We start from the raw sequence: 56985 nt of genomic DNA, 5'->3' as shown, positions 1-56985 counted from the left end.
CTCTGATGGCTTTTGTGACGCGGCCTCGAATTTCTCCAAAGAAGAAGGCCGCAATGTTTTTTTTCTTCTTTTGAGCGTGGAGGCCGAACGCCACGCTTTTGTTGGGAAAAAGCGTCGCCTGGCCTCTCCCGCCCTCACAATGTGAAGCTTGGAGTCCGTCTCCTGCGCCTGACGATCACAATCAATATCTCAATGTCAATCGTCGCTATTAAAGCTTTATTGTCTTCATCTGCTCCGACACCATCGAACCCATCTACATTCTACTTTTTCATCTCGTGTTATTCAGTAGCACATAAATGTATCGAATACTATTCCCTTTTCGAATGTCCGTTTTTAAAAGCTGCATTTACATTTTGACATTCAAAATGTGTAAAAGTGTCGCTGCACAGTATTTTTTCGCCAATTTTCTGGCGTAGGCAAACAGAATTACGCTCTCTGTCGATGGGTCTGTCCCTCTTTGCCTCTTTGCCCCCCCCCAAGGGACGTTTCGGCGCATAAGAACTCTACTTGCATCCTAAAAAGAAAAGCAACTTGAATAGACACTCAAAATAAGGAGAGAAGAAATCGATGATGTCAATATAAATCCGCCGTGTGTCCCCCCCATGCATCCACCCGCTTCTCCACTCGACCAGCTCAAGTCAAGCCACACCAATGAAAATGACAATTCATTTTTTCTTTAGAAATATATTTTTTGGTAATGTTATCTGATCATATACACGTATATTACATATAATTAGTATTTACTGTGGAGTTGGTTATTTCAAATGTTTTGATCCGGTTCATCACAACAGCTTTCTATACCCCGCCATATGACAAGATCCCCTTGCTTGAAGATTTTACCGATAGATATATACGGGAAGTTCCCGTTAATTGTACGAACACATGAGACTTTCCATTTCCGCGCCGCGCGACCCTCAGCTGCTCTGCGACCCTCAGCTGCTCTTGAACGAAGGTGTCGGCCCCTGCGCCAGAAACGCTCTAATGAGCCGGAGCGCCGAGAATATGACATCACCGTTGAGAAGATCCGTGGGGATGGCAGCCGCGTCTCGACTCTTGTGTCTTTGTTGCGTGTCAATGAGTCTGCGGTGGCGGCACTTCCTTGATTCTAGAACCTTGGTTGAGGCCTTTTAAGAACTTGAAATTCCGCAAGCACTAACAGGTTCTGTTATTGTCATGGGGTGCACTTGGTGTTTCTGTGTGGTCTACTTTCAGGTTTTGTTAAGTCGGAACTAGTTAGCCGGTCTATTTCTTGGTCTCGTCATCATGGCCTTTTCGTTGTGGTCCTGTTTGCGTGTGGGACCTTCATGTTTTGTTTTGTCAGAGTTGGAACATCATGTAGATGTTCTATCCAAATGTGAAAATGTGAACCAGTGTCCTTATTATTTCCTGTTTTGCGAAGTTAGAACCAGTTGGTATCGGTATCCCCACTATTTTACTTTCAAGTTTTGTTTAGTGCGAGCGAGTTCTTGCCCTAACCTATCCGATGTCTTTCTGTATTTGTTGTTAGCAATGGCTCCAAAGACTTAACCGTGAAAACGAATTTTGCGGTTATCATGTTATGTTCGTGTCCTTCTTTTATTGTTTGGTTCCGTTACAATGTGTCGGTAATCCAACATCTATCATGCTTCCTTTTATGTTTCGTTTAGTGCGAGCTGGTTTGTGTGCCAACATGTCCCGTGTCTTCTTTCTTTCATGTTTTAAAGTTAAATAGTGCTTCATCATTGTGTAGCAGGGATGTATTGTCGAGCCCGCGTTGGAATAGTTTGGAATGATGAAAATCCGACTTGGGTTTTGTTAATATTAACTGTCAGACGCCGATCCATTATCAAAGATCTTCTTCGGTGTCTACGTTTTTAGGACGGGCTTCTATGAAAGCTCTTCCTTCCAGGAAGTTCCCGGCCTGCCGTGACGTCTCCGTCGACACCTTGTCTCGACTCGTCATGTCTGCTCGTTGCCCCTTAATGAGACGCCGGGGGGGACAAGTGGAAAGACAAAAGCACGCACACAGATGGTGCTCACGGTCCCTGCTGCTTTTTGGCTGGGCGATCCGCCCTCCGTGACGCAGCAGTACGACGTATGTGCAACTCGGCCTCCAAAGATGTCAAGCGCTATTCTGATCTTTCCTTCCGTCTCAGACACACGCACTGGATTTGACATTGGGCGAGAGTTTGTATCCATTAGGTAACCTTGAGTTGTGTCATGCTAATTAGATGCAATTGCTTTTAATGTTCCATTGTATTTTCCACAGCCGCAATTTCTCTCGCCAAGATCCAGGAAGCCTGGGTAGACATTTTTCAACATTTTGACCAACGTGGACAGAACAAGGAGATTCCCATAACCGCGAGACTATTTTATTAGATGCAGGCACACTTACTAACTGGAACTGAACATAAACATGACAGACAACACGGACTGCATTCACATACAGTAGCGCTTTTCAAGTCACGGAAGAGCTCCCAAAGCGCTTTACGATGCATTCCACACGAGTCATTCCCACACACTGACAAACGTGAGTCAGCCATTTAAAGCGCCTACCTGCTTATCGGGGCCGTCAGGAGTTCAGTGTCTTGCCCAAGGACACTCCCATATTTAACTCGGAAGAGCCGAGATTCAAACCCTCATAACGATTACAATAGAAAAAACACGAAAGGTAACAATCTGACACCGAGTAACCTAAAGACTAGCATGGGAAATAGTTCACTGTTGATTTCTTGAACTTTTGTAGGAAATAATTCCAAGATCAAATGTATTTTCTATCATGAGTCAATAAATGAAACAAGACAGATGTTTTATTGGTTGACGGAGCCTACCGTATTTTCACGAGCATAGGGCTCATCGTGTTGAAAGGCACAGTCTCTGTAGCCGCTCCTATTTCTGTATTTAACACACATGTAGGCACGCCTGACTATTGGGCGCGGATGCCCTCTGCTGGAATGAAATGTCCCCCTCCAGCACACAAGGTGCAAATGCTCTATGCTTTACTGTTCTATTACATTCCCCCCAAAATTAGGCACAAAGACATTTTAGTCACCTGTGTGCGATAGCTTTCCGTGCATTTTTCGGCCTTACAACAAAGACAAATACGACAGTAGCAAAACTGAGTTTGGTTATGGTCTATTTAAGTTTTAATTACAAAGAAAAACACATCGGTTTTTCAGCTTCCTCTACTTGCGGACCTTCGAATCATTCATCTTCAATTCTCTCGCGGTTACTCCCTGTTCGTGTTCTTCAGCGGAGCATAGAAAACAACACACCATTACAGAAGAAAACAAGAAAAGACTTCAATGGAGGGAGTGTGAGGTTTTGTATTTATCCATGTTTAGGGGGACCACTCTGCTTCACCTACTGTAGCACAATAACTTCCAAATTGCTAATTACGCTGCGGCGCCAGCATCCATGAGTACTTCCACAAACAATGCATTGCTTGTGACGTCACGTGTGCTCCTCCGCGCAAGAGAGACGTGGTGACGCATAAAAGTCATATTTAGTTGGAAATGTGAAGGACCTGACAAAAACGTGGGATTTCCCCCAAAAATGGAAACTGAGCATTAAGCTCTGTAATATGAACGGCAGCCTCTTAGTGTCCTCAGCGACGCCCGCCGCTTTATATGACACACAGGGTGCACCGCGCAATTTCTAAGAAAATCTCAGACTTTTATGTTTGCCTTATGCTGGCTTAGATAGGAAACCTTACTTCTCACAATTACAACCTTGTAATAACACAGTAGTAACATGGTGACAAAATCGTAATAACATAATATTCACTTCGGTCGTCCTCGATGGAGTACACTCAGTTAAATTTTTAGGAAAATAAATCCGCCCCTGTGTGCAAATGTCGGCTTTCCTGATCATTTTTCTCTCAAGAAACGAGTGCGCATGATTGTTGGGTGAATGTATGTTGTGTTTGTTTAATGGAGTCAGATAACGATTTGGTAAACGCTACATTTTGATCATTAATTCCCAACACGTTTTACAAAAGTGCCATTAGAACTTGCTTCTGATTGGAATAATTCTTGTTGGCCGAAAACTCCATCGCTCAACCGACAAAATGGAACTCGAAATCCTTAAAAAAAACGCAGCGTTTTGCGACGACACTAACATCACGTCGCGATCCCGATGAGATTTCCGTTTATCGTGCGGCCCTGCATGAGAGTCAACTCCGACCTCGGATGCCAGGATTCCAAATTCCACTGGTGTTGGAATTTGCAATTTCAGTCCAGGAAGCCACCGTTATATCCTAGCGATACTCGCTACGCGAAGGTGACGAGTTGAACCTTCAAAGCACACCTGGATCAGCAGCGCGTGACGGAGCGCCGACAACTTAGATTATGCTGGATTATTTATCCAAGGAAGAAGGTCGGCGATGCGTTCAGGTCCTCCCCGACGACCGGCGCGTCCTTGATGTGTCGGGCGACGTTCGTCATCGCCATATTCCCGGGTTAAAGGTCGTGTGCGTAAAGGTCGCAGGCTGTGGAGATGTGATCGACGCCGACGCGTCAGACAAGGAATCGGGCGGAGTCCCTCTTCTGGGAAAATGCCGGGTCTACTGGCGAATCCAAGAGCCAAGAAGAAATTTGCAGATTCAGGAGCCTTCTCCGTCCGGGCCCATGCGCTATGGAATGCTCTGCTCCCTGGGATAAGATCTGCAACCTCAGTGGAAGTTTTTCAAATCCAGGCTTAAGTCACTTTACTATTCAACACGTTATTTTAGGAAAGTCGTTAGTCACATTACTTTTTACCTTTTGCAAAAAGTAACTGAATGACTCTATAGTAAAAGTAACTAGTCCATGACCAGGGTAGCTAGATAGAAAAGTAGCTCGTTAACAGGGAGAGTAACTATTTCCGTTACTTTAAAAAGAAGTTGTACGTCAAAAAATTTAAATGTTTCAGGGAAAAAAATCAAACTGCGATGACGGCTTTGTCCAGAATTGACTTGTAGGGACGGGAATTTCGACAATTTTTAGTGAACCGTTTTTGTTTGTTTTTTTTGTCTCAGCTCCCTGAAAACGGCCATCTCTTTCGTGTCGTTTCAGGTTTGTTTTTGTTGCTTTCGTCCCTATATTACCATTTATGATGTACCATTATGCACAGAATGACTTCAAAGGGGGAGGATGATGAAAAGAAACAAAAAAAAGAAATGCAAGGACAAAAGGAAAAAGAAAGATAGGGAAAAAAAATGAAGAAACTGGTTAAATCTTCAAACACAGTGCAACTGTTTTAATCTAGGTTTAAAACACACTTCTATTCTAGAGTTTATGAATGACCTATTTTGACTGTGTATTGCAAAAAGAATTTGGGCCTGGTTATCATGTGCGCTCCTTTCTCAAGGTTTCTAACATTTTTTGAGTTATTCCTTGCCCTCATCTAGGTTTTAGATCAGGGGATGCTGTCATAATAGTCCGTGAAGCCCTTTGAGAATTCTTGTGATTAAGGGCCAAACGAATAAACAGCACTTGACTTGAACACATTAACACTGAAAAACACAGGAAATATCATTGAAATATTGATAAATCTACCAAAAAAGATGCAATACAAAACAATTTTAACCTATTATATACTCCCAAAAAATTAAAGTCAGCGACACAAAATCCTCTCAATGTGCGTATTGACCAATCATAAGAGAAAATAGGCGTCTCGTAGCGAAAACCGAGCCAATAAATTCCATATGATGTTGGTATGGGCACGCACGTCCTCTCTCATAAAAAAGAGGATTTGTTCCGCACTCAGCCGTCAGGTACGTTAAAGGTGTGCAACGCAATTGCGTGCGTCCTTAGGAATAAAACACAAGCTTGACTTTGATAGCATCCGCTTTTTCCCCCTTCCCTTTTTTCCGAAAGCTATTTCTCCTCGCAGCCGACGTCAGGCTCCCGTCTCCTCATCCTCATCCTTCTTGGAGGACGTGAAACGAAAGGGTGTCTTGGAAAGGCTCCCATCAAGTCTGCCTCGATTCCATCATTTTTATGACCTGTCTCGTTGAGGGGAAAAAAAACAGTCCGGACAACTCCCGATTGTTTCATTAAATAAGTCTAAAAGCGCACTGGGTATCAAGAATTTGGATCCACACAAGCAGAACATAAAGGAACAATGAAAGAGGCAGTACTAATATTAACAATCAACAATAAGTGGCTACATTTGGCACAAAATGAATAAATATACAGGGGAACCTCGGTTCTCGACCATAATCCGTTCCAGAACCCTGTTCGAAAACCGATTTGGTCGATCACCGAAAATCGTTTTTGCCATTAAAAGTCATGTAAAATCATTTTAATTCGTTCCAACACCCTGAACGCTTACAATGAACGTAAACATGAAGCTAACCTTGGTTAATCGTACGTTCGCGTTAGCGTAATCTTCCGTACGAAAGATTATGCCAACATGAATGTGTAAAAATAAAAAAATCAGGTCGTTTACACGTCATTTAGCAACCGGGTCTCCACAACAAGTGGTGAGCGGTTAAAGGATAAAGAAAAGAATTATGAATAGGATTTCTTACCTTTGTGGTGCTCAGCAGAAGCCATGCTGTATAATTAGCAAGATTGGAAACTCCTTCTTCATAGTTTGTTATTATTTCTTTCTTAAAGGCAATAGTTGTAGGCACTACTCTTCTTTTTTCACCCGTAGCAACTTTGCTGCTTGCACCGACCTTCTTCGAAGGCATCATTAGGGGCTAAAACACACCGATATCTAAAGCGAAAGCAAAAAGAAGTGCGTGCGGACGTCATAACAGTTCTTCATGAGGGGTGGGGGCAATCTACACCCGTACGCCGCTCAGCATCGCACCCTAGCGTACCGGTGTTCGAACTCCATTTTTTTGAACGAAAAGCGAAGCAAGAATTTCTCGAAATTTTTGGTCGAGAACCGATTTGTTCGAACGGAGAGGCGTTCGAAAACCCAGGTTCCACTGTATTAGTAATAGTCAAGTCATGCTTATTTGTATAGCCCTTAAATCTCGGCTGTGTGATATTTGACCACTAGATGGCACTGCGTTGTCTGCTGCGAGCGAGGATGCCGGAAAAAGATATACAAGTAATACACGTTTCCTGATCCATGATTTTTTTTTAGATAACATTAACATTGGTATGTTAGTTCTCGTATTTTTGCCTAGTATTGAAATCAATATTTTTTTACTGCACTAAATATTACACGCCGTCCCCAGCGTGTTCGTTTGTCATTAAAAGATGAATCATGTGCCAATGTATGTCATCATGATTCACGCCATAGATTTATTTCGTTTAGTGTCCGAATGTAAATCGCCTATTAATCAATGAGTCAATTGGAGAACTTTATTTTTGAAAAGCGTCAACAGGAAACTTTGAGTGGTCAAAGGACAGGCCTCTGGCGACCGACGACGTCATCGGCGTTTGAAAGGGCAGGCGCGAACGCCTGCTCTTCCTCTTTTTTTCTGAACAGCGGCCCAAAGGGAGACCCCGGCTGGCATTTGGCCCCTGGACGACGGGAACAAAGGACGCCGAAGCCCCGGTGGATGGCCTTGGCCCCTGGAACAGGAGACTGAGTGCAATCCGACCACAAGGCTTGGGCGGTCCGTGGTTCCGTCCCTCTCTCCCGATCGGCTAAAAGCAGAAGCCGACCGAGTTTACCCAGGAGAAAAATCTTCACGGGGCCCGTGCGGCCCCCCGTTACCCCACGAGATGCTGACCAAAGGTAAAGCAAGAAAAGAGATTGCGACAAACGGTTTCGGTGCTGGGTATAAATAATATCATACGTACACGCTATGAAGTCATTTTTGCTCATTTAAATGAGTTGATTGTCTTCAAATTGGTCTTATTGAGCAGAACCTTCAATCGCTACAAACTGGAGTTGAGAACGGTGTCACCTCTTGGGAAGAAGCAGTCGGAGGCCAGCAGCTTGAAAATAGAAACATACAACTGTTAACGTTTGATGCAATTTTCCACTGGTAGCACTGGTGTGACCAATTGGATTTTGTTGCTCTCACATCACAGGATTTCTAGCATTAGGAATGTCTCCCGGCACCCCATCGCACATTCAGTTGCGATGCAATTTTCCACCGCTTGCACAGATGCGACTAACTCCTTTTGTTAGTCACATATCACCTTTCTTTGTTGCAGTGCTGCGTTCAAAATATGCCATAAACACGTGTTGAGTGACCCCATTTTCACTTTTTCCGCACACACAGCAACTTGTGTGGCATCTGAGGGTAAATCGGTCACAAAATCTCGCTCAGTCCACTAAGAATCCTAGAAATTGAGAGGAAACAAGACCAAATCCCTCTCAATGGGTCATAAAAAGTAGATGGATGTTAGTAAAATGAGGAAGAAAGTTGAGATTTATAGTTTTTCATAGAAGTCTCATTTTTGCAGATAGGACATAAATAGTCTTCTGCGCAGAATAAAAAACAGCCGTAAAAACCTAAAAAAAAAGGCTGAAGAAGAGCCGAGTTGATATTTCCCCCTGCAGGGGGGGTTTTGGGGAAGGAGGAGAGAAAAGGGGGGATGTTATCCCTTTCTCCTCCGACCGAGACTCCTTTCTCAAGGTCACAACAACGCACAAAAACACACGGAGACGCACAAGAACACACGTGGACACACACAGGGACACACCGGGACACACACGTCCTTCCTTCTTTTCTGGAGATGAAGTGGGTCCTCAGCCAAGTCTCAGTCAACCATCTGGATGCACGCACATTGATTCGGGCCCCTAACCCCCCCCCCCTTTCCCTGCACACACACATACACTGGATTATGATAATACAGCAAAAGCTGCCATTGATTTTGGATTTTTTTGTTTTTTTTGACATCGGACTCCACTTTGCAGCTGTCTACAGCTCACAGAAAAAACAAACCGAACGCCGAGTTCCTCATTCGTCTTGGGGTCATTTCAATACGACCGGCTGCCTCTTATTTATCCTTTGCTTTAGAGCAGGGGTGTCCAATATTTGGAGAAAGCGAGGGGCCGGATTCGTCAAGCCGAAAATATGCGCGGGACGACGATTCGCGGTGCCTCGTCGCTCGCCGTCGTAGCGTTTTCATTTGAACGGTGGGGTATCGTTAAAACGGCTTCCGGTCGCTTCACCTTTTCACAGCGCTCCTTTCCGCTTCACTCCTCGTCGTCGACTTGTTTTGTCTGGCAGTGCCTCTTGATGTTCTATTGTTTGGAAAAGAGCCGCAGTTGTTTCGGATTCCCGTGAAAAAGATCTACCGTCGTCATCTGGTGAATTGGTAGCACTTTTTTTTGTACAAATGTATTTTATACTGCCGTCAACACGACTAGCGGGAAACATATTATTCGTTTTACTGGCCTAAGACCAGTCAAAATGTCATCACACGTCCCAATTTTGGACGTGCCTGCTTTAAATCTTGTGTTTCAATGTCATTGTTGCGTTTAAATGAATGAATGAAATCATGAATAAATGAATGTTTGTTCCTGGGTTTTGTTATTAAATACCAAGCTTATTTAAACATGCCTGCCTTGCTTCACATCCAGACTGACAGGTAGAAATGAAAATGATTTTAAAGTAAATCGTTGTGAAGCCCTTGGAAGATTTCCCTGCTTTAATCACTCTCTTACTTTTTATTTATAGTGCCGATCATAGATTGGTTACAACTATACAATTTAGAGAGGGTAGCAATTTGTGTGCCTTCTTCTTATTTATATAATGCCTTGTTTCCATGGTTATCCTGTGTTTGCTTCTCCCTTTAGCATCACTGCAAGCCTCTGACCTATAGCAAATAAATATGGCACAAAAAGTACATACTGCATCGCAGACTCGCAGGTCTTCACAAAGCCATGAGATTCTTAAGTGTATGAAGGAAAAATAAAGCATTGTGGGAGGTAGTTCAGCCAATAGCATATCTGCATTTTGATGATCCCCTAACCCAAACTGATAGTAGACCAGCATTTTATATGACATGGGAAAATGTCGGGAAGGCATCTTAGAGACTCGTCATATGCACGAACTCTGCAAAGTTTGAATTGAATACGCTTACGTGCATGCCATGTTGATTGTTTTGGATGCGGTACTGCGGGTGAAACGTTGTAACCGGGGCCTGAAAAAACATCTTATTCCACACCATAAAAACATTGTAAAGCGAGGATTAGAATTTTTTTTTTTTTTACATAAAACGTTTTATATTTTTTATGGAGAGGCTGAAACCGTTTCATCGCTTTTCCATTTTGATGAGCTAAAATATAAAAAGTGTTTGGAATCCAAAGCGTTACCACTCAACACTAGAAATTTGTGTATCTCAAAGCTTAGTGAAGTCTTGCCGCTACTTTCCAGTTCTACTGGAGGGATTCCACTGAGACCAGGGTTCTCAAACTCACAGCCTCGGAGCCAAATGTTGGCCCTGGGAGAATCATTTGAGGCCCCCGCCCTAATATGAAGGTTTAGTGTAAGTGCAGCCCACGCAAATGATGGATTCCTTGATTACTGATTGCTTTTTGTAGGATTGAAACATGTATAATGCACAATGAAAATGAAAAGTTCCATCCTGAAGTGCAAGGTCCCCTTATCCCTGAGGACGCAACTCTGGACAGCTCTCTCCACCGCCCACGGTTCTTGGTCTGAGTTTTGGTCTTAGGAAATCTGGCACCACTCCATTCCTTGATGATGTGGGCCCAGTTTTTCTTCTGCCCCTTTGGCAAGTCCTGATGAGCGCTTCCCCCGATTATACCACTGTAGTTTTTAATCAACAGTCCTTGATAGGGTCCAATGTGACCTTTGATGGTTTGGTTCGTCTATCTAGCTGATGCCTAGAAGTTTTCTGTAACATGGCATCTCCATGACCTGAATTTTCCTATCCAGATTTGCTGTGAGAATCCATGTCTCGCTAGCATAGAGGGAGATGAAAGTAACGTAGCATTTTCATGAGTCTGATCTTTGATTTTACTGCTATGTTCTTGTTTCTCAAGATTGGTTGAAGTCTGGCAAGTGTGGCTGTGGTTTGAGCTATCCTGACCATGATGTCTGCTTCTGAAACCTCTTCTAATATACGGGCTCCAAGATATTTTTATTTGGTAACAGGTTTTAGCTCTTGGTGGTTGATGGGGATTTTTTGGAGCGATACCTTAGGGATCGTTGTTCATTATTTTATTTTTTTCCGTGCTGATTTCGACCCCGAGCTGTTCTTCTCCTGCCAATCCGGGAAAATCATCAGCAAAACAGAGATTAGTGATGTTGTATCCCCTCATGCTGACTATACCTTCATGTTGGTCCAGGGGTTCTGTCATGATCCTCTCCAGAAAGATGTTGAATAAAGTTGGAGAAAGAATGCCTTGTTCCACACTCCAATATTTCATCGATTCGTATTTTCTATATCTTATTGAACATTTTTAAAAATATATTTTCGAGCTTTTTTGGCGGAAAAGCCGAGTCTGGGACCCCTGACTGTATTGACCTATGACATAGGAGATTCTATTCTTCCTGTTTCATATTCTTCTAATGAAAAGAGCATTTCTAAAGTGAGAACATTCAAAAAACGATTGGAGTTCTGTTGTTCCTTTCACGCGTTGCCTCTCACACGCGCGCGCGCGACCGTTTGGGCTTTGACACGACCGCAGCATTGATCACCAATGTTAAAATGGAGGCACGGCATTGTTCACAACGGCCTCCTGCTTTCATTTGCCACAACCGGCTGCAAATTCAAGGCTGTTCATTAGTCAGGCGGGGTCAATTCCCCAAACAATGTGTTTGGTGTCACAATAAAATGCCTCTTTTTTACGGCCTCGGCGCCGTAAAACGCTATTAAACAGATAAAACAGCCGCCAACGAGCATCGGGAGGATGATAAAAGGAATTGCCTTGATAAACTCCGCGCATATCGGAGCCGGCTTGGCCTCCGTGGAGGTGGGGGGTGCGGAGGGGAGGATAGGGATGAGGATGTGGGAGGAAAAGATCGGGAGGGTCTTTAGCTCTAGAGTGCCGCCACCAGGGCCTCGGCGACTCCCTGAAACCTTAGCGACGTGCGTCCCTCGGAGACACTTTAGTGTCGAAACACAGAAATTTTGCACGAGCGGACTCAGAAAAAAGCAATCGGAAAAAGTCACATCAGGACAACAAGGGAAGTGGGGGCGCTGTCCACGAAAAAATCCACAATCGAACTGGTCGATCATGAATTTTTACGTCGACTCGTGTCGCAGGACACGTTTTCCCGACAGAATGAGGCATCCCTACATGAATATCATCTCTGCTGAGACTCGCTCATGCGCAATAGCGTCTCTGTCTCCTGCTGTAACGTAGACACATGATGACATCACCGTCACCCGTCAAGTTTTAAATAATTTTAGCCCAGATGCCACAAATAAAGGAGACGTGCAAAGCAGACCTTTCATATCGTGGCAGTAGCTCGGTGGCGCACCAACAGAGAACAGTCGGACAAATGAACCCAACGGAGTCTGAGTCGCCTCGTTAAGATTCGAGTGACATTCAAGCAGATACTGTCTTGATGACGTGCGGTTTTACAATTTGCAAGCTTAAAAGAGAGCGTGAGCGTTATGACTGTGCCCGACAAACAAATGAATTGCATGCAGCCTGGAGAACAAATGTTCAAATCAACAAACGTCAGTTGTTCAAAGCCCTTGATTTCAATCGTTACATTTTTGGGGTTTCAGACTTTGCAGTCGACCACTGAATATACTTCACAAAATGCACATGATATTTGTTTTATTTACTGTTCTACGACTGCTAATAACCCTGTTCTTGGCTTAAAGGGCTAAAAATGTTTATTAGATTTGAATGTATTATTTATCTGCCTGTCCCTAAAAAATGGACGGACTTGTATTCGTGGATTTATGTCTCCGGTGACCGAGCACTGCTCTTGATTGGTTTTAGATGGGCTGTTTTGATTTCATTTTTGATCAGATTTTTCTCCTGGGTAAACTCGGTCGGCTTCTGCTTTTAGCCGATCGGGAGAGAGGGACGGAACCACCGACCACCCAAGCCTTGTGGTCGGATTGCACTCAGTCTCCTGTTCCATAATAGATGCCATTTTCATTGTGCCACTTTTTCTTGCGTTTATTATCTTTTGCCACATTATTTAATCAATTTCACACTAAATTTAAGAAAAATATTATCATTATCTGGTTATTCTAGTCTGCGGCTTGTCAACTGTTAAGAATGAGGCTGGTCGCAGCCCTAAAAGAGTCGGAAATGTTTGCTTTCAAGCAAGTGAAAATTGCGTTTTTGGTCATTTTCACTTTCAGTTTTGGGGGGGAGACAAAGGTAGATCCTGAAGGGGGCTATGGGCCTGGGTTTCATCAATATTCTCTGGTTGATTCATGCTAATCGTTTAACACAACGATAAAGGATGCTCGCGAGTGGCACCTGGCTTCTGTGACATCCAGTGGACATATTTAAAGCTGCATGTCATTGTGGCTCTGTTTTCTCTCCTGCTTTTTCACTTGTCAGGTTTTGGCACAGTTCGAGGCGCAATATCCCGATTCGAGTGCAATATGTGGTCCGATACGTTTTTTATTTCTGATGTGGATACCTATATATTAGAGGCGAACACTTGATAGTTTAATTTATTCACTAGTCTAAATATTGCATATTTTTTTCCAACTGGAGTACAGCTGCTATCTTCTTGTAGAAATACATTGATGATTTCATTGATTCTGGTCCTGTGGTGGGTTACATTTGGCCCGTGGGCCATGAGTTTGACACATATTCTACAGAAACTGATAAGTTTACAATTTAGGAGACAATCCAAATAAAGAGAGAGAAGACATCAATGAATTTGGAATTTCCAATGAGAACAAGAGAGGACTGTACGAAAAAACCCTCGCAATGCCAGATTCCAAATGTGTTCCACAAGCCCTCGCCCAAGCCCCTTTTTTTCTTTGCGAAAGGCTACTTTATAGTTTGTATTCTCCCTCGGGTTTTTAGCACTCGTTTTTGCTTGCGCAACTCAATAAAGAGACATCCAGTCGTCAATTCATACACACTGTCCCTTAAAAAAACATCTTTATGAAATAGTAAATGTATTTTTGAATCAATAGTCGTTTATTTTAATAAATGAAGTATGTTTGCACCTCTAGGGGTGGCTACATAATACACACTGGGTCTTTAGTATGAAAACCCAAACAATCCTCAAAATAAGTCGGGCTGAACATGGCAGAAAACCACAACGACGTGCCATAAAATGCCAAACTGCACAAGGCGTAAAACTATACTGCCTGCTTATTCTGCCATCTTTCCAGATTCCGCTGCCTCAGCATAGTTAGCGATCACGTCATATTGAGGTCTGAACATTTAACTTTCCAAATCTGGAACAATTCAAGCAAAATAAACGTGCACCTGTGCACTGTTCAAAACCCGATTGTGGCGGTAGGAGCTTTGTCAGACCCTTACACGTTTGAGTTTTTAAATCTGGAACAATTCAACCTGAAGACTTGCTCAGTCCTTTTTAACCTCCGCTACACTCGAGTGGCATCGGTTCATATTCGATGCTGTGGTTTTTGTTACGTTTTGAAGGTCACGGACCCACGAAGGGGAGACAGGAATTGGAGGCGGGGGTGCTCGAGAAGAGGAATAGTATTCAAAAACAAAAAGCAGGAGGTACAAAGTTGCAAACAAACATGGGTTCACAAAACAAGCAAATATCCAAACAAAACAGTAAAGTCCAGATCAGGAACCAAGACCAAACCTGGAAATGGAAAATGCATGGAGCAAAGTAACAAAAAAGCAGAAACAAAAACAAAGAAACCTGGCGTGGTGGTGGAAGTAAAATGGTCCATCATCCGACAACGTGTGATGTTCACAATGTCCTACTAAATGGTTCTGGACAATTGTTCAAACCCCGGTTACGGGACCCTCTGGTGGTAGAAGGTCTGTCAAACCCTAACACAGGGGGCGGGAACCTTTTTGACGCCATACTAGTAAAATAATTTGATTTTTTTTTTTTTTTCAAGAGAGCCGTACCATATAGATAAAAGCTCATTCTCCCTTGCATTTCACTGTGTGACATTAGATGATTTCATAAAATCTAGGAAATAATAACAATGTCAAAGCCTGTGTCCCACCCATATTAACAAATACTCCCTCCCACAATTACTTACGATTGTTGAGGCCCATCATGACCTACATTCTTTTCATAAATCATGGTTTCAGAGCACAGTGCAAGCAGTACTTTTGTAAAAATGTCCCAAAATACTGCAAACCAAAAGGTTCCGTCCGTACAGTGGACGCAGGCCAAAGGAAGCGTATTGTGTGTACAGAGATCTGCCCACCCCAACCCCTTACCCAATCGAATCCGTCCACTCCTACCGCTCACGGAATCAAATTGCTCTGTCTACTTGGCTGGCATTTTGGGGAGTTAGGTTTGTTCTGTGGGTTTTCAATATAAAGTCCCTCAACAATGAACATAGATTGTTTATTAAGCGGTGGCATGGCGGACGGGTGGTTCGCGCGCAGCCCCACGGTGCAGAGGTTGAGGGTTCAAGTCCAGCTACCGCAGCCTCCCGTGTGGAGTTTGCATGTTCTCCCCGTGCCTGCAAGAGTTTCCTCCGGGCATTTCCGTTTCCTCCCACATTCCACAAAAATGCATGTCAGGTTAATCGAGCAGTCCTGATTGTCCCGAGGTGTGAACGAGCGAGTGAGTTGTCCGTCTCTGCGTGCCCTGCGACTGGCTGGCAACCCGTTCGGGGTGTTCCCTGCCCACTACCCGAGGGCAGCTGAGATGGGCTGCTGAGGATAAGCGGGGCAGATAATGGTGTTAATTGAGTTTCCATACGAAGGATTATTTAGCGATTTACAGCCAAAACGGGGTCTGTTGGTGTGACACCTCGACTGTACACTGTAGCGGGCACTGTGTCCTTTATGTATCGGAGCGAAAGGAATCTTACCAATGCTAACTGGCTTTGCGTGAGTTAATCTTGTACAAGTCAAATCTCAATTGGAAAATCATAGATGAAATTTGTGGGAGCACACTTTCATCTTCGAGCCCTATGTACTCAAGAAAAAAGCCATATATGCCACTTCCCTAGGAATTTTTAGATTCTAAATCTGGAACATTTCATCACAATACAAATGCTCTTGTCCTCACAAATGAGAAAAAGCCCTATTAAAAAAAGTCATGTTTCATGAGTGAAAAGACTCAACTCATTTGATGGCGTGACCAACACATTGTCTGGAGTTCAATTCCCGAATAGAGCGTCAATATGTGAAACTGATCTTTTGCTGCCCTCTAAAGCTTACAACGAGTATGATCCGAGTTCTCTGTCTCAACATATCTTTTCCAAGTCTCTTTACGGTCTTTGTAAACAACGTCAAGATAATCGTTTACAACGAGATTAGACGTGGCACCCCAGGAGACACGTATCATATTTATCACTGATCGCTGCTGCTGGAGGGACGAAAGCATGACCAACTCGGGTGCCGAGGTGCCTAACTTGTTTGGGTGTTTGGGCAATTGGGTTGGCCATAGTCCCAAAATTTTTGTGTGTTTTTTTTTTTTTTTTGCTATTTATTTCCCTTTTATTTTCTTTGTTAATGTATGTGTGTGTCTTGCTGTCGGTCACCCCTCTTGAGGGATATGACCAAGGTAGATAGATAGATAGCTGCTGCTGCTTACTGGCTTTTTATATCGTTTTCTGACTGGTATCGTATATATTTAGTTATCGTTTTCTTTCTATATTGGTAAATGGGGCATACATTTAAATTCGAGGTGTCTATGTGCAACTTTGACTGTGTAATGGCAATTAAGGTGTTATATTCTATTCTATTCTATTCTATTCTATTCCAATAAAAGACCTCAAAGAGAAAAATAAGATTGAGAAAAAAAAGAATACTATGATAAATAGGCTAATATTTATGAGGTATGGCTTTTAGAGTGGCCTGGGTTGTCGGTGCATCAGAATAACAGTGCACTGACTTTAGCAACAACATATATCCAAAAATAATAGCAGAATAAGAAAATATGATTATTTATTTGAAGATATAATTTAGATTTTTACAGAAGTACAGAAATACTCCACATAAATGCTACAGAAATGGTAGAAAAGCAAATGTGAAATGAAGTGCTTGAAACAGGGATTCCATATAAGATTTTTCTGGAATCGCTTCTAAACCAATTTCAAAAAAAAATCTAAAAAAGAAATACAAGATGTAGTTGTGTGCATGAAAACAAATGGTATAGGTTTCGAGGACGGGCCGCCTGGCCACATTTTTGATATCCAATTCGGCCCCCGACCTCCAACAGTTACACACCCCTACTTTGAGGAATCTGTAGTGTCTGGCAGAAGGCAACATGTAGGTACATACAAGTAACTCTTTGTCAACTCTTTTTTTTAGCACTATATCAAAATGCGCATGAGAAATGGGATGGGAGATTTTCGGCTGAATCCGCTAGACTTCGTCCTTTTCCGCCTCTCCTCCCGAGTAGCTTCGGCCATTTCCGGAAGACATCGCCATCTGCTTCTCCTTCTCTCCAATGTCCGTCTTGTTGTCGGCGGTGACGCGGCGGAGGTGTAGCCTGACGCGGGCTCTTACGTGTCGGCCACAATAAAAGTGGAGCTCCGGAGGCCCGGGGAGCGACCGAGAGAGTCTGGATCGGTAAGGAAGGCGGAAGGAGAGCGCCGTGAGCGGCTGCGGAGAGGAAATTGGCCTCGTTGTTCGGGCCCGAGGAAACAAAGAAATCATGGCGGCTCGGTGCTCTTTTTTTTTCTTTTGGAGGGGCGAGAGGGAAGAAGGGAAGACGAGGAAGAGTCCTTTACAGGGACAAAATGGACCCAAAAATAACGCGAACGTTCGATTTAAGGGATACAGAATAATTGGCTCGCGCTATTTATTTTATAGCTAAGCTAATAGCGTAAGCTAACAGAGAAGCTAGGTCGGGGAGGATTTTCCCGCTTTTTCTGAAAATTCAAACATTGAATACAATCGTGTGATTTTGGAATCATCCGTTGAATATGACTCCACGTCACCCCGAATGTCCTTTTGCGACACATTTCGCCCGCTGCAAAGCAGCCCACGGGACTCCCCGATCCCGGGCGATCGTGGTCGAGGGCGGCCGAGGGGGGCGTCGCCCCAGCCCTCCTCGTTTCTGCAGCGCATGGCGATCGCTGCGGTTCCTCGCTCGCTGTATTTGAAAAGTCGAGGGAGAAATGCGCAAAGCCAATCGTGGCGCGCTTAGCGGCCACGCAAAGCGTGATCTCATCGCCGTGACACGCGATCCACGCGATGTATACGCGCTTCACTGCGCATCCCCTTGACAGACCAATGCTCTGCTTGACGATGTCATGTTTAGCCTTCCTTTGGGTCATTCGGGGTGTATTTTATATATAGAAAATGAATACATTTGAATCCTTTCGAATGTGGCGGCTCATAATGCGAAATATCTGTCTGGCGACGTATTGAAATCCATTATAAAGATCGACTGCGTTCAGATACCCATGCTATCCCAGACAAGAAAAAAACAAAATGGGTTATGTTCTAGGGGGAGCATTACTGCCCTCAAATAGTTGAAAGTTATACTCAACCTTTATTATGAGTTTACAATGCCCAACTGAGTTCATAGAGCACTTAAGCTTTTTTTCTATTACACCTGCTTGGAGCTCATTTTAGCTAAACTGTCCAGGGCAAAACACCTAGGATGGAGGAATGTAGGAGGTGGTGGACACTGACTTGATGCTAGTCCCTGTAGTTTTTTTTTTCCATTTCTATTTGTTGGTTTAGCTTGAAGATGTTAGACGTAAGAAGAGGCCTACTTGAAGAACAGTCCAAAAGCCAACCCAAGCCTCCAAAAAGATGAAAAAAGAATGTATTTGAGCACGTCTAAGAAATGCATGTACTTGCACACGCGTCATGAACACGTTCAATAAAGCTGCAATGGTGACATTAGCCAGGAGATGACAGCAGCAAATAAAAAAACCCATACAGCTCCTCCAAGCATGTACGTAACTAGTCTGTTTTGGGGGGTGTTTAAGCACCCCCCAAGATGATAGTATTTTTAAACCTCTTTCCCTTATTAGTCCTTTATTAGGGTCAGGGTGGTCTTAAATATGATGATAAACCCAAGATAAAACAAAATATGAAGAAGGCAGCGTCGTAATTACTCCACTGCCTTGAAATGGTTCAGTTTGTTTTTTTTTATTCCTAGCACCGCTCTCGCCCCACACCCCTTCCCGCTATTCATTCGCTTGGCAAGTGTTACTTGCGGCATAGCGCCGAAATCTTTGGAGGCTCCAGTCACTCAAAATGTGGTTATGTTGAACAACAATTTGCTGAAAGCGCTGAATCTGTAAAGTGTACAGTGGAATTAGAGATTTTTGATTAGAAATCATCATCGTTGAATAAGTTCCGTGATTCTTCTTCGGTATGTTTGTGTGTACTCTATTAGATTAAAGATGTGAAAGCTGGGCATGGCGTAGTAATAGAGTTTCTGATCACCACAAAGTGTAATGTAATGTTCACAAATGGAAGGCGACACCCCTGAACACATTTGAATGACCCCAAATCACTTTCAGTGACATAAAAAACAGCCAGACACTCTGGGGGCCCAGCACACACAAAGCTCTGAACCTAAAATCTGCCCTTGCCTCTAAGTACTACTCATGTGTAAAAAAAAAAATCATTATGAAAAAAAAAAAAGAAATTATATTTACTTTTGGTGAGATCTGATCTGCAGGTCGAGTTAAATAGCTGCTGGAATCAGCTGTCGGGAGCTGATGTCAAAATAGAGATTTTAAAACTTAAACTTGCAGGTACTATGATGCCCTCAGTATATTTCCTTGTTTTATTCACCCATTTATTTGTAATACTGGTTACAATTGTCGATTGGTTACAATTAGTGTTTTTTTTTTTTAAGTTTTTGTTTCTCTTGGGCACACTTCAAGTCTTGGATCCCTTAGCCAAGTCAAGTCACATTTATTGATGACCCCCTTAATCACAAAAATGTCTCAAAGGACTGCACAGGATTACAATTACAAAATGACACAATTACCTGATCTTAAACCAGCATGGCGAATAAATACAGTACTGTGTTGTATCTCTGACACGACAAGTCTTTATGAAGCACACGAAATTTTGAACTGAATAAAAAGAAAGACCTTCTGTGGGAAGTAGTTTAGCCAACGGCGTATCGTATTTTCACTATCCCGCGACGCAAACAAATAACAGACGCAAAATAATGTTTTGTCGATGTCGTATAGTTGGGGAAATGCCGTAAAAGATGGGCTTAAAAAAAAAACACATCTTTTTTTGCCAGGTAAAGTGAAACATGTCATGAGGTGGGTCTGGCGTATACTGGGGGGGTCTGCTTTACTGACAAATTGTACTGGTTTGATCCTTTGGATCTGTTTAAAGAGTAGCTCAAAGTGATTGGATTTGTTGGTGGAGCCGGCCCAATTTGTAGTATCCGTGCATTACAGCCTAAAATTCAATATGAATCCCATTTTGAATGCAACGATTTCCTAAATCTTCCAGTCGTACTTGTAACTTCCCATTTGCTCCCAGATTGGACTGAGTGATGACCGCTCCATCACTTTCACTTAATAGCCTTGTACTCTGCTTGAAACGGTCACTCAAGAAAACGGTCTGACCTCGCCCAACGCTTCTCTTCCCCAGCTCAGCCGATGAAGATGGAGTCAGCGGCGGCAGAGGCTCAGCAGACGGCCGAGTCTGCCGAAACGGAAAGCCAGCAGCAGCAGATCACGCCCGCGCAGCTCGCCACATTAGCCCAGGTCAGATTCTATTTTCACCTGCACTTTTTCCTTCTCACAAAGACCGGCACTCCTCCGTGCGGCCGGTGTTATGCGGAGAAATGCATCCCTGCCGAGATTTGCATCCCCTCGCTACTACAACCACTTTTACCTCGTTTTATCTCACGTTTATATCACTTTTAGAGAATGTAATGGCGAACATATAACCAAAACCACTTCGTCTTGTATTTTTGGGGAATGTAATACAACTCAAACCATTCCGTTTTTGTATTTGTTGTGAAAGTAATCCAACGGCAATGCACACCGTATACAAATCACTTTTGAGCAGGTAACATGTTTATTTTGCCTTTTTCTATTCAAATCGCTCGTATTGAAACTGTTGTGCACTCTACCATTAAACTTATTTCAGCATAATAAGCTTTACGGTAGAGTGCATAACAGTTCTCAAAAGTGATTTATATACGGTGTGCTGCGTGTGCATTACCGTTCAATTACATTAACAACAAATACAAAGAGGGAATATTTTAAGTTGTATTACATTCCCAAAAAATGCAAGACGAAGTGGTTTTTGTTATATGTTCGCCATTACATTCCCGAAAAGTGATATAAAAGTGAGATAAAACGAGGTCAAAGTGGTTATAGTAACAAGGGGATGCAAATCTCGGCAGGGACGCATTTCTCGGCATAACACCGGCCGGTCGCGGGGGTCCCACTTTAGAAAAAAACCAAGCCGCCGTCCTTTTCTTCCTCTCCAGGTATCCATGGCAACTGGCCACGGCTCAGCATCGGGTCCCACCGTGACGCTAGTGCAGCTTCCCAACGGCCAGACGGTCCAAGTGCACGGCGTGATCCAGGCCGCGCAGTCCTCCGTCATACAGTCGCCGCAAGTGCAAGCTGTGCAGGTCGTTCACGCCTTTAGTGCCGGCCTCCACAATCTGCTGCTCGTAAACCGCATCCTCAGAGTCCATTTTTCCAAAAAAGGCCCATCCGTCACTCGATGCCCTTAGACGTGGCAGATACTGGTTGACCTAGTCTAGGGGTCGGGAACCTTTAAAATCCCAAGAGCCAAAAAAAGCAAAATATTTATTTCTTCGACCGAGAGCCGTACTATATCTTAAGACCAATTTCAGCAAAACCGCCAAACCTGCTCTCCAGCGCATTTGATTTTACTTGATAACATTTATGAAACAAGAAAAATACCAGAGCCTGTTCCCCTTATAAAAAAAAATGTAGCACTTTAAACTCTCCCACAATCACTTATGATCATTGAGGCTCACTTTTGTTCTAAATCAGGGGTCGGGAACCTATGGCTCGCGAGCCATATATGGCTCTTTCTATGAGTATCTGTGGCTCAGAGACAAATTTGATTGCATGCAAAATTTCTCCATCTTGTTCAAAACTTGAGTTGTCTATCCTACTCAGGTACACGCAAAGCCAAACGAAAGCTAATTAACATGGTATTACTTCGCAGTATATATAGGGCATGTTTTTCACTACAATTTACAGTCAAGGTGTCACACAAAAAAAAGGGGGGAAAAAACTCATTTTGGCTGTACAACGCTTAAGAATCCTTTATATAAAAGTTCACTATATAATCTGTGTTCAGTGTTCAGATACCTTATGATGAATCCACAGAACTGTAAATACACCAAAACACCGGAAGAGAACTTGGTCATTTGATTGGGTGAGTGGGAGGGATGGGTGGAGCTATGCAAAAAGTGCAAGCACTCCCTCCCATCTCTCGCCCTACACAGTCTGCACCAAAAGTGAGCTCATCAGGCTCCCTATTTGCAGAATGTGTGACGTTTTTACACAATAACTGCTTGCATCTGGTTTTGAAACCAATTTGTATGAAAAAAGGGTCAAAAGGAGTTTAACCGATCTTGAGTAATTGCAAGAAAGAGACAAGTTTAAAGTGGTATGTTTGTTGATTTTGGGACAGGGGCTCTGGCATTATTGTCTTTTCATCATTTTTATCAAATCATCAAAAATAAATGTGCTGAAGACTAAGCTTCTGTCTGGGGCGCGGGTTTAGCAATTTAGTAAATTTGTCTCATAATATATGGTGTGGCTCTTTCCCCAAATAAAATTAATATTTTTTGCTTTTATGGCTCTTTGAGTCAAAAAGGTTACCGACCCCTGTTCTAAATGATGGTTTCAAAACAAGGTGCAAGCAGAGTTCTTTTGTAAAAATGTCACAAAATACAGCAAACCAAAAGTTTATGGATGTATTCCGTTCAACGCAGTGGGCGTGTGTGAGAGGAGAGCGCGCTCTGTGTGAATAGCCCGGCCCAGCCCTATCGCTCACCCAATCAAATTGCTCTGTGTGCTTGGCTGCCGTTTCTGGGTGAGTTTTTTCTGTGGGTTTTTAACATAAAGCGTCTCAAATGACAGAGTGCTTGGCCGACCGATCATACTTTGGGACGTAACGGCGCCTGCCAGTCAGAGGCAAGTTTGAATGGCATTGGCCGATAAAGACGAGAAAAAAGTTTGCAAGTGCCACGCTATGCCCCACACCCACCGCAACCCTAAAAATGCTCCCCAGAAGAGAGCGCTTTTTTTGTTAGGTTAAACCACGTCACTTTGATCAAGTACTGTCACAGAAAATACACTTTTCTTTGAAAATCGAAAAATCGCATCAAAATTGCAATACTGGTCTGAAGAATGGTAATTGTTTTTTTTTCCCAAATGGTGCAGACATACCGTGAGCACGTCACACTACCCAGTAAGAAAAGAGTAGCTCTCAGCTTCAAAAAGTTTGGTGAGCCTTGATTTAGCGTTTGATGTGGACTGGCATCTTAAGGGAAGCCTACTGAAAATATTGAAAGTGGGTCCTCATCCCCTTTTTCTCTTTAAATCTATTTTGCTTTTTTTTACTTACAAAATAAACATTTTTTTTACACTTTTTATGTCATAAGAGTCAAACGACAATTATAAAAAGTGATCACATTAGCGTGAACGTACCTTGATGAAACAGAATGAAAACTGAACATTCACTTAGTCATCGACAGAAAAAAAGGAGAGCAATTCATGCATTTTCCATTTGTTTTTTCTAACCTATCAACATTTCATAATGTGTTTAATTATGACATGAAATCGTCTTATCTTTCACTGTGCATTTTAGATTTCGACCATCGCTGAAAGCGAGGATTCTCAAGAGTCCGTGGACAGTGTGACGGACTCGCAGAAGCGCCGAGAGATCCTATCGCGCCGACCCTCGTACAGGTGACAACCATTTTGATTTTCCTGAAAAGAGCCCAGCTATCCCTAGGCAATTTTCCAGCTTCTCAATTGATTTTTCAAGCGAAACGATGTCTTCGCTCTCCGTCAGGGCTTGCCAACGTGGTGCTCGCAGCACCAGGTAGCTACTCTCCGACTCCATCTGGACCCATCTATTCTGAGATGATTTAGTTAAAAAGAAGTGTCACTGCTGACTAGTGGTTGGAGTTTGTCAGTCTCGTATTTGAACTGAAAGCTGAGATGGCTGACACGTTTTTCGTCAAAAGCATGCAACGCTCTGGCCCTCCCTGCTGGCCATGTAGTATCAACGGCACTCAAGGACTTAATCCAAATGACTGTATTTTTCGAAAGGAAATCTCTCCGGATCATAAGTCCCACCGTGCTTAATTGAGAAGGGAAAAACATGTATAAATCACACCTGGGGAATAAGTCGCATTTTGGGGGGGAAATCTATCCGTTAAAATCCAACACCCTAAACATACATGGAATCTTGAAGCGCAATTTCAAAATTAAATCAAATGGAGAACCCCAGGCTTTATAGTTGTAACGTTACATGACTGACATGCCTGGTAATGGTGTTAACGGCGTAACATATTAAGAGTTGTTTCAATAATTCTAGGATAAAGAACATGTTTACTAAACTATCAGTTTCACTCCAAATCACGAAATCCAATCCAATCTTCATTCACTCTGTCACTTTTAAACAACTTCCCCAAGTCGGGAGTTAAGACCATGCGGCGCTGCCTCTTCCTCTGGAGCTGCCCTCCAGTTCTGTTTTTTGGCTGCATATTTCAGTCGTTGCAGCTTGTAATCTGCAGAATATGATTTTCTTTTTCATTGCCAGTTTTGTCTAGCACTTCTCAGTTGTTTTTATAAATTGCCGGCAACGTTGAAATGATCAACACAGGCCCAGAGCGCCCTCTTGCGGACTATTGTGAAAATAACATGTCAAATAATCAAATCATGTATTATCACACATAAGGTTTTGTGTAAATAGAACAGAAAATAAAATACATAATAACGAGTTCGTCATTGAACAAATAAGTCGCGACAAAAACACTGCGACTCCTAGTCCAGAGAATGCGGTAAATGGACGGAGTCCGGACTGACCGCAGCTCATGATTTCTTTTGTGTCTCGCCAGAAAAATTCTAAACGACCTGTCTTCGGACGCGCCGGCCGTCCCTCGCATCGAGGAGGAAAAGGCGGAGGAGGAGGTGGCATCGGCAGCCACGCCCGCTATCACCACGGTCACCGTGCCCACTCCCATTTACCAGACCAGCAGCGGCCAGTATAGTACGTTGGTCCCCGTGTCGAATCACGATCGCTCCGGTCGTCGGGCTTCCTACGGGTGCTTGAAAATTCTTGAATTTTCCTCTTTTGTTTCCAAGGATTGGAAAGTTCAAGAATTTGAGGTCAAGTGCCTGTAAATGCTTGAAATTGGTGCAATGTTTCTCTACAAGTATGCTTTTAAATGACGCCGACATTACTCTCAGGTGGCTTTGCCTCGCCGTTGAATTTCTTCTTCTCGTTATGAACTCGTTCAATGGCAGACGTTTCTCTCAAATAGGAAGAGCATGTTGGGCCAATTTTTGCCATTTTGACTTATTTTTGAAGACCTACAGAAAATGTAATCCGGTAGCTGTATAGGCGTAGGACATCAAAAGAAAGCTTTAACCCTCATCTTTCGTTGATAAAAAAAAGTGTTTCTAGCTTTTAGCATTGTTAGGAAACATCGGGTGAACATTGCTGTGTTTCATGAAAACGTTTCTGAGAATAACAGCTTTTTGTGAAAGGATGCATTTCAAGCAGTACTTTCACTTTGCTGCTTTTTGCATTTGTGGTAGGTCCAATATCTAAACAATACTTTCCATAAACATCAGGGCACTTTGCTAGCAAAATAACAAAGATCCCATCAAAGCCACTACTGCCATCTAACGGTGATTTTTTTTTTTTTTTTAACATCAAAATCATTACCAAAGGCTTGATACTTGCTGATGAGCGGCACCAAAACCTTTATATTAGTTTAAAAAACGAACTAAAAAAAATTGTTTTTAGATTTTGGCACTCGGGGACAATGCTTCTGAAAACGTATTTATACGTTATATGGCACTGAATGAGTTAGCGGCAGATGGCTTTGTCCTATGTAGTGTCATCGCCCCCTTTGGGTCGCACCCAAGTGGACAGGTGCATGCTACACCTAAACAGGGCACTATGAAATGTGAAATTGTAAAAGGATTATGTATCAACTACGGCCATTTATTTTGGGCCATGCGCAGGCTTCGTATGGGTGCTTGAAATCCTTGAAATTGCTCGAATTTTAATCTTGTGTTTTCAAGGATTGAAAAATGCTTGAAATTTAGGTAAAGTGCTCGTCAATGCTTTAAATTGCTATTAGGTTTCTCGACAAGTCTGCTTACAAATGACGCCGACGCTGCTCTCTATGGGCTTTGCTATTGCATTTCTTACCTCGTGATCAACAGCAGCTGGCATTAGTTTGAACGGCATTGTCCTCGGAAGCGTCATCGGCCCCCTACGGGTCGCACATGTGAGGACGGTGCGTGCTATGCCTAAAATGGGGCATTAGGAAATGTGTATTATTGCAAGGATTACGTATCAAATATGGACATGAGTTATGGGCTATGCCAAAAATTGAGGTCGTGTTTCCCAGCGGTAAACTGTGATGGAAAGAACTTCCTGAAAAAAAAAGAAAATATTTACACACGTCACGTTCAGATCCACAAAAAATAGTCACGATTTACTCAAAAATCAAAAATCTTGATAAATGCACACGCAAGAATAAAAATGGCATATTTGAATTGGCTTTTGAAAGTCCTTAAAAAGTGTTTGAATTTGGCCATGAAAAAGGTGTACGAAACCTGCATGCAAAAAAGTTAAGGGAGTAGCGTTTCTCAGTGGTAAATTGTAATGGGAAGAACTTCCTGCAACTGAAAATGGAAGTTCATATCTATTCTTAGCCAACACCTATACGGCTAGGAATCTGTCTCTAAAACGTAGACGCACGTTTTGTTCGGATCTACAAATATATCTGCGAATGACTCACGATCTTCAAATCATACGTCTTGAGAAATGCATTTGTGGCTCTGCAAAATGCACCGTTCTCTGCGCATTTCTTCTTTTAAAGGGACTGAGAAATTGGCTTTAAAAGTGCTTGAATTTGGGCACGCCCCCTGGTGTTGCGGTTTTGTTTTGCAGTCGCCATCACGCAAGGCGGCGCCATCCAACTGGCCAACAACGGCACGGACGGCGTTCAGGGCTTGCAGGCGCTCACCATGACCAACGCGGCCGCCGCACAGCCCGGAGCCACCATCCTACAGTATGCGCAGACCAGCGACGGACAGCAGATACTGCTGCCCAGTAACCAAGTGGTGGTGCAAGGTGAGCCGGACCCCCTAAGGCCATACCCAAATCACGCAAAGCCCTATTGCCGTGCGACCCGGTCGGGTTTCCTGCGGATCCTGGAAAAAGCCTTAAAAGGCATCGATTGCCTTATTCTAAAAATAAGGCCTTCATTGAGGTTAAAATGTCCTAAAAATGTCAACACGTGAATAAGATTTCAATTTTTTGGAACTAAAAAGACCTTTATCAATTCTCCTTTTTGCGTGACCACATTGTCGGAACTACCGAGACGGTGATTGGGTTTCGTTCGGACGCATGTCTTAGACACATTTGGACTTGGGACAGACGCTTTGACTTTTGGCCCACCCCAAAAGTGGACATTTCATGAGAAGTGAACGTTTTTGGCCATGGCCGAAAGCTGTGCCAGTTCATGTGTACGAGACAAGGTGTATTTTCAGTTGTGGGTTTTTGGGCCGACTCGGGCTTTAATTTGACTTCGAAAGGCATTTCGACCGTATTAAAAAGTCTTGAATTTAGCTTACCTTAAGCGGAAGGAACCCTGCCCGTGCCACTGTGTAAGACACAGGATCGATAGTTCCATGTTTGTGAGCGATGGCGTGTTTGGCCAAGCAGAATTGTGGCAGTTCGGGTTTCAACCACCAATCAGAGGCAAGTTTTGACGGCGCTAGCCAATAACGACCAGGCAAAGTTCGCAAGCAGAACGTCCTCGAGTGAGCCTCGATTCATCAAACGGCAACCGAACCCAAAAGAGGACGCTGTTTTCAGGCACGTCTATACGATTAATCCTAGTGTTGTCTTCTTTTTAACCCTTTATTGGCCGCCTGAAATGGTTTGATTATTCGGGTTAAGATCAATATATTACTTCAAAACAGACGTGATATCAATGCCTGAGAGATAATCCATCCTGTGAAGTTGCTGCCACCTCGTAGGGGTCAGAAGACAGGTTTTGGCCGTCTTCTCTTATTCAAGGAACCGTTTGAATTTTCTCGGTGGCGGCATTTCGATAATTCAAACGGCGCTTGTCAAATAGGGCGGCTGGCGCCCCCATGGTTAATGAGAGGGTAAGGTCCATTTTTGTACTCTATACAGATTACATGGACATGTGAATGGATACAACATTTTTTTTTCTACTGTTGATATTGCGCAGTGGTTTGCACATTCGCCTGAAACGCCAAAGGTCCTCGGTTGTAGACCGGGTAGATACATTTGCTGGCCTGGAGAGGGACGGGCGCCACCAGATTCTACATGTCCTAGACACACCACAGGAAACGGTGCCCCTACCATCCTAGCGGGGACATTTCATGCATTCTTTTTCGGATGCGTGAAAAACAGACAAGCATACAAATGTGTCTATTTGAAAATACAGCGGCAGCAAAACTGAGTTTGGTTGTGGTTTATTTAAGTATTATTTACACAGTAAAACACACGGATAAAAGCTTGTCGGAATTGGTTTTTCAGCTTCCTTGCGAACCTTGGATTCATTTATCTTTAATTCTCTCGCGGCCGCTCGGTTTCCCTGTTCTTCGGCGTAGCGTAGAAAACAACACGCCATTTCGGACAAAACAAGGAAAGCGTTCAATGGAGGAGAGTGAGGTTTTGTATTTAATCCATATTTAGGGGGAAAACTCTGTTCAGCCTCCGGTATCTCAATAAATTGATAAAATAATAATACATTATAATAATAATAAAATTGCTAGATGCGCTACGGCTTTAGCATCCATGAGTACTTCCGCAAACAATGCATTGCGTGTAACGTCACGTGTCCACGCCGGCAGGACGTGGTGATGCATAGAAGTCACGAGAGATGGCGTACAAGTTGCATTGAGTTGGAAATGTGAAGGACCTGACAAAAACACGGGATTTCGCTCAAAAATGGCAATTGAACATTAAGCTCTGTAATATGAACGGCAGCCTCGTGGTGTCCTCGCTCGCCGCTTTACACGACACACAGGGTGCACCGCGCAATTTCTAAGAAAATCTCAGACTTTTATGTTTGCCTTATGCTGGCGAAAATACGGTAGTTTCTTTTCCAAACGGGTTCAGCCCTACGAGACGTGTCTCCCCGCGCCTCGTTCTGTTTCCCTAACACTCGGATTCATATCCCCACGCCAGCGGCTTCAGGAGACGTTCAGGCCTACCAGATCCGAACGGCACCGGCCAACGCCATCACTTCTGGGGTGGTCATGGCCTCCTCTCCCGCCCTGCCCACCCAGGGGGCCACTGAGGAAGTCACCCGCAAGAGGGAAGTCCGCCTCATGAAAAACAGGTACCGATATGGGGCCCTCCTTATTTTCCTGAAGAAATAACTCTTTTCCCCATGAAACCCTTAATGGATGATATCCATCACCAAAAACATCTTTCAAGGCAATTCCTCTATCTCTCTACCCTGGTCATATCCCTCCAGAGGGGTGATCGACAGCAAGACAAACACGTATACAAAAACAAGGAAAATAAAAAGGGAAAAAGTAGCAAAAAACTCACACAAGATTTTTTGGACTATGGCCGACCCAAATGTCGAAACAAGTGAAGCCCCTCGGCACCCTAGTCGGTCATGCTTTCGTCCCTCCAGATGAAAGGCCCTCTTTGAGAGGCCCTCTCCCTCCGGGGATGTGAGAATTCTCCCACCGTGGTCCGCTGGGTGTCGGGAGGGAGCGAGGGGACCGGGGATCCTCTCCATCTCTACTCCCTAAGAGACAGCAAGGCAAAGAAAGGAGGGCGGGAGACCGAAAGATCTGGCAAACCCTAGTTATAGAGTCACTAAATGTGAGGGGATGTGGAAGTAAAGCGAGCGAGTGGAAGAAAGAGGTGATCGATAGGATGACGACTAAAAGGAAGGTTGATGCGTTAGCCTTCAGTGAAACAAAGGCAATTTAAATACTATTAAAATACACGACAGCAGTCTGAGGAAGTGTACGGTATACTCATGTCACATGACTGACGTGTCTGCTATTTTCAGTAACGACGTAGTATTTTATGAGTTCTTCAGATAACTAGCATAGAGAACGAGATTACTTTTCACTCCAAATCACTAAATCCAATCCAATCTTTATCCCGGTAAACGGCTCCTGCGGGAAGACGATGAGCCGTTCCGCTTCCTCTTTCTGTATGAAAAATGTCCCACACGACGGGGCGAGCTTGAAATAAACAATCTCACCCGCGGCCAAACTCAAAAACAACCGCGAAAAATATGCTCGTCGCATAACACGGTGTTCTTCGAACTTTACTAAACAAAGGCACACTATTCTTCGGTAGAATCCCAGGAGACAGCACTGACAGAAAATCATTTCCATGTTTTGGGCTCCAGTTCATTTTGGAACGATCAAATTGTCAATTGTACACCGATCCCTCACTTATCACCGGGGTTAGGTTCCAAAATGAACCAGTGAAAGGCAAAATCCATGAAGTAGAAACCTTTTTTTAACTGTTATTATGCAAATAAATACCAAACAATGCATTGAAATCAAACAACCAATATTTTTATGGCCCGAGAATTCAAACAAAAGCCCAAAATACACTGTTTATATTGACTATGACCAAAAACTGCTATCTTCGAGACCGTTTACCCAATCAGAATGCAGAACCGATGCAAATCCATCAAGTAGCAAAACCGTGAAAAGTCAACGGGCGTCGTAGCAACCCATGACTTGACATCCTATAATGTTGTTGAATGTTTCGCTCGCTATTATTGAAAAAAGTGGCTTAAGACATCTCCCCACAGGGAAGCGGCGCGCGAGTGTCGCAGGAAGAAGAAGGAATACGTCAAGTGTCTGGAAAACCGAGTCGCCGTCCTGGAGAACCAAAACAAAACGCTCATCGAGGAACTCAAGGCCCTCAAAGACCTTTATTGTCACAAATCCGACTAAATCCCCACCGGCTCGACGTCTTTGCTTTTGGCCCGACGCACTTTTGTGCGCGTTCGAAACCTTCTTTTAGCGTGGCTCCGTTTGTTTGGAAAGACATTTCTTTTACCTGCTGGACCGAGGACTGGCTTTTAGCGAATGTCCCCTTGGATGCACCGCAGGAGCAGAAATCTGTTTCGGTCCTAACGGCATACCTTTAGCTTTTTATCTCGACGAAATCGGGTCGAAATTCTTTTAGAAACGGCTCGTGAAAGCCATCGTGAAACTTGCCTCGTGATAACGTGATGACCGACTGAGAGTTTACCACTAAAAATAATGATAAATCTGCCGCCCGAGTCGCTTCCGGGACTCGATGATAATCCGCGAAGGACCCGCTGGTGCTCAGCATTTCTTTGCGTTCTTCTGACTTTCCCGAGATGGAATCGATGTATTTCTTTTCATTTTAAGCGGCCGTTAAAAGCGAGCGGCCGCTCTCCCTCCCGGTTTCACGGAGGCAGTGCCCGCCCGCTGTTTGACTGAGATCACACGCTAGCCTATCACGGCTCGCACTCAACACAGATCGCCCTCGCTAATCCGTCCCCGCTGAACACGAGAAGAACCACGGCAAAGACCAAATCCCTTCGTTTAAAAATCGGCATCCATCGAAGCGGCAAGTAGCCAGAGCTCTCTGTGTCTTGGTGCGGGAAGAGCTACGGGAATTCGTCGGCTACAAAGATTTTGACCTTCAAAATTGAGCCTCGGTAGTTGCTTGAAACATTATTCTAGCCGACAAACTGAATATCGTGTAGACCGAGGGTCTCCAAGGCGGTAGAGCACTTGAGAAGGCTGCTGAAAAATGGCTCGCCGGTGATGGATCCTTGTGCTGTTCTAGGAAATTTGCTTTCTATTGTTATGAGAATTCATTGACGTGATCGATGTCTTTAAATAACGGAATGATTTTACTTAAAAAAAAAATCCGCTTATTCCGTGAATCAATCCGTGTCCTGTTACAAGGCGGTGGTTTTGGTGGTTGACGGAGCCTTTTTTTAACTCTAGTCGATAATTGCAACCTGTTCATACACGGTAATAACATCAATGACCTTAGAAATGCATTTCTAATCTCTAGTTCTCAAAAAGGTCGGCGACCCTCGGCGTAGACTCGTCGGTAACCGTCGTCCGTTTTGGCCCGGGGTCGGCGACGTGTGGCTCTTTGGTGCTTTTTCAAAAATATTTGATATCGGAAAATATTACGGTTTCTGTAGGACAAAGATGACACAATTATTCTTAATGTGTTCCATCGAATATATCTTCAGAGTATACTGTATGTTAGGGGTGCACTGAAGGGAAATGCATCCGTGACATTTTCCTTTGCAGTATTTTAGAACATCTTTAGAAAAGAACTCTGCCTGCGCCTTGTTTTGAAACGATTGTTTATGAAAAAAATGAAGATCAAAATCAGCCTCAACAATCTTAAGTTACTGTGGAGTACAGAAAAGTTGAAAAGGGTATCATTCTTGATATGGGATACAGGCTCTGGCATTATTTTAATTTCATACATTTGATGAAATCTTTTAACGGCTCCATTTTGGATCGCCGGCCCTGAGCTAGGCCCAAATGCTAAATTGAGTGATCCAAATAATTGTTTCTACGGTTCCGAAAGTGGACGGACTCACGGTACGCTTCCGTACGTCGGGTGGACAAGCCGGAAGGACTGCTTTTGTTTTACCCCGAGGACTTTGTCGATCCCGCCGGACACGGCACAAAGTCCGAAAACCCCATCCTTCAGGTATGACTCGCATTTCGGTCCATGATTTCACCGCCTCTTTTTGGGACTGTTACATTGGCTTTTCAAGTCAAACCAGCAAGTGTGACAATTTTCACTCCGAAATAAGGAAAATGTGCATGAGTCCTCTTCGCCGTTGATTTTTGATACGAGGTGTACATAGAGGCTTGTGCATGTTCGGCTCTATCCGTATATTTGTAAGATAGTGTAGATGGGTCGCTGCGCCTGCCGGATTTTGCAGCCGTGGCAGCTACGTGTGTGCCATATTTTTCTATTTTCATGATGCTGTACATTGTCTTTATGAGCTGTACTGTACATCTGTCAGTGTGTAATATAACCACGGTATCTTGACACTTGGTCAAGCACAATTCTTTGGGAAGTTTTATGAAATGTGCTTTCTATTTGACTCCGTGACATTCCTCAATTGACACGTAGGCCATTAATCCCATCGGATTTCAGTGTTTACACCAAGGTTGCTTGAAATTCTTGCATTTTAATGTTGTGTTTTCAAGGGTTGAAAAGTTCTTGGATTTTGGGTAAAGTGCTTGTAAATGCTTGGAATTGTTTCTCAAAAAGTCTGCTTAAAAATGACGCAGATACTACCCCGATGGCTTCGATTCGCCATTGCGTTTCTTCCCTCGTGATGAACGGCAGCCGGTATTAGTTTGTACGGCTCGGTCCTACGAAGAGTCGTTGCCCCCTACGGTTTCGGCCGAGAGGACACGTGTCTGTGCTATACCTAAACAGGGCGCTATAAAATGTAAATTTGTGCAAGGATTATGTATCAGTTGGAGACAATTATTACGGACTGCAAAAAAATGAAGGTAGCCTTTCTCGGTGTTAATTGTTATGGGGAGAACCTTTCTACCCAATGCCAATTTGCGGATAGATTTGATTCAAATACAAATATATTGGCAATTTACTCAAGATCTAAAAATCCTATGTCTTGAAAAATGCGCGCGCGAGATTAAAAATTGCATATGTAAATTGCAGATATATTTGTGGCTTTGCAAAATACATGATTCGCCCTGGATTTTTTTCTTTTAATAGTACTAGAAAAACTGTCTTTAAGGAACGCTTGACTTTGGCCATGAAAAGACGTACCAACACTGTTACATCATATGCTCCTGCGTGGCTAGCCAAAACCATTGACTTACACTAAATATAGATGGATCCAACTGTGACATCCACTATTTATAGATGGATGCAAATGTTGTATTCTTCATGGGGGCAGAAAATAAAATGGCTATTCTCAGAGACCGGCTAGTATACGGCAGGGTAGCCAGGTGTTAAAGAGGGCTAATCGGGACCGATAGGCGGGAAAACGGAGGCCGGCCGACCAAAAGCGTGCAGTAAGCAGCAAGTCTACTCGGGAATCGACAAAATACGGCCACGGGAACAAACACGAACCCAGCTTTATACATACAGATTATCACGACAGGCTAGCTAGCTAGCCAAATGCTTACAGGGCTAACCTAGAGCAACAGAACTGGAACACTGACAGGGAGGTCGCTGAAAATGTTTATAATAATTGCGAGACACGCGGCGAAAAACACAAAGAAAAAGCCACAATCGCCTACCTAAAAGGAGCAATGGCTAAGAAGGAAGGCACTCTGCAACGGCGACAGGAAACCTTACCTCGGGCAGCTTTTAGAGATGGAAGCACGCAACTCTTGACAAAACAGTCGGAAGTCCCTCAGCGACACGGTAGGCAAAGTTCCCATATCTCCGAGCGGAAATGAGCTCCGTGCGATCGCTGTCGACTACGCTTGCCGTCTGCCGTGAGGGGTCTTTGATGTCGTCCAGTCACATCGCAGCTCTTCGGGATACGAGCCCAATCCGGCAACTTTGACACGAAATTTCTCGAGGCTCTTGGAATATTTTGCAACTTAGCTTCATGATTTCGGGGAGGAACACGTTCTGCGCCTGATGGAAAAAACAACTCATCTTTTATAAGCCCTTTAACATAAGAGCAGTCATCGGTTAATTCTCTTCAATATTGGTCACCGGCCAAGATTGCCTAGAGTCCCACTTCCTTATTTTCACTGTTGTACCTCACCATTGTTTGTTACTATGCACTGATTGGCTAATCATGTCGCTGTTCTTTCATCTGCGTTTTGCAACCACTGAGATGTCATCAAATTAAAGGGCTCAGGGCAGGGGCCTTTGGAACAGGTTAGAATATACTATCTGAAGCTCAACATGCACTGATGTCTTCTCTCCTTATTTTGAGTGTCTACCAAACTAAAATGATCAGTTGTTTTGTCGTCCACTTTTTTTGTGTTCTTGTTTGTGTTGCGGATGGTTTTTCAAATGGCAATTTGGTCATTTTAGGTAGTTTCCTGTCAGTTTTTTGACCAACGGTGTTGCTGTTTTTTGATTTGCAAACCCTTTAGGATAGATCTGCTTTTGTAACCTAGGATACGTCACGAAAAGAGAGGGCCCAGGGCACAGGCCAATTGCGGTTCAGGGCTTTGGGGGTCCTGCGGTCCCAGAGCAGGGGTGGAAAAACTTCAACGTGCGGCTCGTCGGCCTTTTTCATCTGGCCTCGAAAAATGATCCACTTTTATGCCAACGCGTTTGCAACAAACATACAGGTACTGCTACAGAAAAAAACGACGACAAAATGAACGAGTCGGTGGCTGGGCGGATCCCTTAACCGCTCGGCTCGTAGGGCCACCATTTCCTGTGGTTTGTCTGCGGTGAGTACAGCCTCGTGCCACCGATCACAAAATGACTACAAAATTAATTAATTGTTAGTGCTTAAAAACAGGGACCTAATACATGATTTTGTCTTCATTCTGGTGAGGAAGAATACTACAAACATACTATTACGGAATTATTAGTACAAACATACAAATACGATCCTATTTAAAAAAATAGTCAAGAAATACTACAAAAATCTTAGTTTAGAAATTCCTAAAAATACTTTTACAGAAATACTACAAAACACTACTACAGTAATACTTAAACACAAAAGTACTTGCGCATAAATATGACATCAGAAATACTACACAAATACAACTAGAGTAACACTACAAAAGTATTACAAATCTATTACAAAAATTCTACTATGGCAGTACTCAAATACAACGAAATTAAAATACAGTAATACTATGAAAACACTACAGAAATACAACTAGTGTAATACTACAAAGAGTGATGCTAAGAATCAAATGGACTGAATCATTTCAAGGCAGTGGAGTATTCTCGACGCAGCGTTCATGTTTTTTTTATACTTTTTTCGAAAGAAAAAAAAATCAGCCGGCCTTTTTAAAAATATCATATTTAAGCCTAATTTGTCCATTATTAAGAATCATAAGAGTTTTAAAAAGCTATCATTTTTGTGGGTGCTAGGGTTGAATTCGAGGGCGCATGAGCACCCCCAAAAACAGCTTAGTTTCCCCCCATGGCTGAGCGTAGGGCGCCTTGAACAGAGTGGACTTTCTTATGGGAAGGCTTTTCTCCCTGTTCTCCTTGCAAGTCCCCCATTCATTGATCTTCGCTCCTTATTTTGGGAGACTAAAAGTGAACAACTTGACTTTTTAAAAATATATAGTTTCTTTTTTAATCATTGTATGTGTGTTCGTTTCGTGTTGTACGGGGAGCAAAGAAGGGAGGGGATTTATTTTCCAATTGTACCTGGAATGCTTTTATCCAATTCCTTGCTCCACACATTCATTTTCATTTGATTTGATACTTCTTTTTTCTGACGTTTGTTGTCCTTTATTTCTGATTATATATCGTTATTCTTGAAATAAACACAAAATAATCCAGGAAATGAGCAAAAACGACCTGCCAGTTGGTGGAACAAAAACATTTTTTTTTTGTTATTTTTGTTTTGATCGTGTTCTTACTTATCGATGTGTATCTTTTCGAACAAATTCAAACTGGCTTGGGGACAGCCTCACCACCCTAAACAACAAGCACACGAGACTGGGAAAGAAAGAAATCCTTATCGTGATCGGAGGTTGCTGTAATTAGGACTAAGTCTTAGACAATGAAATGGGAATAGATTCCATACGGCAATGTAAGATTGTATTTCTCTACTCTTTATTTAAATATGTCGCTGCTAGTGTCATTACAACAATTTTTTTTGCGTCGTCGATGCCAATAAATTTCTGCCGGTTCCCTCGGAGACGCTACTTTTCTGTGAGTGCTCAAAATGCTCCTTTTGGGGGGTTTCTGTGCTGTGGACTTTGAATGGGTTGCGTATGAAAAAGCTTCCAATTCTTTTCAACTTCATCTTTTTGTCTGTAGAGCTATAAATATGGTTCCTGTTCTTCAGTGTTAACGTTCATTTTGCTCGGATTTTGACCACTTTCATTCGGGAGCCGGCTCTTTTGAGTGAGCCCGGCCGAAAAAGTCGCTTCTCTAAAAACAGTCGGAATTCCTATCTCTTCAACGGACCATTCCACATGACGCCGTTTACTGTTGATGATTACTTTCCGATCGTGTTGACTTTTTCTTTTTGTTGCACTTGAAGTGGAGGAGAAACGTGTTACTGGTGAGTTGCAATCCATAGGACAAGGTTCTCTATTTGCTTGACTGGAAAAGTGCTCGGAAAATGACAACAACTTCTTTTGAATGTAACAGAAATAGATGGCTTTCCCTGGTAACTAGCTAATGACGAAGTAGTGTAGTGGGCAACCCGAACTCATTCGTTTTTTGAAAGTCACGTGCCCAACACTGATTGTTTTCAACGACAGTGAAGATGATTGAAATTGAAACCCCCAGGAAAGGCGTGTCACTTTTCCTATACTGCCATCTAGCGGTACAACTCGGAAGCATCGTTATTAGTATAGTCAGTGCGGAAAGTATATACTATTATTTGACGGCGAAAAAAAAGAGGAAAAAAACAACTTTATGAATTAAGCGCAAGTGTATCATTTGAATGTGTATGAACGGGAATATTTATATCTATCGATTGCTTTGATTAGGAATCGTTAATGGCATAAAACAAATCTATTTAAGTACAATTACGATGAAGTGGATGCTAAAAGTCGGACATACTAAACTCGGCAGAGAAAAATAACTGCATCCACGTCATGATCAAAAAATCTTGTCAGAAGTGGGATTCGAACCCACGCCTCCATTCGGAGACCAGAATTCCCGTCTCGTTTCGAGAAGGACTGAGCCTTGAGTCTGGCGCCTTAGACCGCTCGGCCATCCTGACAACTGGTTCTGTAATTGTGGTTTTGGTGTATTTATAGGCACCGATCGATCAATGACGTCTATATGAGAAATGGTATGTAGATGAAATAGAAAATGTGCTTAATCGGAAAAAAATCAGACAAAAAAGAAATAGAAAGCTTTGACAAACATGACGGAGGCACATTGGCTGGGCGGGGCCGAGGGCGGAGTCTCGGTCAAGCGTGTAGTGATGGGCGTTGCGTCTCTTTTTAGAGAAGCGGCTTTTTTAGCTCGGCTCACTCAAAAGAGTCAGCTGCCAAACGGCTCGTCAAATCAAGTCGTGTTTTATCTGTACAACCCTTATTCACCAGCAGTATATGGCTATACAATATAAACACGATTTTGTTTGTTTGTTGCTCTAATATACATCCTAACAACCATTATGTAACATTTTGCATACGCTGCTATCGGTTAGATAGGGATAAGTGTGAAGCATATTGTAAAGATCTTTGGGAGGTCTTCATTGACTTGAAAAGCGCTATAGAAATGCAGAACATTCATTCATGTCAATTTTAGAAAAGGGGAGAGAGAAAAACAAGACACAAATAAAAACAATCAAAAGAAAGATAAAGTAAAGAGAAGAAAACAAAAAAATAAAAAGTAAAAGGCAAGGAAAACAACAGAAGAAGGATAAAAGAAAGGGGTAAAAGGGACAAAAACATAAGAAAAAGGCGAGTTGAAAAAGAAATAAAACAAAAAAGAGAGAATGATAGAAGGAAAAAAGGATGAAAAATGAAAAAACGGAGGGCAGGCTGAATAGAGCAGTTACATATGCAAACCAATCATCACTCTCTTAAGGGGAGACAGCTCCTTCGTTCATTTCAAAGAGTCAGGCTCGTGGAACTGTTCCAGTCAGGAACCACACCTCAATAATCTCTAAGGGAGCTGTCTCCTGCAGGTGCCTTCAAAGAGTTGGCTCATAGAGCCCTTTTGTTTTTCAATATCACTTGACTATCGTGACCGGTAAAAAGCCTGCGCTCGTTGCCCACTTCAAAGAGCCGGTTCAATAAGCCGTGATGTTCGCCAACAACACATCGCTATCTCGAAGGGAGCCAGATCTTCGTTGGTTCGGAGTTGCCAGAAAACAAAAGAAGACAAAACAAGATACATTTTCAGAAAGGAGTGACAGATGACGATAACGTAGTCCTTGGGACTGGCTGGGACCAAAACGGCGTTTGGTGGGTTAGGGTTAGGCCACGTGTAAAGTTACAACGTCATCTACGTTCGCATTCAAAGACGAAAAAGTAAAACCTCACAGCGTGTGATTTTTATAGTCAGCAGACAGCAGGTTTTGGTCTTTGGTGCTTTTGGTGGCCTCGCCGTCCCCCTGCCGGCCTTGCCCGCGGCCCACGGTGGCCTCCTGGCCTTCCGCCTCCTCCCGCTCATCGCCGACTTCCTCTCCGACGCCGCGGCCGCGGCCGTCTTCCCTCGCCGGCCGTTCCCTCGCCGGCCGTTCCCTCCGGGATGACCGAGCTCGGCGGGCCTCCAGTTCCTGCTCCAACTGGGCCACGCGAGCCTCCATCTTGCGGCCCCCGGACTCTGCCTCGGCCATGAGGCGAGCCAGTTTGGTCTGCAGGGCCTCCAGGGCCTTTTCCAGCCCGGCCACTTTTGTCTCGGCGGGCTGAACGCCGTCCCCCGCCGGCTCGGCGCCGCTGTCCAGCATGCCCATCTTGGTGAGGATCTGCCGGCCTTTTTCCTCCAGGTGGCGCTTGGCCGTCGGGTACTCGGAGAGCACGTGCGTCAGGTCCTCCTTGGACAGGCCGAAGAGGTCCGAGTAGCCCACGCTTCGGATGTTGGCCGTGCGCCGGTTGCCCGATTTGTTGCCTGCGGTAAGGACGTTTGTTGAAAGGGACGAACGGGGACAAAACAGAAACGGGACCGACCTTTAATGTTGAGGATGCTGATTTCCCCAAAGAAGTTTCCTTCGCCGAGCACGGCCAATTCGGTGACGCCGTCGTCCGCCACCACCGCCAATTTGCCTTCTTTGATGATGTACATCTCGTGGCCCACGTCGCCCTTGCGGCACACGTACTCTCCGGGACTGAACACCTGGGGACCGCACCTCTGTCATTTGCCACACCCAGAACATTGTCACCTGTAATATCAAGATCCAAAGCCTACTTTCCAGGATCAAAAGCCTTCAGTCTTGTTAGAATATTGAAAGATGTGACTGCATATATAGTCTTAATGATATCAACTTGAATGCAAATGGCATACTGCTGAGCTTGAGCTATTCCCTGCAGGCTTGTCGTGACAAGCTTGCTGAATTATGAAGTAGCTTTTGCTTTGGTCAGAGCATCTTAATTCTCCAGGGTTATTTCTGTGCATTGACTTATTTGTTACAGTGGCGGCTCTCAAAAATCAACTAATAAGCTCAAAACGGCTCCGCCTGCCTACTTACGGCTTCCCCACTGACCTGAGGCGTTAGCTTTAGCACCAGCTCCTCCAGAAGGCTTTTCTCACAGCTCTGGAAGATGGCCACCTTGGAGAGGGTGGGCAAGTGGACGCTGACGGCGATCTCGGTTCGGAGGTGAAGCGGGAGCTGCTGCAGGATCTCGTTCTCGCGCATAATCTTCTTGTTGATGTGCAGGTGCTGATACCAGTTGTCGATACGCTGACGCAGCGCCTTGCTGATATGATGGCTGCGCAGGTACGCCTTCACCTGGAAAGCCATCTCGGGCTCAGGTGCCTTCCTATTTAAAGGGGAGTCGGTTTCCGGCTTACCAGCTCGTGGTTGGGAAAAAAAACGTTGTCTCGGTCCCTCAAGCTGGTGATGACGTTGCCCACGTTGCCTACGATGGAGGCGAAAACCAGGACTGCTATCAGCAGGTCGGCGATCATGAAGAGGAAAGCCTCCTCCCTGCTCGGCAGCGGCGTGTCCCCCACCGTGGTGAAGATCTGGGCCGAGAACCAGAAACAGTAGAAGTACTGGCGGCGGGTGGAGGCGAAGGCCGGGTCGGAGGCGTTGGGGTACACCCATCTGTCACTGCCCAGCCCGATGTGGTTGGAGAGCGCAAAGTAGAGGCAAGCGTTCCAGTGAATCAGGACAAAGATGTAGATCATCAGCTTGCTGATGCGGAAGGTGTTGGGGTACGAGGTCCTGGTCTCCATGCGGTCCAGGGCCTCGTTGAGGCGAGGAGTGCGCAGCAGGCGGTTCAGCCTCACCGTGGCTGCCCCCAGACCCAAAACCAGGTAGAATAGATCGGTCGGCAGCAGGGACGCCAGGTCCCGCAAGAAACGTCGCGAACCCAGGTAGCGCCGCTTCAGGTGGGCCGGGTCTCGGATCAGGATGCCCTGGTCCAGATAGCCTGGACACATGTCACAACTGTTCTACAAGCGCTATGTCACACACTGGACATTGGACTGGGATAGATTTGGACTCCGGCCCTTATCCAGAGATTGGATCTCCTGTACTGCCAACCCAAGCCCAAATGCTATGGAAATCCATACCACCAGCGCTCAGTCTCATGGTTTATGAGAATCCTCCCCCACCCTCCTTCCCAAAACCCTATCACAGGTAAACATTAACCCAGACCTGAACGGGATGCGACGACCATGTCGGCAGCGTACATCAGGTCCGAGACCAAGTCCAGGGTCAGCCAGACTGCCAGGTAGCTCAAACCAATGGAGGGAAAGCAGGTCCTGCCTCACAGGAAAGTCGTCCCTTAACCGTGCCCCCTTTAGGTAGGGTTAGACCTCGTCCTACCTGAGGATGATGACCACCCAGTTGTAGACCACGGGCGGGACCATCATCTGCAGCCAAACGTAGTAAAACTGCTCCGCCGGGTCTACCACCCATCTGGTCCAGCTGCAGGAAAAACCAGGACCCCTTTTTGTGAAAAAAGTCTGGTGGTTCCACAAGGTGTACACGCCGTTCTTGTTTCAGGTCAAGAACTGGAGGCTGACTCACCTTCGAGAGGTCTCCTCAGGATCCGGCTGATCCGGTAATGGGTCCTGGACTCTCTGGGTTCCGTGAACCACCTTAACGTTCCGCCGCCACCTATGCCAAGCTGAGGCAAAACGGCCAGAAACTCCGTCCATGGCGGCTTCGGTGTCGTCTGCGATGATTGGTAGCTACGGACGACCGAACAACAAGACCTAGTGTCGGTCCTCCGGGACGGACTCTCCCCTTGAGGTCTTCTGAGAAGGCGCTCAAAAACTCACCTTTCTTACAGATGGTCATGAACCTTTTTTTTCTCACCAGGAGGCAACTCAAGTGAGTTTGAGTCAAGGTCAGGTTTTCCACCCAAAAAGAAATCCCCTTTACTCAAATATCTTTTTATAAAACACTTCTACTTAAAGAAAATTAAAAGAAAAATCATGAAAGGCACGTTGAGTATAATAGTCTGAGTCAAGGTCAGGTTTTCTACTCAAAAAGAAATCCACTTTTCTCAAATATGTTTTTATAAAACACTTCTACTTAAAGAAAAGTGAAAGAAAAATCATGAAAGGCACATTGAGTATAATTTAACGCCTCCTAGTGGTTGAAAACTGCATTCGAAAACATCGATTTGAATACTAAACCAACATACACTAACTATCGAATAATCGTGCATTTTTATTTTGGCTTATTATCCGAATCAATTTGCATTTTTAATGAATGACAATATTGTGACCACTATGAGCCACTGAATAACACTCACTCTCCCTTTAAGTGCAGGCCAAGCAGATTGTGGATTTATTTATGACTGTCTGATTTATTTTTATATATGTATTTCTTTTTAATTTTGTTTTTGTTTTGTGTAGAGTATTTGACAAAACGCTCCGGTGACCCCCAGGTCAATTGACTTTGACAGCCCACCTTAAAAGGAATATTAGTACTTGAAATGGTTTAGAAGCTCTTTGACCATGAGCTATTTTGGAAAAAAATAAAAACAAACCTTGACAAACTAGGTTTTTTTTGTCCAGGGGTTTCAGAGTTGTTTCAGTCTAAAAATGTATTATTTCGTTTATTTTATTGCGCTGAAGAATAAATCGTTTGCAATTTTGTCCCGGGATTCTGTGTTGCTTGATTTTAAAGTTGCTCGGTAGAAAAAGGTTGAAGGGTTATACCAGTCAAAAGTTCACTGTAGAGGAAAAAAGCCTACTATAATATTGTAGAATAAATCATTTAAAAAATAATAATAATTCATTCATTTTGTGCCTAATGTTGCATTTACATTGGTGACACATGAATCAAAGCAGAGGTCCGGAACCTTTTTAGGGTTAGGGGTTAGGGGTTAGGGTTAGGATGAAGGTGAGGGTGAGGGTGAGGGTGAGGGTCAGGGTCAGGGTCAGGGTCAGGGTTAAAATAGTCATTTAGGTGTATATTTTTGCTCGATTGGGCTCAAAATAGCCTTTCTTGGTATTGTTTTGCTCGATCAAAACAGTCATTTTTGAGAATGGTTTTGCTTGATAGGGCTCAAAAAAAATTCTGTATATTTTTGGGCGATTGGGCTCAAAACAGTCATTTTTGTGTATATTTTTGTATAGTTTTGGGCTCAAAACATGAGGGCAAATAATACACAGATATTGTCAACATAAAATATAGGTTATTCATACGCTATACAATAGAAGTGTATTTTAAGCCTAGATTTAAACATTTCCACTGAGGCTGCAGATCGGATCTCGGGGGGAAGAGCATTGCACAGCACCGGGGCCCGAGTGGAGAACGCTCTGGAAGCTGCGGATTTCTTCTAGGCTCTTGGGATCACTAGTAGACCAGCGTTCTATGAGCGAAGGCTCGGGACCGGAACATAGGGGGAAATGAAATCTGAAAGATATGATTTAGTATACTACCAACAGAACCTTCAAATCACATCTTAAGCTAACGGGGAGCCAATGCAGGTGAGCCAAAGTCAGGGTCATGTGATCAAACTTTCTTGTCTTGGGACAACAAAGAACTCATTTCTGCAAGACTGCGAATGCGGAAAAGAAGCTGTTCTAGTAATTTTCGAAAGCAAAATAAGAAAAGGCAAAAACGCAAAAAGAAAAAAAAAAAGATCATCTAGAAGGGAATCAGCTCTCGACTGGCGGTGAGCCGGCCGGTAAAGCCGTTTCGTACAAGAAGGACACGACGGGCACCTGTTGCAAACAGACAAGACCCTTTTGATGTTTTTCTTTCATTCGGAGAGTGAGCGGGTTCCAAACGACTGCCCCCAATCATGAAAATCAAAAAGGTTTTTTAAACAGCTTGTTCGGCAACTAGCATGCATGCTAATTGCTCTTGTGATGACAGGGTGTCTCTTTTCCACTGCACGCTTTCCGCTCGCCTGGCTTGGCCTCGGCACCGGTACTTAGTACTTTTTGGAGTCTCCTTTTCCATGTCAAAGAAAAATTTTTCTAGGTGTCACGTATACGGTGAACACAATTCAAAATGATCAAAAAGCGTATCAAATAGGGGGGAACCATTTTTGCAGGGGTGTAATGTAATTACCGATGTGTCTCTGGGGCTGTAAAATCAAATGACAATAGGAATATGCTGTTATGAATGCATGTCATGAATGTTAGGATGTTGTTACAACTCATTATTTTCTAACCAAGAGGACATTTTTGTTAAAATTCTTGACTATTCTGAAGAGTTGTATTTTATAGTATTACAGCAGTGATATTTTATAGTATTTCTGCAATCATATTTTTGTAGTATTCTCATATTAGAATCTTTGTAGTATATCTGTAGAATTTTCTTAGTATTGTATTGCTGTAATTGTATTTCTGTAGTATTTCTGTAGTATTTCTGTCATAATACTTCTGTAGAAGTATGTTTTGGTAGTCTTTCTGTTTTAATATATATGTAGCAGTACCTTGGTATTATAGTATGAATGTAGTGTTTTTGTATTTCTGTAGAAGCATTTTTGAAGTATTTCCATACTAGTATTGTTGTATTTCTTAAGTATTTTTAAATATTACTGTAGTTTTTTTTTGTATTTCTGTCGTAAATATTCTGTAATTGTTTTTTTTTTCAATCATAGTGTTACTGTAGTAGTATTTCTGTAGTATTTACACAATCCTTTTTTATGATCAGAATTAAGACAAAATGATATATTAGGTCGGTTAGACCAGCTCGGCCGGAAACGAGGATTCGTATTTCCGGTCACGTGACGCTTCGCTCGGCGCGCGTCTTCATTTGTCACGCCCACTCGTATTCAAACGCGAGCGTCCGAGTGGCGCATTTCGTCAGTCGCCATTGTAGGTCACCCAAAAAAATGCAACTTGAATTTCTTTCCATTTGGCGATTCCTGAAGACCACAAAAATTCTCAACAAGACGACTTTTGGTGAGTTTGTTTGGAAACTCTTTCCCCTTTCGAGTGTGACGCACTTGAACAAACGATGTAATGAAATGAAATGAAATGTTGTTGCTCGGAGAAACGGCGCATAACATTTCAAACACATGTGAGATTTACTTTTAATGTTCGTCGTCTCTGTAGATGTTACATAACGAAATTGTGAATATGCTTGATTGCTGTTAAGATTGTCGAGAAGGGTTGTTAAGACCTCACATTGTTTGTTTGCTGTTATTAGTGTCAATAAATTTGTTCAAACCCCATAAAAAAAAGATGAAATTTTTGTATTGTCGTCGTTTATTTTCTTTGTAAATGTGATCAATTGAACGATTATCTTGGGGCGACACGTTGCCGCCATTTCAGGTCCTGCAGTCCGATAACGTTGCTCGTAGAAACGAAAGGATAACATTCAACTCATGTGAGATTTACTTTTAATATTTGTCGCCATTGTTTTGTATCGTCGTTGTTTTTATTTTATTGCACATTGTCCAGTTTCGACGTTAATGCCAGTGGCTTGGCGCAACAGTTGGCCGCCATTTCAGGTTCCTCTTGTAAGTGGCTTGGGGCGACATGTAAGTCATTGTTGCTCATAGAAGCAGGGCCGATTTGAGTTTTAGAGCTTTAAGGGGTGCTGGGCACCCGGATCGAGGGTGGGCGACCTATGGCAAGACGAACACAAATGAATATTACAACACATTCAACTCCAAAAATACTGCATATACAGTACAACAATTATACTGAGGAAATAGTCTTTTAATACTACTGTAAAAACACTACAAAGTGCTATGAAATAAAAGTACAGTAATACTATAAAAACACAACTGCAGATATAATATAAAAATACGACAACATTAATACCAAAACAACTACAGTATTACTACAGATGTACTATAACAGGTCTACGATGGAAAATACTACAAAATATGACAACAGAAATGATACAAAAAGACTTGTACATAAATATTACAACAGAAGTCCTACAACAATGCTACAAAAGGAAATAGTGTTATAATACTCGTGTAAAACACGACTAAATATTACAAAATAAAACTACAGTACTGCACTACACAGAAATATTACAAAAGGACTACTGCAGAAGTAATGAAGTAATGCTTTTTTGAATACTGCATTGCACGCTTTATGAAAGAATACCCCAAACTTTTGATGACAATTATTTCAGAACAACTCAAGAGAGACCTAAACCTACCTCCCTCAACCCGGACTCCTTGGAGCCAACGAGGGACATCGCCTGATCACTTCCACAACAAGGTGGCGCTACTCTAGGTAGGAATTGGATTCTTTCTTTCCTCCTGACTGTGGATTGCACAACACGTGCTCGTGAATTGTCTAAGGTGGACGGCATTGCAATTTTTTTTTTTTTTTTAATGATGGTTCGTACTAGCGCTTGAAATACTTGGAGAATGTTTGAAGGTTAATGTGGTGTTTTCATGGTTCGAATTTCTTAGGTAGAATTTTTGTTGTAACGGTGGCGTTTTTGTAGTATTATTGTAGTTGTATTTTTGTAACGTTTCTATTGTCATATAGCAGCATACCTGTCAACCTCCACGGCTCTATGCCTGTACAAACTGTCGTATTTTACCGCACCAAATACAAAATAACCGTACGCAGTATTTTTTCAAAATGGCGCATGATGGGAAATCCCCAGGCGGCAGACGCATGCGCACAGTAGCATCAAACCGCTCGCTTCGTTTGCAACAAAAAAAAAACGATACGGAGGATAGAGGCTACTGCGGCGACCTGACTTGATTTGATATGCCGTTTGGTGATAGTCGGTGTATACCCATAATTGACAAATTTTCTGTACAGATTTTCTTGTACGTCATACATGTCTTGAAATGCATAATAAACATACTTTGTATGGCAAAAACGTACAGGTTGACAAGTATGTATTAGTAATTTTTCTGTTTTATATTTTTTTGTGCAGTATTTTGGTTGTTTTTTTTTTATACAAAAAAGTATAATTGTTTTATTTATTTAATATTTCTCTCATAGTATTTTTGTAGTATTTCCATTGTAATCATTCTGTAGTAGTTTTTTTGTGTTTCAGTATAACTTTAGTGCTATTTTTGGTAGTGTTTCTGTAGTAGTCTCTTGTATTATAGTATTACTCTAGTGTAATTTTTGTCAGTGGTGTTTCCCCCACCCTGATCTAGCGTATTGCTGAGCCGCTATTCTGTATTTGCGATTGGTGTTGCTTTAGCTCCCTCTTGTGGTCACTTGAGTCAAGTGTCGGGCCTTTCAATGTATCCACGTCTCATTTGTTGAACGGAAGTGTCTATTCGGGGTAAAGCAAAGTCTTCTTTGTAAGTTGTATCGACATCAAAGTCTCAATGACGGATTAGATGCACAAATTGCAGGCAAACTTAAAATAGTATGCATAAAAGTAGAAAGAACACAAGCGCACTCTAAGTACCGCGAAAATGATGATATGGCGCGCCCTGGTGGTCATTCTTGGTAAGTGTAATGTGGTTTTTTTGTACTGGATATGTCTCCGTTGTTAGGGTTAAGGTTTTTGGTTGTGGTTGGGGGGATAGGTTTAGGGTTATGGTTTAGGGATTTGGGTTGGGGGTTAGGTTTAGGGGTTAGGGTTAGAGGGTTTAGGGTTTAAGGGTTAGGGTTATTCTGTATTTGTGATTGGTGTCGCTTTAGCTCCCTCTTGTGGTCACTTGAAATATGGCATCCACGTCTAGGCTGTCGCTTTAGCTCCCTCTTGTGGTGACTTGAAATGATGCATCCACTTCTAGGCTGTCGGTTGAGCTCCCTCTTGTGGTGACTTGAAATAATGCATCCACTTCTAGGCTGTCGTTTGAGCTTCCTCTTGTGGTGATTTGAAATAATGCATCGGCGTCTAGGCTTTTTTGCTTTAGCTCCCTCTTGTGGTCACTTGTAATAATGCATCCACTTCTAGGCTGTCGCTTTAGCTCCCTCTTGTGGTCACTTGAATTACTGCATCTACGTCTAGGCTTTTGCTTGAGCTCCCTCTTGTGGTCACTTGTAATATTGCATCCATTTTTAGGCTGTCGCTTCAGCTCCCTCTTGTGGTGACTTGAAATAATGCATCCACTTCTAGGCTGTCGCTTGAGTTCCCTCTTGTGGTCACTTGAAATAATGCATCCACGTCTAGGCTGTCGCTTTAGCTCCCTCTTGTGGTCACTTGTAATAATGCATCCACTTCTAGGCTGTCGCTTTACTCCTTCTTGTGGTGACTTGAAATAATGCATCTACGTCGAGGCTGTCGCTTTAGCTCCCTCTTGTGGTGACTTAAAAGAATGCATCCACTTCTAGGCTGTCGCTTTAGCTCCCTCTTGTGGTGACTTGAAATAATGCATCTACGTCTAGGCTTTTGCTTTAGCTCCCTCTTGTGGTCACTTGTAATAATGCATCCACTTCTAGGCTGTCGCTTTACTCCCTCTTGTGGTGACTTGAAATAATGCATCTACGTCTAGGCTGTCGCTTTAGGGTTAGGGTTAGGTTTTTGAGGCAATCTTACTTTCCCAAGGTCCCTCAAAAAAATTTTTTGGGGTTCTTGGGAAACCAAGTCTTATTAGCACTGGCCATTCAGGAAATTGGAGCGTTTCTTGTCTTACCTGCGTTCGTTTAGTCCATCTGGGAAGAGAGTGTTTAATTTTCCTATCCAGCCTTTTTCTGGGTTAGGGGGTTAGGGTTAGGTTTTTGAGGCAATCTTACTTTCCCAAGGTCCCTCAAAAATTTTTTTTTGGGGTTCTTGGGAAAGGGTTAGGGTTAGGGTTAGGGTTAGGGTTAGGGTTAGAAGTCTTATTAGCACTGGCCATTCAGGAAATTGGGTTAGGGTTTAGGGTTTAGGGTTAGAGGGTTAGGGTTAGAGGGTTAGGGTTAGAGGGTTAGGGTTAGAGGGTTAGGGTTAGAGGGTTAGGGTTAGAGGGTTAGGGTTAGAGGGTTAGGGTTAGAGGGTTAGGGTTAGAGGGTTAGGGTTGGAGGGTTAGGGTTAGAGGGTTAGGGTTAGAGGGTTAGGGTTAGAGGGTTAGGGTTAGAGGGTTAGGGTTAGAGGGTTAGGGTTAGAGGGTTAGGGTTAGAGGGTTAGGGTTAGGGTTAGGGTTAGGTTAGGAAGCAATCTTACTTTCTCAAGGTCCCCCCAAAAAATTTTTTTGGAAGGTCCTTGGGAAACTAAGTTTCTGCACTCGCCATCCAGGGTTAGGGTTAGGGTTAGGGTTAGGAAGCAATCTTACTTTCTCAAGGTCCCCCCAAAAAAAATTTTTGGAAGGTCCTTGGGAAATTAAGTTTCTGCACTCGCCATCCAGGAAGCTGGAGCGTTTCTCACCTGCGTTCGTTTAGTCCATCTGGGAAAAGAGTGTTAAGTCTTTCTATCCAGTGTCTTTCTGCCCTGCGTCTTTCCCTTTGATTCCAATTGCTATTTGTTTGCAGGCCCCATATTTCTAAAGCCTGTAGTCCATGTTAGGGTTAGGGTTGGGGTTAGGGGTTAGGGTTAGGGGTTAGGGGTTAGGGGTTAGGGGTTAGGGGTTAGGGTTAGGGTTAGGGTTAGGGTTAGGGTTGGGGTTAGGGGTTAGGGTTAGGGGTTAGGGGTTAGGGTTAGGGTTAGGGTTAGGGTTAGGGTTAGTGTTAGGGCAGAAGGTTGTAGTGTAGGGTTAGGTTTTTGAAACAATATTGCTTTCCCAAGGTCCCCCAAAAAAATTTTTCTGGGGGTCCTTGGGAAACCAATTTTTTAGCACTCGCCATACAGGAAAATATAGCGTTTTTTTGTGTGTCTTACCTGCGTTCGTTTAGTCCATTAGGGTTAAGGGTTAGGGGTTAGGGTTAGAGGGTTAGGGTTAGAGGGTTAGGGTTAGAGGGTTAGGGTTAGAGGGTTAGGGTTAGAGGGTTAGGGTTAGAGGGTTAGGGTTAGAGGGTTAGGGTTAGAGGGTTAGGGTTAGAGTTAGAGGGTTAGGGTTAGAGTTAGAGGGTTAGGGTTAGGGTTAGAAAGTTAGGGTTAGGGTTAGGTTTTTGAAACAATATTGCTTTCCCAAGGTCCCCCAAAAAAAATTTTTTCTGGGGGTCCCCGGGAAACCAATTTTTTAGCACTCGCCATACAGGAAAATATAGTGTTTTTTTGTGTGTCTTACCTGCGTTCGTTTAGTCCATTAGGAAAGAGAGTGTTTAGTTTTTTTATCCAGTCTTTTTCTGCTAAGCGTCTTTCTTTTTGTGTCCAATTGCTATTTGTTTGAAGGCCCGATATTTCTAAAGCTTGTATCCCATGATGAATGAAGTGTGCAACAAGATGTGTATTTATTTGTCTAAGGTTCCTAATGTTGTAAATGTGTTGTGCTAGTCTACATCTGATAGAATTTCCTGTCTCTCCTACATATTTAATGTCACAGTGTTTACATTTTATGACATAAATACAGTTTTCTGTGGTAGGAGTGATTCTTTGTTTAATCAGGTAGTTTGTTTTTGTAATGGTGTTCCTAACTGTGGTGGCTTGTTTGTAAAATGTGGGCGCCTGTGTTTGTATTGTGTTAATTTCAGGTAGTTAGGGTTAGGGTTAGGGTTAGGGTTAGGGTTAGGGTTAGGGTTAGGGTTAGGGTTAGGGTTAGGGTTTAGGGTTAGGGTTAGGGTTAGGGTTAGGGTTAGGGTTAGGGTTAGGGTTAGGGTTAGGGTTAGGGTTAGGGTTAGGGTTAGGGTTAGGGTTAGGGTTAGGGTTAGGGTTAGGGTTAGGGTTAGGGTTAGGGTTAGGGTTAGGGTTAGGGTTAGGGTTAGGGTTAGGGTTAGGGTTAGGGTTAGGGTTAGGGTTAGGGTTAGGGTTAGGGTTAGGGTTAGGGTTAGGGTTAGGGTTAGGGTTAGGGTTAGGGTTAGGGTTAGGGTTAGGGTTAGGGTTAGGGTTAGGGTTAGGGTTAGGGTTAGGGTTAGGGTTAGGGTTAGGGTTAGGGTTAGGGTTAGGGTTAGGGTTAGGGTTAGGGTTAGGGTTAGGGTTAGGGTTAGGGTTAGGGTTAGGGTTAGGGTTAGGGTTAGGGTTAGGGTTAGGGTTAGGGTTAGGGTTAGGGTTAGGGTTAGGGTTAGGGTTAGGGTTAGGGTTAGGGTTAGGGTTAGGGTTAGGGTTAGGGTTAGGGTTAGGGTTAGGGTTAGGGTTAGGGTTAGGGTTAGGGTTAGGGTTAGGGTTAGGGTTAGGGTTAGGGTTAGGGTTAGGGTTAGGGTTAGGGTTAGGGTTAGGGTTAGGGTTAGGGTTAGGGTTAGGGTTAGGGTTAGGGTTAGGGTTAGGGTTAGGGTTAGGGTTAGGGTTAGGGTTAGGGTTAGGGTTAGGGTTAGGGTTAGGGTTAGGGTTAGGGTTAGGGTTAGGGTTAGGGTTAGGGTTAGGGTTAGGGTTAGGGTTAGGGTTAGGGTTAGGGTTAGGGTTAGGGTTAGGGTTAGGGTTAGGGTTAGGGTTAGGGTTAGGGTTAGGGTTAGGGTTAGGGTTAGGGTTAGGGTTAGGGTTAGGGTTAGGGTTAGGGTTAGGGTTAGGGTTAGGGTTAGGGTTAGGGTTAGGGTTAGGGTTAGGGTTAGGGTTAGGGTTAGGGTTAGGGTTAGGGTTAGGGTTAGGGTTAGGGTTAGGGTTAGGGTTAGGGTTAGGGTTAGGGTTAGGGTTAGGGTTAGGGTTAGGGTTAGGGTTAGGGTTAGGGTTAGGGTTAGGGTTAGGGTTAGGGTTAGGGTTAGGGTTAGGGTTAGGGTTAGGGTTAGGGTTAGGGTTAGGGTTAGGGTTAGGGTTAGGGTTAGGGTTAGGGTTAGGGTTAGGGTTAGGGTTAGGGTTAGGGTTAGGGTTAGGGTTAGGGTTAGGGTTAGGGTTAGGGTTAGGGTTAGGGTTAGGGTTAGGGTTAGGGTTAGGGTTAGGGTTAGGGTTAGGGTTAGGGTTAGGGTTAGGGTTAGGGTTAGGGTTAGGGTTAGGGTTAGGGTTAGGGTTAGGGTTAGGGTTAGGGTTAGGGTTAGGGTTAGGGTTAGGGTTAGGGTTAGGGTTAGGGTTAGGGTTAGGGTTAGGGTTAGGGTTAGGGTTAGGGTTAGGGTTAGGGTTAGGGTTAGGGTTAGGGTTAGGGTTAGGGTTAGGGTTAGGGTTAGGGTTAGGGTTAGGGTTAGGGTTAGGGTTAGGGTTAGGGTTAGGGTTAGGGTTAGGGTTAGGGTTAGGGTTAGGGTTAGGGTTAGGGTTAGGGTTAGGGTTAGGGTTAGGGTTAGGGTTAGGGTTAGGGTTAGGGTTAGGGTTAGGGTTAGGGTTAGGGTTAGGGTTAGGGTTAGGGTTAGGGTTAGGGTTAGGGTTAGGGTTAGGGTTAGGGTTAGGGTTAGGGTTAGGGTTAGGGTTAGGGTTAGGGTTAGGGTTAGGGTTAGGGTTAGGGTTAGGGTTAGGGTTAGGGTTAGGGTTAGGGTTAGGGTTAGGGTTAGGGTTAGGGTTAGGGTTAGGGTTAGGGTTAGGGTTAGGGTTAGGGTTAGGGTTAGGGTTAGGGTTAGGGTTAGGGTTAGGGTTAGGGTTAGGGTTAGGGTTAGGGTTAGGGTTAGGGTTAGGGTTAGGGTTAGGGTTAGGGTTAGGGTTAGGGTTAGGGTTAGGGTTAGGGTTAGGGTTAGGGTTAGGGTTAGGGTTAGGGTTAGGGTTAGGGTTAGGGTTAGGGTTAGGGTTAGGGTTAGGGTTAGGGTTAGGGTTAGGGTTAGGGTTAGGGTTAGGGTTAGGGTTAGGGTTAGGGTTAGGGTTAGGGTTAGGGTTAGGGTTAGGGTTAGGGTTAGGGTTAGGGTTAGGGTTAGGGTTAGGGTTAGGGTTAGGGTTAGGGTTAGGGTTAGGGTTAGGGTTAGGGTTAGGGTTAGGGTTAGGGTTAGGGTTAGGGTTAGGGTTAGGGTTAGGGTTAGGGTTAGGGTTAGGGTTAGGGTTAGGGTTAGGGTTAGGGTTAGGGTTAGGGTTAGGGTTAGGGTTAGGGTTAGGGTTAGGGTTAGGGTTAGGGTTAGGGTTAGGGTTAGGGTTAGGGTTAGGGTTAGGGTTAGGGTTAGGGTTAGGGTTAGGGTTAGGGTTAGGGTTAGGGTTAGGGTTAGGGTTAGGGTTAGGGTTAGGGTTAGGGTTAGGGTTAGGGTTAGGGTTAGGGTTAGGGTTAGGGTTAGGGTTAGGGTTAGGGTTAGGGTTAGGGTTAGGGTTAGGGTTAGGGTTAGGGTTAGGGTTAGGGTTAGGGTTAGGGTTAGGGTTAGGGTTAGGGTTAGGGTTAGGGTTAGGGTTAGGGTTAGGGTTAGGGTTAGGGTTAGGGTTAGGGTTAGGGTTAGGGTTAGGGTTAGGGTTAGGGTTAGGGTTAGGGTTAGGGTTAGGGTTAGGGTTAGGGTTAGGGTTAGGGTTAGGGTTAGGGTTAGGGTTAGGGTTAGGGTTAGGGTTAGGGTTAGGGTTAGGGTTAGGGTTAGGGTTAGGGTTAGGGTTAGGGTTAGGGTTAGGGTTAGGGTTAGGGTTAGGGTTAGGGTTAGGGTTAGGGTTAGGGTTAGGGTTAGGGTTAGGGTTAGGGTTAGGGTTAGGGTTAGGGTTAGGGTTAGGGTTAGGGTTAGGGTTAGGGTTAGGGTTAGGGTTAGGGTTAGGGTTAGGGTTAGGGTTAGGGTTAGGGTTAGGGTTAGGGTTAGGGTTAGGGTTAGGGTTAGGGTTAGGGTTAGGGTTAGGGTTAGGGTTAGGGTTAGGGTTAGGGTTAGGGTTAGGGTTAGGGTTAGGGTTAGGGTTAGGGTTAGGGTTAGGGTTAGGGTTAGGGTTAGGGTTAGGGTTAGGGTTAGGGTTAGGGTTAGGGTTAGGGTTAGGGTTAGGGTTAGGGTTAGGGTTAGGGTTAGGGTTAGGGTTAGGGTTAGGGTTAGGGTTAGGGTTAGGGTTAGGGTTAGGGTTAGGGTTAGGGTTAGGGTTAGGGTTAGGGTTAGGGTTAGGGTTAGGGTTAGGGTTAGGGTTAGGGTTAGGGTTAGGGTTAGGGTTAGGGTTAGGGTTAGGGTTAGGGTTAGGGTTAGGGTTAGGGTTAGGGTTAGGGTTAGGGTTAGGGTTAGGGTTAGGGTTAGGGTTAGGGTTAGGGTTAGGGTTAGGGTTAGGGTTAGGGTTAGGGTTAGGGTTAGGGTTAGGGTTAGGGTTAGGGTTAGGGTTAGGGTTAGGGTTAGGGTTAGGGTTAGGGTTAGGGTTAGGGTTAGGGTTAGGGTTAGGGTTAGGGTTAGGGTTAGGGTTAGGGTTAGGGTTAGGGTTAGGGTTAGGGTTAGGGTTAGGGTTAGGGTTAGGGTTAGGGTTAGGGTTAGGGTTAGGGTTAGGGTTAGGGTTAGGGTTAGGGTTAGGGTTAGGGTTAGGGTTAGGGTTAGGGTTAGGGTTAGGGTTAGGGTTAGGGTTAGGGTTAGGGTTAGGGTTAGGGTTAGGGTTAGGGTTAGGGTTAGGGTTAGGGTTAGGGTTAGGGTTAGGGTTAGGGTTAGGGTTAGGGTTAGGGTTAGGGTTAGGGTTAGGGTTAGGGTTAGGGTTAGGGTTAGGGTTAGGGTTAGGGTTAGGGTTAGGGTTAGGGTTAGGGTTAGGGTTAGGGTTAGGGTTAGGGTTAGGGTTAGGGTTAGGGTTAGGGTTAGGGTTAGGGTTAGGGTTAGGGTTAGGGTTAGGGTTAGGGTTAGGGTTAGGGTTAGGGTTAGGGTTAGGGTTAGGGTTAGGGTTAGGGTTAGGGTTAGGGTTAGGGTTAGGGTTAGGGTTAGGGTTAGGGTTAGGGTTAGGGTTAGGGTTAGGGTTAGGGTTAGGGTTAGGGTTAGGGTTAGGGTTAGGGTTAGGGTTAGGGTTAGGGTTAGGGTTAGGGTTAGGGTTAGGGTTAGGGTTAGGGTTAGGGTTAGGGTTAGGGTTAGGGTTAGGGTTAGGGTTAGGGTTAGGGTTAGGGTTAGGGTTAGGGTTAGGGTTAGGGTTAGGGTTAGGGTTAGGGTTAGGGTTAGGGTTAGGGTTAGGGTTAGGGTTAGGGTTAGGGTTAGGGTTAGGGTTAGGGTTAGGGTTAGGGTTAGGGTTAGGGTTAGGGTTAGGGTTAGGGTTAGGGTTAGGGTTAGGGTTAGGGTTAGGGTTAGGGTTAGGGTTAGGGTTAGGGTTAGGGTTAGGGTTAGGGTTAGGGTTAGGGTTAGGGTTAGGGTTAGGGTTAGGGTTAGGGTTAGGGTTAGGGTTAGGGTTAGGGTTAGGGTTAGGGTTAGGGTTAGGGTTAGGGTTAGGGTTAGGGTTAGGGTTAGGGTTAGGGTTAGGGTTAGGGTTAGGGTTAGGGTTAGGGTTAGGGTTAGGGTTAGGGTTAGGGTTAGGGTTAGGGTTAGGGTTAGGGTTAGGGTTAGGGTTAGGGTTAGGGTTAGGGTTAGGGTTAGGGTTAGGGTTAGGGTTAGGGTTAGGGTTAGGGTTAGGGTTAGGGTTAGGGTTAGGGTTAGGGTTAGGGTTAGGGTTAGGGTTAGGGTTAGGGTTAGGGTTAGGGTTAGGGTTAGGGTTAGGGTTAGGGTTAGGGTTAGGGTTAGGGTTAGGGTTAGGGTTAGGGTTAGGGTTAGGGTTAGGGTTAGGGTTAGGGTTAGGGTTAGGGTTAGGGTTAGGGTTAGGGTTAGGGTTAGGGTTAGGGTTAGGGTTAGGGTTAGGGTTAGGGTTAGGGTTAGGGTTAGGGTTAGGGTTAGGGTTAGGGTTAGGGTTAGGGTTAGGGTTAGGGTTAGGGTTAGGGTTAGGGTTAGGGTTAGGGTTAGGGTTAGGGTTAGGGTTAGGGTTAGGGTTAGGGTTAGGGTTAGGGTTAGGGTTAGGGTTAGGGTTAGGGTTAGGGTTAGGGTTAGGGTTAGGGTTAGGGTTAGGGTTAGGGTTAGGGTTAGGGTTAGGGTTAGGGTTAGGGTTAGGGTTAGGGTTAGGGTTAGGGTTAGGGTTAGGGTTAGGGTTAGGGTTAGGGTTAGGGTTAGGGTTAGGGTTAGGGTTAGGGTTAGGGTTAGGGTTAGGGTTAGGGTTAGGGTTAGGGTTAGGGTTAGGGTTAGGGTTAGGGTTAGGGTTAGGGTTAGGGTTAGGGTTAGGGTTAGGGTTAGGGTTAGGGTTAGGGTTAGGGTTAGGGTTAGGGTTAGGGTTAGGGTTAGGGTTAGGGTTAGGGTTAGGGTTAGGGTTAGGGTTAGGGTTAGGGTTAGGGTTAGGGTTAGGGTTAGGGTTAGGGTTAGGGTTAGGGTTAGGGTTAGGGTTAGGGTTAGGGTTAGGGTTAGGGTTAGGGTTAGGGTTAGGGTTAGGGTTAGGGTTAGGGTTAGGGTTAGGGTTAGGGTTAGGGTTAGGGTTAGGGTTAGGGTTAGGGTTAGGGTTAGGGTTAGGGTTAGGGTTAGGGTTAGGGTTAGGGTTAGGGTTAGGGTTAGGGTTAGGGTTAGGGTTAGGGTTAGGGTTAGGGTTAGGGTTAGGGTTAGGGTTAGGGTTAGGGTTAGGGTTAGGGTTAGGGTTAGGGTTAGGGTTAGGGTTAGGGTTAGGGTTAGGGTTAGGGTTAGGGTTAGGGTTAGGGTTAGGGTTAGGGTTAGGGTTAGGGTTAGGGTTAGGGTTAGGGTTAGGGTTAGGGTTAGGGTTAGGGTTAGGGTTAGGGTTAGGGTTAGGGTTAGGGTTAGGGTTAGGGTTAGGGTTAGGGTTAGGGTTAGGGTTAGGGTTAGGGTTAGGGTTAGGGTTAGGGTTAGGGTTAGGGTTAGGGTTAGGGTTAGGGTTAGGGTTAGGGTTAGGGTTAG

The 56985-nt window shown here is 44.1% G+C and overlaps 2 protein-coding genes and 1 non-coding gene across 4 annotated transcripts; 1 reads left to right on the top strand and 2 right to left on the bottom strand.

Moving 5' to 3' along the window:
- The first annotated feature begins 17357 nt into the window (after positions 1–17357).
- Positions 17358–33225, top strand: LOC148352366 (cyclic AMP-responsive element-binding protein 1-like). Of its 2 annotated transcripts, none has more exons than XM_088352475.1 (8): positions 17358–17526; positions 20539–20654; positions 21389–21535; positions 23758–23858; positions 25016–25167; positions 27088–27270; positions 29365–29518; positions 30971–33225. In XM_088352475.1, exons 2-8 carry the CDS (start codon positions 20547–20549, stop codon positions 31113–31115), a joined length of 990 nt encoding a protein of 329 aa, XP_088208601.1. In that variant the 5' UTR covers positions 17358–17526; positions 20539–20546; the 3' UTR covers positions 31116–33225. The 2 variants fall into 2 exon arrangements, with proteins under 2 accessions (XP_088208601.1, XP_088208602.1); XM_088352476.1 differs by having other exon boundaries at positions 17513–17622.
- A 4712-nt stretch (positions 33226–37937) lies between these two features.
- trnal-caa (transfer RNA leucine (anticodon CAA)) lies at positions 37938–38050 on the bottom strand. The gene is made up of 2 exons: positions 38013–38050; positions 37938–37983 (listed from the first exon to the last, which is right to left on the bottom strand). It is a non-coding gene; the product is annotated as a tRNA-Leu (tRNA).
- Positions 38051–39319: 1269 nt separating this feature from the next.
- Positions 39320–42108, bottom strand: cnga4 (cyclic nucleotide gated channel subunit alpha 4). The gene is made up of 7 exons (XM_088353477.1): positions 41978–42108; positions 41774–41875; positions 41603–41709; positions 40792–41375; positions 40484–40729; positions 39951–40116; positions 39320–39891 (listed from the first exon to the last, which is right to left on the bottom strand). Exons 1-7 carry the CDS (start codon positions 42106–42108, stop codon positions 39320–39322), a joined length of 1908 nt encoding a protein of 635 aa, XP_088209603.1.
- Positions 42109–56985: the final 14877 nt, after the last annotated feature.

This window comes from Urocampus carinirostris, chromosome 14 (genome assembly GCF_059441175.1).
Source record: "Urocampus carinirostris isolate Australia breed hairy pipefish chromosome 14, RoL_Ucar_1.0, whole genome shotgun sequence".
Lineage (NCBI taxonomy): Eukaryota > Metazoa > Chordata > Actinopteri > Syngnathiformes > Syngnathidae > Urocampus > Urocampus carinirostris.
This window is presented reverse-complemented; position numbering and strand designations above follow the sequence as displayed.

Excerpts from the sequence above, each read along its gene's own strand:
- LOC148352366 (XM_088352475.1), top strand. The coding sequence starts at position 20,547 with ATGAAGATGGAGTCAGCGGCGGCAGAGGCTCAGCAGACGGCCGAGTCT. Across the intron at positions 25,168-27,087 it reads GACCAGCAGCGGCCAGTATA|TCGCCATCACGCAAGGCGGC; the intron begins GTACGTTGGTCC and ends TTTGTTTTGCAG. Across the intron at positions 29,519-30,970 it reads GTCCGCCTCATGAAAAACAG|GGAAGCGGCGCGCGAGTGTC; the intron begins GTACCGATATGG and ends ATCTCCCCACAG.
- cnga4 (XM_088353477.1), bottom strand. The coding sequence starts at position 42,108 with ATGGACGGAGTTTCTGGCCGTTTTGCCTCAGCTTGGCATAGGTGGCGG. Across the intron at positions 41,710-41,773 it reads TGGGTGGTCATCATCCTCAG|GACCTGCTTTCCCTCCATTG; the intron begins GTAGGACGAGGT and ends CCTGTGAGGCAG. Across the intron at positions 41,376-41,602 it reads GGTCGTCGCATCCCGTTCAG|GCTATCTGGACCAGGGCATC; the intron begins GTCTGGGTTAAT and ends ACATGTGTCCAG.